Source organism: Phyllobates terribilis, unplaced genomic scaffold (assembly GCF_046119375.1).
Source record: "Phyllobates terribilis strain yellow unplaced genomic scaffold, ASM4611937v1 Scaffold_3__8_contigs__length_932513732, whole genome shotgun sequence".
Classification (NCBI taxonomy): Eukaryota; Metazoa; Chordata; class Amphibia; order Anura; family Dendrobatidae; genus Phyllobates; species Phyllobates terribilis.
The window spans coordinates 1,638,232-1,708,241 of NW_027362763.1; the positions used below are offsets into that span (position 1 = coordinate 1,638,232).

Sequence of the window (70,010 nt, forward strand, 5' to 3'; positions counted from 1 at the left end):
TGACCGCTCTTACAGTACAGAGCTCTATAGTGTGACCGCTCTTACAGTAAAGAGCTCTATAGTGTGACCGCTCTTACAGTACAGAGCTCTATAGTGTGACCGCTCTTACAGTACAGAGCTCTATAGTGTGACAGCTCTTACAGTACAGAGCTCTATAGTGTGACCGCTCTTACAGTACAGAGCTCTATAGTGTGACCGCTCTTACAGTACACGGCTCTATAGTGTGACCGCTCTTACAGTACAGAGCTCTATAGTGTGACCGCTCTTACAGTACAGAGCTCTATTGTGTGACCGCTCTTACAGTACACGGCTCTATAGTGTGACCGCTCTTACAGTACAGAGCTCTATAGTGTGACCGCTCTTACAGTACAGAGCTCTATAGTGTGACAGCTCTTACAGTACAGAGCTCTATAGTGTGACTGCTCTTACAGTACACGGCTCTATAGTGTGACCGCTCTTACAGTACAGAGCTCTATAGTGTGATCGCTCTTACAGTACAGAGCTCTATAGTGTGACCGCTCTTACTGTACAGAGCTCCATAGTATGACCGCTCTTACAGTACAGAGCTCCATAGTGTGACCGCTCTTACAGTACAGAGCTCGATAGTGTGACCGCTCTTACTGTACAGAGCTCTATAGTGTGGCCGCTCTTACAGTACAGAGCTCTATAGTGTGACCGCTCTTATTGTACACAGCTCTATAGTGTGACCGCTCTTACAGAACAGAGCTCTATAGTGTGACCGCTCTTACAGTAAAGAGCTCTATAGTGTGACCGCTCTTACAGTACAGAGCTCTATAGTGTGACCGCTCTTACAGTACACAGCTCTATAGTGTGACCGCTCTTACAGTACAGAGCTCTATAGTGTGACCGCTCTTACAGTACAGAGCTCTATAGTGTGACAGCTCTTACAGTGCAGAGCTCTATAGTGTGACTGCTCTTACAGTCCAGAGCTCTATAGTGTGACCGCTCTTACAGTACAGAGCTCTATAGTGTGACAGCTCTTACAGTACAGAGCTCTATAGTGTGACCGCTCTTACAGTACAGAGCTCTATAGTGTGACCGCTCTTACAGTACAGAGCTCTATAGTGTGACCGCTCTTACAGTACACGGCTCTATAGTGTGACCGCTCTTACAGTACAGAGCTCTATAGTGTGACCGCTCTTACAGTACAGAGCTCTATAGTGTGACCGCTCTTACAGTACACGGCTCTATAGTGTGACCGCTCTTACAGTACAGAGCTCTATAGTGTGACCGCTCTTACAGTACAGAGCTCTATAGTGTGACAGCTCTTACAGTACAGAGCTCTATAGTGTGACTGCTCTTACAGTACACGGCTCTATAGTGTGACCGCTCTTACAGTACAGAGCTCTATAGTGTGATCGCTCTTACAGTACAGAGCTCTATAGTGTGACCGCTCTTACTGTACAGAGCTCCATAGTATGACCGCTCTTACAGTACAGAGCTCCATAGTGTGACCGCTCTTACAGTACAGAGCTCTATAGTGTGACCGCTCTTACAGTTCAGAGCTCCATAGTATGACCGCTCTTACAGTACAGAGCTCTATAGTGTGATCGCTCTTACAGTTCAGAGCTCCATAGTATGACCGCTCTTACAGTACAGAGCTCTATAGTGTGATCGCTCTTACAGTACAGAGCTCTACAGTGTGACCGCTCTTACAGTGCAGAGCTCTACGGTGTGATCGCTCTTACAGTACAGAGCTCTATAGTGTGACCGCTCTTACAGTACAGAGCTCTATAGTGTGACCGCTCTTACAGTACAGAGCTCTATAGTGTGACCGCTCTTACAGTACAGAGCTCTATAGTGTGACCGCTCTTACAGAACAGAGCTCTATAGTGTGACCGCTCTTACAGTACACAGCTCTATAGTGTGACCGCTCTTACAGTACACAGCTCTATAGTGTGCCGCTCTCAGCACAGAGCTCTATAGTGTGCCTCTCTTACAGTACAGAGCTCTATAGTGTGACCGCTCTTACAGTATAGAGCTCTACAGTGTGACCGCTCTTACAGTACAGAGCTCTATAGTGAGACCGCTCTTACTATACAGAGCTCTACAGTGTGACCGCTCTTACAGTACAGAGCTCTATAGTGTGACCGCTCTTACAGTACAGAGCTCTACAGTGTGACCGCTCTTACAGTACAGAGCTCTATAGTGTAACCGCTCTTACAGTACAGAGCTCTACAGTGTGACCGCTCTTACAGTACAGAACTCTATAGTGTGACCGCTCTTACAGTACACAGCTCTATAGTGTGACCGCTCTTACAGTACAGAGCTCCACAGTGTGACCGCTCTTACAGTATAGAGCTCTTTAGTGTGAACGCTCTTACAGTACAAAGCTCTATAGTGTGACCACTCTTACAGTACAGAGCTCTATAGTGTGACCGCTCTCACAGTACAGAGCTCTATAGTGTGACCGCTCTTACAGTACACAGCTCTATAGTGTGACCGCTCTTACAGTACAGAGCTCTATAGTGTGACCGCTCTTACAGTACAGAGCTCTACAGTGTGACCGCTCTTTCAGTACAGAGCTCTATAGTGTGACCGCTCTTACTGTACAGAGCTCTATAGTGTGACCGCTCTTACAGTACAGAGCTCTATAGTGTGACCGCTCTTACAGTACACAGCTCTATAGTGTGACTGCTCTTACAGTACAGAGCTCTATAGTGTGACCGCTCTTTCAGTACAGAGCTCTATAGTGTGACCGCTCTTACAGTACAGAGCTCTATAGTGTGACCGCTCTTACAGTACAGAGCTCTATAGTGTGGCCACTCTTACAGTACAGAGCTCCATAGTGTGACCGCTCTTACAGTACAGATTTCTATAGTGTGACCGCTTTTACAGTACAGAGCTCTATAGTGTGACCGCTCTTACAGTATAGAGCTCTATAGTGTGACCGCTCTTACAGTACAGAGCTCTATAGTGTGACCGCTCTTACAGTACAGAGCTCTATAGTGTGACCGCTCTTACAGTACAGAGCTCTATAGTGTGACCGCTCTTACAGTACAGAGCTCCATAATGTGACTGCTCTTACAGTACACAGCTCTATAGTGTGACCGCTCTGACAGTACAGAGCTCTATAGTGTGACCGCTCTTACAGTACAGAGCTCTATATTGTGGCCGCTCTTACAGTACAGAGCTCTATAGTGTGACCGCTCTTACAGTACAGATTTCTATAGTGTGACCGCTCTTACAGTACAGAGCTCTATAGTGTGACCGCTCTTACAGTATAGAGCTCTATAGTGTGACCGCTCTTACAGTACAGAGCTCTATAGTGTGACAGCTCTTACAGTATAGAGCTCTATAGTGTGACCGCTCTTACAGTACAGAGCTCTATAGTGTGACCGCTCTTACAGTACAGAGCTCCACAGTGTGACCGCTCTTATAGTACAGAGCTCTATAGTGTGACCGCTCTTACAGTACAGAGCTCCATTGTTTGACTGCTCTTATAGTACAGGGCTCCATAGTGTGACCGCTCTTACAGTACAGAGCTCTATAGTGTGACCGCTCTTACAGTACAGAGCTCTATAGTCTGACCGCTCTTACAGTACAGGGCTCCATAGTGTGACCGCTCTTACAGTACAGAGCTCTATAGTGTGACCACTCTTACAGTACAGAGCTCTATAGTGTGACCGCTCTTACAGTACACAGCTCTATAGTGTGACCGCTCTTACAGTACAGAGCTCTATAGTGTGACCGCTCTTACAGTACAGAGCTCTATAGTGTGACCGCTCTTACAGTACAGAGCTCTATAGTGTGACAGCTCTTACAGTACAGAGCTCTATAGTGTGACGGCTCTTACAGTACAGAGCTCTATAGTGTGACGGCTCTTACAGTACACAGCTCTATAGTGTGACCGCTCTTACAGTACTGAGCTCCATAGTGTGACTGCTCTTATAGTACAGGGCTCCATAGTGTGACCGCTCTTATAGTACAGGGCTCCATAGTGTGACCGCTCTTACAGTACAGAGCTCTATAGTGTGACCGCTCTTATAGTACAGGGCTCCATAGTGTGACCGCTCTTACAGTACAGAGCTCTATAGTGTGACCGCTCTTACAGTACAGAGCTCTATAGTGTGACCGCTCTTACAGTACAGAGCTCTATAGTGTGACCGCTCTTACAGTACAGAGCTCTATAGTGTGACCGCTCTTACAGTATAGAGCTCTTTAGTGTGACCGCTCTTACAGTACAGAGATCTACAGTGTGACCGCTCTTACAGTACAGAGCTCTATAGTGTGACCGCTCTTACAGTTTTGAGTTATCTGCCCTTCTTTTCTCTACATGTAGCGCTTATTTCTGTGTAACGGTTACACTCTAGAGTTCATATGACCTCTCTCCAGATTTATCGAGTGATCATTACTATAGCTGTGATTGAAAAGAAGACATTTTAAGGTAAATCAAAGTCAGTGAACCCAAATTCTCATCATTATTGCACAGTCCATTACTTCCTCTCCCAAGCCTTGGCCTAGGCCTTGGTCTCTATAACTGTTATCTCCTCACTTTGACATTAGCTGGGATGTGAGATCACCATTGTTTGCACAAAGCAATAGTTAAAATCACTCAACAGAATAAGATGTAGACTTTTCTTATCACAGGTAGAGAAATGGAGAGTAAATAGCATCAACGCCAGATGTTCCCCTACATCTACTTCCTACGAGGACTCCATGTTGTGACCATGATGATGTACAGAGACAGGTGGCAATGACCAGACTCCTCCTTTTTCTTCTGTCCTTACCCATCACCATGGAGCAGGCCTTTGGCTGCAGACTGCAAGGATGGGAGATGGATCCCTTTACTCAGCCGGGAGATGTTCTCATTGGGGGGCTCTTCCTGGTCTACTCTGGATATGACTTCTCACAGCCGAGCTTCCACGATTGGCCACAACCTGTGTCTTGTAAAGGGTAAGAGATTTTATAGACTCATTCTTATAACTTCAATGACCTTAGATCCTGGTCTTTTTCCTGGGCTAACTGATTATATGAATTAGGTTGGGGCAATCACCTTGAATGTACTCAGTTCAAGAATTAGGAGGTTATGCCAGATTCAGTCATAGCAAACATTATATTTAGTGTTCGATAGTCCTTGTGGATTCTGAACAAGGGAGGGTTAAACAAAGATCTAAAACGAACGAGATAAGATGTTGAAATTTTAAGGTGGCCATGCACATTGGATAGAAGGAGGTTGGTGGTTGGACAACTGTTGAAGAAGCGATTGGATGGTGACCTATCCTTACCTCAATTTGTTTTATTCCTTACCGGCTATTACAATGGTTCAAACTGGGCGAGTAGGGTGAAACATCTTTCTGGGAATGCGGTAAAGATGCCCACACACTTGGGAAACTACTACAGTCCCCACAGTACTCTCCTGACTCCCTCATACACAAGGACATTTGGCTCATGAATTATCTAATAGAGAGGAAAGAAACCTGCTTCCACACACCTGTCCTCTCCAGACTTTTCTGACCACTGAAGAGCCTCCTCATTTCCGATATTATCTGTCAAGAAGGGGAAAGGAATTCTCTGCGTACACCAAATGGTCGGCCAATCCCAACGACATCAGTGGGCTAGGAAAATGTGCTTGGATCCTTAGAATATTCAGGGAACTTTCTTTTCACAGATCATTTATGGACTAGTGACCATCAGCTAAAAATTTTATAACTCATATGACTACTTTCCAGATGATGATAGTCGGTTCTTTGAAAAAACAAAGCAGCACTCTGTAACGCTGAGTATGTGAATATTGTTATGATCTGCTACAAGCACTAAAGAAAGACAGGAGATCTGTCCCTACAATAGAACTAAGCTAGATCCCTACGATGTAACGGGGAACCTGATCCTGCGATCAGACCAGCTAAAGTCCTCAGCTAGTCTGAACGAAGACCTATAGATGTGAGGAAGGGATCCCTACAAGAACTAGGGACTGGGAGAAAGATGGACACCTCCTAGCAGAAATTGTCACAGTAAAAAGACAAACAAACAACATAGAACATAGAGGTCAAAAGACCTAGCTAAACTGACTGATAAAGGTAACAAAGCACCTGGCTAGCTTAAGAGTAGAAATTACAATGAAGTCCAGAACGGCCAGAAGGGCGGAGCAGGATTAAATAGGCAAAAACGGTCATGTGACCAGCAAAATAGAAAAAACCTAACAGGAGAGTTCTAACAGTACCCCCTCTTCTATGAGGATCCTCCGTATCCCCCTAGGCCCAGGCTTATCAGGAAACCTCTTGTGAAACGCTCTGACAAGTCTGGAAGCAGAAACATCATCTGCCCTCACCCATGAGTTATCCTCGGGACCGAAACCCTTCCAAGCGACGAGATACTGCAAACTCCCTCTATACCGTCTAGAATTAAGGATGCCGGAAATTTCATATTCCCCATCCTCCACCACCGGAGGAACAGTGGCAGTGGCGTCTCTATCTGATACATAAGCTTTTTTCAATAGAGAAACATGAAACACCGGATTAATCTTCAAGGTGGTAGGAACCTCCAGCCTAACAGCAGATTGGTTAACTACCTGAAGCACCTTAAAGGGCCCTACAAACTTGGGACCCAATTTTTTAAAAGGAATCCTCAACCGCAGATTCTTAGAGGACAACCAAACCATGTCACTAACCGTAAACAAAACCTCTTGACGTTTCCTGTCAAAGTACCTCTTAGATTTTTTGTTAGCCTCCTGAAGATTACCACGTACATCCGTCCAAACTCTTTCCAAATCACCGGAAAAACTCTCCTCCTCAGGCACAGCCGATACCAATTTGGAGAATGACCCAAAAGACGGATGTCTCCCAGAACAACAAAAAAAAGGCGAACACGCAGCAGAAGAGGATGTATGGCTGTTAAGAGCAAATTCAGCAAGCGGCAGAAACTGAGACCACCCCTCTTGATTGTCAGCCACAAAACAACGCAAGAACTGCTCAACATCCTGGTTCTTCCTTTCTGTCTGGCCATTAGACTCAGGATGATATCCAGATGAAAATGACAAATGAACACCCAACCTGTCACAAAAGGCACACCAAAAACGAGCCACGAACTGAGGTCCCCTATCAGAAACAATGTCAGTAGGAACACCATGGAGTCTGACAATCTCCTTGACAAAGGCCTTAGCGAGTGTCTTAGCACAGGGCAGTTTGATGAAGGGAACCAAGCGACACATCTTGCTAAAACGGTCCACGACCACCCAGATGACCGTGAAACCCTCAGAGGGGGGAAGGTCAGTAATAAAGTCTATAGCCAGATGTGTCCAAGGTGCACTAGGAACCTCCAGAGGGCAAAGCAACCCCGCAGCAGGAGCATGTGAAGACTTAGATCTAGCACACACAGTACATTGACGCACCCACTTAATGACCTCTTTCTGCCATCCAGGCCACCAAAAATTGCGACCCACAAGTCTCGGTCTCAGAAATTCCAGGATGACCTGCCAACCGAGACTCATGACACTCAACAAACAAATCTCTGCTAAAGGTCCTAGGCACAAACAACCTCCCATGGGGAGTGTTAGATGGGGCATCCTCCTGGGCTTTAAGAATCTCATCTTCCAAAACAGAGTCCAATGCAGCAATCACAACACCTTCTTGTAAAATGCTCTCCTCCTCCTCAGCACCGACCATGGGAGAAAAGCTGCGAGACAAAGCATCAGCTTTAACATTCTTGGTACCCGGGATGTAAGTAACGGAAAAATTAAACCGTGAAAAAAAAAGTGCCCACCTAGCGCTTGGCAGCATCAAGATAGATCAGATTTTTATGATCAGTGAAAACCTGAATGGGAAAATCAGCACCTTCCAAGAGATGACGCCAGTGTTCAAATGCGAGTTTAATAGCCAGCAATTCCCGATTACCAATATCATAATTAAGTTCAGTCTCAGAAAATTTTTTTGAAAAAAAAAGCAAAGGGATGTAATCCATCCTTGTTTTCCTGAGACAACACCGCACCGACCCCCACAGAGGAAGCATCAACCTCAACCAAAAAAGGCTTGGTCTCATCAGGCTGCATAAGGATGGGGGCAGAGCTGAACCTCTCCTTTAGAAACACAAAAGCTTCAATGGCCTCAGTAGTCCACTGAACCGCATTAGCACCTTTCCTGGTGAGATCAGTCAGAGGTTTAACAATAATAGAAAATTTTTTAATGAATTTTCTGTAATAATTGGCGAAACCCAAAAACCTCTGTATCGATTTCAAACCAATAGGCCTAGGCCATTCCTGCAGAGCTTGAACTTTCACCGGGTTCATCTCAAAGCGCTCGCTGGAGATAATGTAACCCAAAAAACTAATTCTCTGCACAGCGAACTCACATTTCTCCAGCTTAGCAAAAAGTGAATTGTCAATCAATAACTGCAATACCTCACGTACGCTCCGCCAATGAGACTCCAGGTCAGGCGAATAAATCAAAATGTCATCCAAATACACAACCACATTTTTGCCGATCAAAGGTCTCAGGATGTCATTAATAAGATTCTGAAAAAATGCTGGTGCATTGGTAAGACCAAAAGGCATAACCAGATTCTCAAAATGACCCACCGGAGTGTTAAAAGCAGTTTTCCATTCATCACCCTCCTTCATGCGCAACAAATTGTATGCCCCCCGGAGATCAATTTTAGAGAACCACTTGGCCCCCACCAACTGGTTAAACAAATCAGGAATCAATGGCAGTGGGTAGGGATTGCGTACAGTAATTTTATTAATCTCGCGAAAGTCCAAACAAGGACGTAAACCGCCGTCCTTTTTTTTAACAAAAAAAATCCAACAGCCACAGGTGACTTAGAGGGTCTGATATGACCGGCGGCCAAGCTTGTCTGTATGTATTCCTCCAAAGCCTTTCTCTCAGGAATAGTAAGATTAAATAAACGACTTTTAGGAAGAGTCGCTCCAGGGACAAATTCAATGGTACAATCATAGTCTCTATGGGGAGGCAAAATTTGCGACTCCTCCTCAGAAAAAACTCTCCAAAAATCCTGAATAGGTACAGGTAATTCCCCTTTATCCACAGCAGCAATGCGCCCGTTACAACACTTGTCATAACACTTAGGGCTCCAGGACTTAATTTCATTGGTAGACCAATCCAGTACAGGATTGTGCAATTTTAACCAGGGTAACCCCAATATTACTGGAGAAGGCAAATTATTTAATACCACCAAATCCAAATTTTCTTGGTGAATACCATTAATAGTGAGGGTAAATTCATAAACCTTGTGAGTAACACATTTCAAGGGAGAGCCATCGACAGAAACCACGGCAATAGGGGATGACAAAGGTTTGGGTTTTAAATTAAGTTTTTCCAAGAATCCCCCATCAATCACATTCAGAGTAGAACCACAATCCACAAATACCCGAAATTCAATTAATTCTTCCTGAGCTGCGGTAGTAGCAGAAAGAAATACCCCCTTAGTGTTTAAACAGGCTATACGGGCGTAACTGACCTTTTTTTTTTCTTTGTTCATATGAAGCACACAGTTCTTAATGAAATGGTCAGATTTGCCGCAATAAAAGCACAAACCTTCAGAAAACATGCGGTCTTTTTCCTGAGAGCGGGATGACATCGCCCCAATCTCCATCGGCTCTCCAGTGTCAGTACAGACCCTCTCAAGAATCGGAGCTGACATGGCAGAGGATTTACTCTCATTAACCCTTGCACGCAGTCTCCTGTCCACCCGTATAGCTAATTGCATTGCCTCCTGCAAGTTTCCAGGTGTAGGATAAGCAATCAGCAGATCCTTAACCCTTTCACCTAGCCCAGCAAGAAACAAACTTTTCAGAGCTGAATCGTTCCACCCCACCTGAGCAGACCACCGATGGAAGTGAGTACAATAATTTTCCACATTACCTGATCCCTGCCTCAAATGTCTCAATTCCGTCTCAGCTGATGAGACACGATCAGGATCATCATACAACAACCCCAAAGCAGAAAAAAAACTATCCACTGATCTAAAGCATGGATCACTAGGTTGGAGAGAAAAGGCCCATCCCTGAGGTTCTTTGCGCAAAAGTGACATTATGAACCCTATGCGTTGTGATTCATCACCAGAGGATCTGGATCTCAAACGAAAATACAATAAAAAAGCATTTTTAAAGGAAAAAAACTCTTGTTGTTCACCAAAAAATAAATCAGGCAATCATACCTTTGGCTCCACAAAATGCGCTCCAGAACAGCTACTTACGTGTTGTTGGAGCTCGGCCACCTCCAGAGAGAGTCCCTGCAGGCGTTGAACCAAATCCTGAACCGACACCATGAAGGAAACTGGAGGTCTTTCCTTAGAGAATTTTATTACGGCTGGACTTACTGTTATGATCTGCTACAAGCACTATGGAAAGAGAGGAGATCTGTCCCTACAATAGAACTAAGCTAGATCCCTACGATGTAACGGGGAACCTGATCCTGCGATCAGACCCGCTAAAGTCCTCAGCTAGTCTGAACGAAGACCTACAGATGTGAGGAAGGGATCCCTACAAGAAGTAGGGACTGGGAGAAAGATGGACACCTCCTAGCAGAAATTGTAGCAGTAAAAAGACAAACAAACAACATAGAACATAGAGGTCAAAAGACCTAGCTAAACTGACTGAGAAAGGTAACAAAGCACATGGCTCGCTTAAGAGTAGAAATTACAATGAAGTCCAGCAAGGCCAGAAGGGCGGAGCAGGATTAAATAGGCAAAAACGGTCATGTGACCAGCAAGATAGAAAAAAACTAACAGGAGAGTTCTAACAAATATGAAGCATGAAATAAGAATAGCATTACTGCTGTAGAATCTAGAAATAAATGAGAAATCTTAGCGCATAAATTGGCCAATTCATGTGTACCTGACAGCAGCGATAAGGCGTTTCTCGATGTCAGGACCTACCAATGTGAATACCTCTCTAAGGGACATCCGTCTGCTTATGTGTGGGAAAGTAAGATCCTGATGCAATTAAAACCACCTGCGGCATGGGGGTGGAGTGCCATTTATTTCTATTTTCTACAGCAGTAATGCTATTCATATTTCATACTTCATATTCACATACTCAGCGTTAGAGTGCTACTTTGTTTTTTCATTGAATATGGAGGTAGCTCCTCTTAGTAAGAACCTGTTCACACCTATTTCTTATAGTGGAAGTGCTGTCATTTTCTTTGTTACTAGATAGTCGGTTCCTTGTCATTTAAAACAATTGTTCGTTACGTTTCACCTTCAATTGTTTGATTGAACTTTTTGCTTTTGATGAACTTTAGACGAGTTTACGGCCACCTTCAGATACGTTTCACCGTCTTCTGTTCATCTCATTGTTTATGGAATAGCAAGTTCTGTGCTCATCAAGTTCTTTTTTTAATATACTTTGTGTATTAATCCAACATTTTAGTGACAACACTTTGTCGTCAGCGACTCCAGATTGCTTATGGATGACTTCAGCTTAGCTCTGTAAGCATTTTCTGCACCTGTGTTTCCTAACCAGTGATCCTCAAAACAGCAGCACGAGACCAGTCCCGTTAACAGTAGAAATGGCAATGGCGATTTTTGCCTGCACAAAGATGCTTGGCAGATCCTTAACTGTTCACGGAGAGATGAAATCTTAAAATTCAGGATGAATATAAATAAAAAAAAAAGTTTAAAAATGCTCAGATACAGTTGAAACCAAAAGTTTCCATACACTATATAAAAAGACACATCTGCAGGTTTTTCTCAATATCCGACATGAAATCAGAATAAGCCTTTCCCGTTTTAGGACAATTAGGATTACCATAATTTTTAATATTTGCCAAATGCCAGAATAATGAGAGAGAGAGAATGTTATTAACAGACCGGGAGGTTTTAACTTATTGCTATCAAATTCATCATAAGACCTTCCTGAACATTGTATCTATAGAGAGTCTATAGGTAATGACATCAATGACCTGATACCTCTCGTTTCTGGGGCATCTGAAGAATTCTGTTGGATTCTACAAAGTTTAATTCAGTGTCTTGGTGCCACCTCCAGGTTCCACATCCGTTATTACAGGGATGTTCTTGGATTCATGTTTGCAATCAATGAAATTAACAATTCTCCGGACTTTCTGCCTAACATCTCGATTGGCTTCAGCCTTCTTCAATCTTGCATGTCTGAGCTCCGGGCAATCGGAGGAGCAATGTCCCTCATATCTGGTGCTAGAAATCCCATCCCCCGTTATGACTGTCGCATGACCTCCATAATGGTTGGCATAATTGGAGACATGGCCTCAGCTCTGTCTCTTCCTATTGCTCGGATATTGGGAGTTCACAATTACCCACAGGTACAACAATTATTCATGTAAAGTCTATTTGTTGTAAATTTTTCATCAGTTCCTTTTCTTCTATCTTGATATTCTGTATAACTTGAGTTGAAACGACATATCCACAAAGATTGAAAAACAAAATAAAAAAAATTTACGTGAGGGATAGTTATTTTTTTTCACATGACTTTCAGAAAACAATTTTCCGTAACCGCATGCTTATTTCTGAGTAGTAAGGTTTTAGGTAGAGTATGGCCACCAGTCTTTCCTACTGTCATTTAGCCTTCAGCTTCTGCATAACTTCCAAAAGCCAACACCAATCCGAGAACAAAGCTTTACCCACCACCTAGCGTATCAATTTGCTTATTTCTGAGTAGTAAGGTTTTAGGTAGAGTATGGCCACCAGTCTTTCCTGCTGTCATTTAGCCTTCAGCTTCTGCATAACTTCCAAAAGCCAACACCAATCCGAGAACAAAGCTTTACCCACCACCTAGCATATCGATTTGTGGAGACACTTGGGAGTCGAAAGTTCAAGTATTAAATGCACAAAAATATGCCTCAGTCCCAAAGCATAACATAAGGGAAAGAAGTGCATAACAAAAAGTTATACTCACCTTTCCTAAAACCATAGCTCTCCGTTGACTCACTCAGATCTTCCAGCTCTGACGAGGCCCCACATGAGGTGCAGCACACACAACTGATTTTGCATATACAGTGAGGCTTAGACAACGATGGAAGATCTGAGTTGCGATGGCAGGACAAGTCTAATTTTATTATTTTTTTAACCCCATCCCAGGCCGCAAAAGAAACCAAAAAAATTGAACGGAGAGACGTTATTTTGCTGGACTTCTGTAAATCAAATGAAAAAGTCAGATACTGGCAAATATGAACTTTTATGGCAAATTATAACAAATTTCATTCATTATAAATCTATTTGTTCATCTAAAAACACAGACCTTTGTGCTCTCCCATTGACCCATTATCCAAAAGATCTTGTACGATTGCATCAAATAGCGCTGGGAAAAAGTATTGGTAACCCCCATGACCAACTAGAGTGGTTTTAGAAGGTTAGGCAAGTCCTGAATCACCCAAACCTACCACTCAAATTGTAATGTTTCTTCCAGATAAGTCATGGAGCCTCCTCTTCAGCACTGAGTGATAAGGTGAACTTCCCGTCCTTCCTCCGCACAGTGCCCAGTAACATGTTTCAGAACATCGCTCTCTCCCAGCTGCTTAGTCGGTTTGGTTGGACATGGGTCGGAATGATAATTGTAGACAATGATGTCGGAGAGCAGGGTGGGAGAGTGATAAGAGCAGAAATAGAGAAAAGTGGAAGCTGTGTGGCTTTTGCTGAAAAGATCCACCTTAGCTACTCAAAAAAACAAGTCCTACGGGTGGTGGATGTCATACGTGAAAGTTCCGTGAACATGATTATCCTTCACAGTACCGAGCCCCACGTGAAGTCTCTCCTTGACGCAATGTATGACGAGGGAGTTACAGGGAAGATTTTCATTTCTTCTGCATCATTTACAATAACACCTGGACTTTTCTCCAAAAAAGCATGGAAAGTCCTGAATGGGACCATTGGGTTAATGCCTAATACTGGGGCAATGCCAGGATTTGAGACATTTTTACAAAACTTGAATCCTTCCTTATATTACACACATCCATTTATTAAGCCATTTTGGGAAACTGCTTTTAACTGCACATGGAGAAATGGAGAATTCATGAAAAACATAACCAATTTTGGGTCTCAGGAACTAGTCTGTACCCACAATGAAGATCTTAAAGTGATGGTACCTTCTTTATTTGAGACGTTTGACCTTAGCTACACTTACCATGCCTACTTGGCTGTATATGCCTATGCTCATGCACTGCGTACATTACTCCAATGCCCATCAGGAAGAATTTATCAACCATGTGGCAATGTCAGCGATATCAGACCCTGGAAGGTAACATCTTAAATCCTGATGTAGAATCTTTAACAAGAGTCATGTCATTTACAGAACCAGAGTATAAATCACAGATAAAAGGTAATGTACAGGATAAGAAAAATACACGGCCGCTCTCTTCTTAAAACAGTGACATGTGTCCATGGTTTGGGTGTTTTATCTCATTGCTCAGTTCCCTTAAAGTCAATGAGGCTGAACTGCAGTACCAACCGTAGACAGTAGTGGCATAGTTTTTGGAACAAATCAGCCACTTTCTTTTTTTACTTCCTGGACTACTTTAAGTCTAGTTGATTTAAAGGGAATGTATCACGTGAACTTAAATGAATGGGAGAAAATGTGATAAAATATTAAGTGTCTCAAGAAATGATGGGGGCGGCCTTGTCTAAGTTTGCATCAGTACGAGCTCTCATTAAATCGCACGATGAGTACTTTACAATGACTATTGAACTTAATCAACGATAGGGCCCTACTGACGCACGCTTAAAAAGAGGAGATGACTGCTGATGTCACCCCCCTCTAATGAGATTACTCACTCGCTAATGATGACTCTGCTAAGTCAATCTTGTAATATTAAGGGGACTTAAAATGATAAAATGAGTTTGCCAACTGCGTCCTAGTGAGGAGATCATAAGAGCATTGGGTCAGAAAAGTGATGACTGCTGACCTTGCCCTCTGTTAAGACACCTCTGATCTCGAAATGACTCTGCTGAACCCATCCTCTAGCGAGATATTCTCGTATACAACGAACAGCTAACAATCAAATTGCAGTCAACAGGAGATTCTTTTATTGACCATGCTCGTGATAAAAATATATATATATAATTTTTTTTTTTTTTTTTTAAAAAAGGTAATTTTGGTTGTTTTCTCTTGAGACGAGACCCACACAGTCAGACTATCTATAAACTCCTAGAACACTTTGCCACCTAAAATGCTAGTAGCTATCTTTAGGCCATGTGAATACATTGAGTATTTGAAGTCAATTTTTCTGCAGCCAAAAAAAACAGAACATTGGCAGGAAAAACATTGGGTAAAATCGGCACTTTTTTTTGCATGCGCTTTTTCAAATGCATTTGAATAGGTGAAAAACACTGAAAGATTTAATATGCTGCAGATGTAAAAAAAAAAAACACTTTGATGAGTCAAATCTGCAAGGTAAAGAATAAGCAGCGTGTGGGTAAAATTTTGGAAATCTCCTTAAGTTTCCTGGTACAGTAAAATGCTGCGTTTTTCTGTGGCAAAAAATGCAGCGTGTGTGTGAACAAATCCTTACTGTCACGGTGTACATGGTTGACAAATAGCCTCTTAAGGAAAGAAGAGGACTTGAATTCTAGCGCCACCTATTGGCTGTACAAATCCTAAAAGTCAATATCGACCCTTTAATGTGCCTTTTCACATGACTAGGAAGCTAACCCAAAAACTCCATTTGCAGACACATGTTTGGGAGTGTTTACACCTCATCAGAGCAAAGCAGGAAAGCTAATTTTTTATTATAATTATTATTTATAAAGCGGCATTAATTCCATGGTGCTGTACATAAGGAGGGGTTACATACCAAATACAGATATCACTTACAGTAAACAAAACTAACAATGATAGACTGGTACAGGAGAAGCAAGGACCCTGCCCACGAGGACTCACAGTCTACATGGGTTGGGTGAGGATACAGTAGGTGAGGGTAGAGCTGGTCGTGCAGCAGTATGGTGGAGCGGTGGTTACTGCAGGTTGTCGGAAGAGGTGGGTCTTCAGGTTCCTTTTGAAGGCTTCCACGGTAGGCGAGAGTCTGATATGTTGGGGTAGAGAGTTCCAGAGTAGGGGGGAAGCACGGGAGAAATCTTGTACGCGATTGTGGGAAGAGGAGATAAGAGGGGAGTAGAGAAGGAGATCTTGTGAGGATCGGAGGTTGCGTGCGGGTATGTAACAGGAGACTAGGTCACAGATGAATGGAGGAGGCAGGTTGTGGATGGCTTTATATGTCATGGTTAGGGTTTTGAACTTGAGTATCCGGGCAATGGAGAGCCAGTGAAGGGATTGACAGAGGAGAGGCCGGGGAATAGCGGGGAGACAGGTGGATTAGTCGGGCAGAGTTCAGGATAGATTGAAGGGGTGTGAGAGTGTTAGAAGGGAGCCACAGAGCAGGAGGTTGCAGTAGTCGAGGCGGGAAATGATGACGGCATGGACTAGAGTTTTTGCTGAGGAATGTGTGGATCCGGGAGATATTTTTGAGTTGGAGTTGGCAGGAAGTGGAAAGGGCGTGGATATGTGGTTTGAAGGAGAGTTCAGAGTCCAGGGTAACCCCGAGGCAGCGAGCTTGTGGGACTGGGGAGAGTGGGCTGCCATTAACTGTGATGGATAAGTCGTCGGATGGGGGGGATTGAGTGAGGTGGGGGAAAGATGATGAATTCACTTTTATCCATGTTAAGTTTTAGAAATCTATCAGAGAAGAAGGATGAAATAGCGGACAGACATTGTGAGATTCTGGTTAGTAAGGAGGTGATATCAGGTCCAGAGCGATAGATCTGTGTGTCATCAGCATAGAGGTAATACTGAAAGCCATGAGACTGAGTTTTCCCAGGCAGAAGGTGTAGATGGAGAAGAGCAGGGGCCCTACAACTGAGCTTTGGGGGACACCGACAGATAGGGGGCGAGATGAGAAGGTGGTGTGTGAGTGGGAGACGCTGAATGTCTGGTCTGTTAGCTAAGAGGAGATCCAAGATAGGGGCAGGTCTGTGATGCCAAGAGATGAGAGTCTGTAGTAAGAGGGAATGGTCCACTGTGTCGAAGGCAGATGACAGGTCCAGGAGGAGGAGGACAGAGTAGTGTCACTTGGATTTGGCGGTGAGTAGGTCATTGGTGACTTAAGTCAGGGCAGTTTCAGTGGAGTGATGTGGTCGGAAGCCAGATTGTAAGAGGTCGAAGAGGGAGCATGAGGAGAGGTGGGAGGACAGTTCAAGGTGGACATGTTGTTACAGTAGTTTTCAGGCACAGGGGAGAAGTGATATGGGGCGATAGCTAGTCAGAGAGGATGGGTCAAGGGAGTGCTTTTTGAGGATGCGTGTGATCGAGGCATGTTTGAAACATGAGGGGAAGATGCCGGTTGTTAGTGACAGGTTGAAGAGGTGGGTTAGGGTTAGAATGAAGACTGTGGTAAGTTAAGGGATGATGTGGGACGGGATTGGCTCAAGTTCACAGGTGGTGAGGTGTGATTTGGAGAGTAGAGTGGAAACTTGATCTTCTGTAATGGTGAAGTTGGTTTTTGTGGAAGGTTGAGTAGATGTGAGGAGGGGCTGTGGGGACTTTAGGCAAAAGCCTTGTCTGATGGTGTCAATCTTCTCTTTGAAGAATGAGGCAAACTCTTCAGCTGAGATGACAGAAAATGGAGGAGGCGCTGGGGGACCGAGAGAATTGAAAGTGTTGAATTGCTGTTTGGGGTTGTAAGAGAGAGAGGATATGAGATGAGAAGTATGTTTGTCTTGCTGCTGTGAGTGTGGACTTGAAAATAGTGAGGGATTGTCTGAATGCGATGAAGTGCTCGTTAGAGTAGGATCTTTTCCATCTCCGCTCAGCAACCCTGGAGGCCATTCACAGTTCTTTGGTCAGGTTAATGTGCCAGGGTTGCCTGTTGAGTGTGCGAGCTTTGGTATGTGTTAGAGGGGCAACCGAATTGAGATCTACAGCTGTTGTTATATAAAGCAGCAACAACATCTGCGTCATGTAAGGAATTTATGCCTGTAAAAGGGAGAAGGGATTCAGAGAGTGAGTGTAGGTCAAGGTGTTTGAGATTTCTGCGAGGGTGTGCAAGTTTGTGAAGTGGGCATTGTGGACCTGGAGAGGAGAGGGCAGAGAATGTAAGTAGGTTGTGGTCAGACAGGGGGAGAGGGGAGTTAGAGAGGTTAGAAAGGGAACAGAGGTGGGTGAAGATGAGGTCCAGTGTGTGGCCATCTTTGTGAGTGGCTGGAGCAGACCATTGAGCAAAGCCGAAGCAGGAAGTGATAGATAGGAGCTAATATGGCTAGGTGGACGCACTAACATTTTTCTGTGGCTCTTACATTCAGAAGTTGAGTAACTGTATTGGAAAATTTGCCAAGCTCAGTAACTATGAGGATGTTTGAATGCAAGTGGGAATGTCCTACCTGAAAATGGTCACTGCATTTTTGGTAAGTTTTCTTTGCATGGATTTACAGGTTCTACGATCCCTAAAGAAGATGCCGTTTCAGGCGCCGTCTGGAGACCTTGTCACTTTTGATAACAATGGCGACATTTCTGCTTCATACGACATTGTGACCATTCAGATCCTCGGTGGACAGTTCCAGCTTCTGACGGTTGGGTCATTTACTCCCTCAGGTGCATCAGGTCATAGGATAGTCATAAACAGCAGCTTGATTCTTTGGAATGATAAGTTCTCCCAGGTAAGACATATGGATGAGATTACAAGAATTCCAATTTTTTAGTGGTTCAGGATCTAGGAAATTTTTATATTTATACAGTATATATCCATTTATTACACCATATTCAGTTTCGGAATCTTGTTAATGCAATGACCTCAAGCACTAATGCCAAGATGTACAATTCAGTGTGACTCACTGATAATGCCGCTATTGCTAAGATCTTGTGATAATCAAGAGAAAGTTTATTTTGAGAAACATGGAGGCCAAGTTATTGTTCTATACTTGTGTTCCTCACCTGTTTTGTACATATTGGCCTCCCTTGACCATGGGCCTTGAATGTACACGTAGCTGTCCTCTTACCATCACAATTCAGGAGGTTCTAGAAGTATGGTAGGATTAATAAGGCATAACACAGAGATGATCTAACCCTCACAGAGGATACTTGTCACACATACTAAAGGTTGTACCAACATCTGACAGCTCCTTCTCTACGTAGGTCCCAGAGTCTGCGTGCAGTGGAAGCTGTGCCCCTGGATCCAGGCGGGTCACGAGACTGGGACAACCACTCTGCTGTTTTGACTGTGTGTCATGTTCTGCCGGAGAAATTTCTAACAGCACAAGTAAGCCTTGGAGACTGGGCACATGGCATGAATAAATCTGACACAAGGCAGGTTACATGATTCTCATTGTGCTACTTTATGGTTACTGTGCCAGTACACATAAAAAGAGCTGTTCTCTAGTAAGCCCTGCACGTTTTATGACGCCTCGGAGCCACGCACACTTTTGTCGTCAATTTCATATTGCCTGCAAATTTCACTGTGAAAAAAAGTTCATTCGACTCCCATTTCAAAAACCAATTGCTCCCTTATCATCACATCTTTAGCAGAAATAACTAAAACCATATGCTGTCATAGTTACACAGGCATCAGTTTGATCGTTTTTACATTTCGATACAAGGGGCCAGGTCCAATGGACATACAATATCTAAACGCAAGTCAAAAATTCCTTTACAAGTTGAATAAGAAATTAATGTCTGGGATCTAGATCCTAATTAGCTCTGATGTCCTTCAAGCGCAAAAGTATTGTATTATAACACGAACTTCCTTGTTTAGATGCAGTTGAATGCTTCAGATGTCCCCAAGACCAATGGTCGAATGAAGAACGAAACAGATGTGTTCCAAAAATCATAGAATTTCTGTCCCATCAAGAGCCTCTTGGACGTATTTTGATGTCAATGGTCACATTGTTTTCATTTCTGGGCCTTTCCATTTTACTGACTTTCATTAGATTCAAAAACACTCCAATGATCAAAGCCACGAACCGGGAGCTCAGCTACATCTTGTTGGTGTCTCTCATCCTCTGTTTCCTCTGCTGCTTGGTCTTCATAGGTCAACCATCGAAGGTCACCTGCCTACTGAGACAAACTTTCTTTAGCGTGGTCTTCTCCATCAGCATCTCCACAGTCCTGGCAAAGACCATCATGGTGATCTTGGCATTTAAAGCCACCAGACTTAATAGTCCTCTGAGGAAATGGTTAGGACCAGTAATCCCACGTCACGTTGTAGGACTTTGTTCCGGGTTGCAGATTATAATTTGCTCTGTTTGGCTTTACAAGTCTCCTCCTTTCCCTTCACTGAACACTGAGATAGAAAACCACAAGATAATATTTGAGTGTAATGAAGGACATAAGTTGTTCTTCTACATGACTTTGGGGTTTATGGGCTTCTTGGCGATGATAAGCTTTTTTGCAGCTTTTCTAGCAAGGAACCTTCCAGGAACCTACAATGAGGCCAAACTAATCACTTTCAGCATGTTGGTCTTCTGCTGTGTCTGGATCTCATTCATCCCGGCTTATCTGAGCACCAGTGGTAAATATACTGTAGCCGTGCAGGTGTTTGCCATCTTGGCTTCCAGCGCTGGACTTATGAGCTGCATCTTCCTCCCCAAATGTTACGTTATACTTCTGAGGCCGGATCTGAACAGACGAGAGATACTTGGACACAAGTAACACATGTTTTGGACTTGCATAATAATGTAAACATGCATAATGGCCTCACCCTTTGGGCTTGAGATTTCAATTTCAAAAAGTGAACCTCAGACTTAATGATGGCATATTTTGATAAAGTCAATCACGTGTCCAAAACTACAATTCAAGGAACCTGAACCTACTGAATAATCTGAGTCTTCTTTCAGTTCTGATATTCCCCCACAGTCGTTATCTAGCACAGATATATAAAAGACTACTCCACTGTCCGTATCATCGATTCCAAAATGGTGGACAACGCAGCGTGTCGTCTCTGGAAATCTCAGCATTGTGGTCTAGAGATTTACAAAGTCCTTGTGTTCTACTCATAGACCAGGGATCTGAAGATGAAGAGACCCTACCAAATAGGAAGAGACCCTACCAAATAGGATGGTGCAGCTATAACACGAGCTGTGGGAGGAAACAAATTGTGGATAAGCGAAATGTTTGATCTAAATAAATCATGTGATATTCTGCGGTAATAATCTCATAACTGATCTATGGAGCTCGGGGAGAAAGGGGGTGTGGGGAGGGAGGCTCTGAAAAATAAGCGTACCCCTAACAAAATAGTAGTCAGATTTCCTCGCAGGGCTGTGGAGTCAGTAAGCCAAACCTCTGACTCCTCAATTTCCATGACACAAACTCCGACTCCACGACTCCTCAATTTCCATGACACAAACTCCGACTCCACGACTCCTCAATTTCCATGACACAAACTCCGACTCCACGACTCTGACTCCCTCATACACGGCTCATGTGTAAGTGATAAATTTACTGTAGCACAGATTCATCTCAGCTAAAAGTCCAGACCCTGAGATCAGGAATAGGACAGACATTTATAGGACATCTCATAACTTTCCCAAATTCTTATGAAAAAAATATTCCCCACAAACTGCATTGAACGACTGCACCCAATTTATTATATATTTTAGGAGTTGGAGTCGGTACATTTTATACCGACTCCACAGCCCTGTTTCCTCGGCAGATGGCCTCATGGGTTTCACCATACAAACGCCGCCTTATGCAGAACATGGATGTTCTAATAGACAGGACAAGGATGTGTGTTACTCTAAGGTGCGCACAGGAACATAATAAGACTAACGATCTCCAGCTAAAAGGTACAAGGTAAGAATGTAACCAGTGACTGTTTAATGGTGTACAATAATGTAACACACACACACGTTAGCGACCCCCCACCACTCGTCTTGTCTTCTCTACATCAATATCTGCGCTCAAGTGCAAAACTTCTGATACCTGGAGGAAAGAATACAATCAGTCGCCACAAAGGGATCACATACTTTATCAAGACTGAAATTTGCATGGGGGTGTGCTGTGGATTACATTTACCCTATAATGGTACAAAGGTAATGGGATAGGCAAAGATTGCTCTCCCCATGGAGTACAGCAGCCGTGGGTCGTTACAGGATGAGCAGATATCACTTATCCTACATCCCGGGAGCATCGAACATGCTTTGCCAATGTGTGAGACCTAACACCGTCCGGTCTCCGTCCACCAGTCTGTCACTTACTTGTTTCTTCTATGTCAGAGAGAACAGGAGCACAGGTGACGGCACAGACGGGAAGCTACTGGTTGTGCAGTGTGGGATCCCTACATCAGCAGAAGAGAGCTCGAAACCTGTGTGGCACTGTAGAAAGTGGTGGGTATGGTGGCCATGATCTCACCCATTTAGCATAAATCACAATGGGGAGTGCTGCATATGACCTCTTCTTTTATTGAGCAAGTACGAGAAGAAAGACCTTCAGTCTCCTGCTAGAGTCGTAAGAGCCCATCATATATACACAGTTTCACTATGATGCAAGAGTTTCAGATGTTAAAATCACTTTAAGCTCAATTCGGGGCCCTTGAGACTGGTTGAACCCCTGCTCTATAAGGATTGCACTGAGCTAAATATGTTAGAGAGGGGATTGAGATATTGGGAAATTGACAGATTTGGAGAAGTTTGCAAGCCACGAACACCTGTAATATTACTGATGGTCCCCATATTATAGAGGAACACTGGGAGAACCATAAACATTCTCATCGTCCTCTAGGCAGGTCGGGATATGGTGGCATGGAATCAAGTTATCGGGGAGATAAATGAGGCTGTTTAAAGCTCTTTATGAGGAAGATGACGATAATGATGGCTCGTTAGTCTCTGGAAGGGTGGGGAACATTGATGGTTCTTTCATTCTAAGTATGAAAGGGCCTCTCCACCCGCCCCACATACGTCTTCCCTGCAGAAGGCGATGCTAATTACCCGCAATTCATAAGCGGCAGTAAACCGCATAAAGTACCCCAACACCACCCCATGTATTCAGAAGATCTGCTGAGATCCAGGCAGCACCATTCCTCACCACACACCCCTGGCCCAGAAAGTAATATGACCCTTGTAAAGCAGCAGGACACATTCTCGTGACTAGGGCTGGGCGGTGGTGATGAGGACACTCTAAACATACAAGAGCAGTGACTGTGGTGATTGACAGCTCATGTACAAGGGGTCATGGTGGTGGGCTAGTCCACGTCGGATCCGCTGCTCCAGCCCCTCTCTCCACCCCCTGCAGGATGTCCTCCACCACGTGGACACGGCTGTGCATCCGGAGCTGAGACTTGTATATGAACGTTCGGTGGCAGCGTGTGCACTGGTGGGGGCGGTCTCCCGACATGTGGGTGCGCTGGTGGCGATTGAGGTCAGAGTTCTGACTGAAGCTTTTGGGGCACATGTTGCACTTGTGTGGTTTCTCACCGGTGTGGGTCCTCCGGTGATGGATGAGGTTAGAGCTGTGGGTGAAAGTCTTGCCGCACTCTGTGCACTGGAACGGTCTCTCTCCGGTGTGGGTACGCTGATGGTCCTTCAGCTGGGTGCTGCGGCTAAAACTCTTGGGGCATTTTAGACACTGGTATGGCCGCTCTCCTGTGTGTGTCCGCTCATGTTCCCTCAACTGAGTGCTGCGCAGGAAGCTTTTTTCACAGTAAGGACATTTATACTGTTTGGCCACAGTAGTCTGATCCCCTCGGAGACCCCAGTCAATGGTGAAGATTTGGGATCCCTCCACGGGAGTCAGCAGCGGCTGTGGCTGTACAGGGAGGCCTGAAAAAGCCCCGCTGAGACGGGCATGCTTTTCCCTCTCCTCATCAAAATACCGCAACAGGTTTCCCACCAGCGTCTCAGGTAGAGGCTGCCCAGTTTCTATGGACTTTACGGGACCTGGAGGATGTTGCTCGATGGCGACAACATCTGTGAGAAGGAAGAATGAGAAACATTATACAAAACTACTACATCACCCGTAATGTAACAGACAGCAAATAAGGCCATATAATACGGTCCAGACCGGAGTAGAAGACAGGTAACAATATATGTCAGGGAACATCGTGTAACCTTGGAACTGTACAGAACAACATTTTTATTTTGCTCACCTTAATCCGTAAGCCACCAAACTTCTCCTCCGCCCATAATAAGACCAGACCATTCAGCACGGCCTAGTCACATACACAGGGGGCCGACTGATCACCCTCACCCCTGACTGACATATAGTCCCCGGTGCCAGTGCAGCACGCATTGTAAATATATACTGCACCCCCCTAAAACACTGGGATAATAAACCTTATCTAACAAAATAAAAACATTCTGAAAATAAATACACTTAGAAGTGTCCGGCAGTCTTATGTTGGCGAGGCGAGATGCCTGCTATCTGTCATCCGTGGCACCCATACTGGACAGCCAGTCATCCATCCCACCCAGTGCTGCCACGGAGAAGGGGAGAGAGCTACGGTGGATGTTGTGGGCCTTTTTGAAGCTGTCCAACCACCCGTTTGAGGCCTTGAAGTCCTGGATACCCATGTCTTGGGCTATCTGCAGAGCCTTCTCTCTGATGATGCGGCCAGATAATGTAACATCCGTGTCCCGTATGGAAAGCAGCCAGTCCCACACAGCAGAGTTCAGCTTGTCATTGGTGGTCCTCCGCCGTCGTCGGATACGATCTCCGCTAACGTTGTTCTGCAGAGCGTCCAGAAGTTCCACTCTCCGTTTGATGATCTGCACGATCTGCGCTCTGCTGACTCCAAACTGAGAAGCCAATGAGCCGACCGACTGGTTATTCTCGTAGGCGCAGAGGACCAGAATCTTGTCTCGTAACTTCAGCCCGTTTCGCTTGTGCGATATTGTCTTGTCACAGTGGGGGCGATGCGGTTTTCTTGAGGAAGGCGGCAGCGATTGCGTCCCTTCGGAGCTGAGGGGTAGAGTCGATGCTGGAAGGGACAGGAATGAACGAGGTTACACGTCTGTATCCATCCCTTCCATAGCTGAGTGCAAGAACTTAACACTTATGTCTGAATGTGAATCAATAGCGGCACATAGGCATTATATGCTACACTACAAAATGCCAGCCATGGATGGGAGCTGGGGGGGAGGGATGTAGATGGGCGGCACACTCAGATTAAGTCCCATCGGGCCAAGCATCATCCATGTCACCTATACAATACACACATTCTGGATCAAGTACATGATCGGCACAAGGTTTGCACATATACTGAAGATCCTGTAAAAGTGGAGTTGAGTTGTTATACATATCATTGCTTACAGCCAAGAAGCACTGAGTTACAATGCTAATAAGTGAAAGTAGTAATCCAACGAGAGTGGATGTGGATCCTGGACTCACCATAGAGAGGAAGATTGTGTACTTTAGAGAATGAACCCAGACCAATCCGCCCAACTCCAACCCATCAACTAGCAACTTTCGTGCTCCTCTTCTACCTCCACACAAGCCCTATTCTTTCCTGCTTTGTAGTCTCATTTCAGCTGTTTTTTTTCCTCTTCTTCTTTCATCACCAAACTCTTTCCTCCTCTTCTTAGCCAACTTCTCTTAGACTCTGATCTTTCCTTATCTTAATCTATTCCTGAGCTAGCTACAAACACTCCTTCTCTCACACTCAATTCTACCCCCTAACCTTTCTCCTCTCGGGATCAACTCTCTGCTCCTCCTCTTAGACTCAGACCAAATCCTTTTGGACTCTGCTCTTCCACCTCCTTAGCCCTCTTCCCATTTTCTTCTTCTTGGGTTGAGCTTACTTCTTCTCTTAAAGTGAACGATTTTATGTTTTTTTTATAAAAGTCTCCCTGGGTCAAGATCTTTCAATTCATACTCATTGCCCGACTCTCTTCTCCATGTCCTTCAATTGGGACAAGAGGACATCATCATCCTCCAACTCAGGATGTGATCGTGTCCTCTGCCCAGTCTCTTGCACTCTAGTACTCTTCTTCCACTAACGTCTCTTGCACTCTAGTACTCTTCTTCCACTAAGACTATGCGCTCAATTGCTTTTGGCCTTAGAGCAATCTATTCTTCTTCATCCTTTGGCAAAGTTCTCGATCCCTCCTTCTAAAATGTTGAGTTCTCTACTCATTTCTTCATCTTGTACGGGGTTCACTTTCTTTTATAGCAATGCTCACTCCTCCTTTTCTTGCTCCGCATAGGTACTGATCCTTTGCTAGATTTCTCTTCCCTCTTTTCAGGCCGTCTTCTCTCCTCTTGGGATGAGGTCTCTCTCCCTCTTCCATCCTTAATGGAGGAGCTCTCTATTCCAATTATTTCTTATGTGGAATGTAGGAAGAAGAGCGATGATCTGGAGAGACTTCTGGGTATTTGTTAACACTTTATGCCACTGTCTTTTCATCTCCGACACATACTGTCTATATAAAATATATTGCTATTTTTTGCATTGTTTTGATATGTTTCGACTTGTACCCATATTCCACGAGTTGCTTTGTTGGCCTAGTGTATATATTATATATACATGCAGTTGGATATATATTCAGTGGCATCTAAAAGTTCGGGCACCCCTTGTCAAAAATTATTGTTATTGTGAACAGTTAAGAAAGTTGGAAGATGAAATGATCTCTAAAATTTTATATAAAATATATATTTTATTTATTTTAAAAATTACAAAAAGGAAAATGAGCCGATGAAAAAGTTTGTGCCCCCTGCATGGTTAGTACCTAGGAGCGCCCCCTTTTTCAAGTATTACAGCTTGTAAATGCTTTTTGTAGCCAGACAAGAGTCTTTCAGTTCTTGTTTGAGGGATTTTCCTCCGTTCTTCCTTGGAGAATTCCTCCGGTTCTGTGAGATTCCTGGGGCGTCTTCCATGCTCTGCTATTTTGAGGTCTCGCCTCGGATTGTCAATGATGTCAAGATCAGAGGACTGTGAGGGCCATTGTAAAACCTTCAGCTGGCGCCTTTTGAGGTTGTCTATTGTGGATTGTGACGTGTGTTTAAGATCATTATCCATTTGTAGAATCCTCCTCTTTTAACCTTCAGCTTTTTTACACATGGTTTTATGTTTGCATCAAGAATTTGATGAAATTTCATTGAATTCATTCTTCCCTCTACCCGGGAAATGTTCCCCGTGCCATTCGCTGCAACACAACCCCAAAGCATGATTGAGCCTCCCCCATGCTTAATGATTAGTGAGATGTTCTTTTCCTGAAATTCTCTGCCCTTTGTTCTCCACGCATACCTGTGATCATTGTGGCCAAAGAGGTAAATTTTACCCTATCAGTCAACAGGACTTGTTTCCAGGATGCATCAGGCTTGTTGAGATGTTCTTTTGCACTTCTGAAGCTGCATTTTTTGGTGAGGATGCAGGAGACGTTTTCTTCTAATGACTCTTCCATGAAGGCCATATTTGTGCAGGTGTCTCTGAACAGTAGAACAATGGACCACAAACTTCAGAGTCTGCTAAATCTTTCTGAAGGTCTTTTGCAGTCTGGTGGGGGTTCAGATTTGCATCTCTAGAAATCAATTGAACAGCTCTCATTGAAATTTTGCTTGGTCTTCCAGACCTTATCTTGACCTCTACCGCTCCTTGTAACTGCCATTTCTTAATTACATTTCAAACAGGGGAAAGGTCAACTTGAAAACGCTTTGCTATCTTCTTATAGCCTTCTCCTGCTTTGTGGTCCTCCAACATTCTCATTTTCAGAGAGCTAGGCAGCTGCTTAGAGGAACCCATGGCTGCTGGTTTTTGGCACAAGATTAGAGGAAGCCGGATTAATATAAAGCTGAGAAATTGGCATCACCTGTCCTTTCCTAACAATGATAGTGAATAAGCCATAACCCTAACAGGCTAATTAAGGTCTGAAACCTTAAAGTTATCTGAGCACAAAAAATTCCCGAGGGTGCACAAACTTTTGCATTGGCCCATTTTCCCTTTTGTAATTTTTAAAATATAAAAAAATGAAAAGATAATTTTTTTTTTTACCTAAAATACAAAGGAAATGTGTAATCTTTAACTTTAGGACTTTTACAGATCATTTCATCTTTAACTTGCTTAACTGCTCGCAATAACAGTAATTTTGACCAGGGGTGCCCAAAATTTTACACGTGTGTGTGTGGTCAGCTGATCCCACTGTGATTGGTGGCGACTGCTTTTTAAGGTTTGTTATCCCAGATGCATTATGCCGGTTTTTAATGAAGCCATTTTTCTTCAAAGGACAATGGAATCTTTAATTTGTCGCCGCGTTTCAGGACGGTACAGATCTCCCCCCCATCAGTACATGCGATCATCTTGCATTCCTTGCCTTGGTGTACGGATGAGCAGGGTCTTGAGTGTCCGAGAAGCACGGGCCAAGATTAAGAGTCCAAGATCAAACTGGAAAGGCACACAAAGACGTTGTATTCTCGGTAACACGCGACACATGGCAGATCCAACCCACTTGTTAGCGGGAATCATTATTTGGGTCGACACCATTCAGCACAGGGGTTGAGCCTCCAGTAGGACTTTTGTTCTAGCTTCTCATGTGCTCTCTAGCCCTCCCAATTGTTTTGCAGTGAGCTCTCCCCCCTCCTCGCACTTTCTTCAACTTCTTTTGATTCTTGGGATGATCTCCGTCTTTGAAGCACTGTCCTCTCCATCCAGTCAGGCCATTAATCGAGAACCTGACGAGCCCAGCACCTGCCTTCCTTCACGTAGATGCAGATTAGAAGCTCTGAGCCACTCAGATTGTGATTATTTACATAGACTGTGCCCCCTACTGGGCAACTGTAGTAGTAACGGGCTTCCGATCATCTGCTCTAGTGAAGGATTGGTCATTATAATATTGAGAAGATGATGGTACAGAAGCTTTATTCGTGTAACCTGCCTGCTTACCCTCCACGGCAGGGAGTGTGCTGTCCTCCTTCAGGGTAGAGCTGGGCTCCCCGGTCATTACTCCTTCCTCTTGTTTGATCCACAAAGCCAGGTTGGGGTTAAACACTGCGCTACCTGGAAAGGAGAAAGAAAGTTCATGTAAAAAACAAACTAAACTGAGGCGAAAAAGACTTCTGTACCAGCGGGTGCCCAAAGTAGCAGAGGGGCACCGGGTGGCCCAAAGTAGCAGAAGGGCACCGGGTGGCCCAAAGTAGCAGAGGGGCACCGGGTGGCCCAAAGTAGCAGAGGGGCACCGGGTGGCCCAAAGTAGCAGAGGGGCACCGGGTGGCCCAAAGTAGCAGAGGGGCACCGGGTGGCCCAAAGTAGCAGAGGGGCTCAGGGTGGCCCAAAGTAGCAGAGGGGCACAGGGTGGCCCAAAGTAGCAGAGGGGCACAGGGTGGCCCAAAGTAGCAGAGGGGCACAGGGTGGCCCAAAGTAGCAGAGGGGCACAGGACTGGCCCTGGATTACACAGGCTGAGATAGTCACACGTTGTGGTGGCCACTGAATAGACGGGGCAAGGACCACATGCAATGTAATTTACTGGCAGGTTCGTCAGTTACATTTCTGAGGACATTTTTTAGCTCTCACTGCTTCCCCAGCAAGTTAGGCATCCGTATAAAAAGAGGTGAGCGTTTGTAGAGTGGGATACACAAAAAAAAGTCCCATCATGCAATACAGCAAGTGCAGCGCCTTATAGGGTGTCCTAACGTTCACTCACTAGGGTCTTCCTCTTCTCCTGCCTCCATCTTTGGGGCGGATGTCTGGCAGCTCTGCTCATTGCCCACGTTCTCCAGCTTCACTCGTAGTAAGAGGTCAGGTTTGACAGGCGAGAGGTCAGACGCGGGCTCCGCACAGTCCGCCATGTTTTCTTCTAACTTGAGTGAAAGTGGCTTCCAAGCTGTGGACAAAGAACAAAAGCTAAGAGAGTCCCTGCCACGGAGCGAAAATGCTAACTGGAGAGGAGCTATCACTTACTGTTAGGAGAGACCTCCGAGGCATCATGGGACCCATAGGAAGGTTCATCCGACTGCTGGATCCGGACCAAGATACTGGGATTTGCAATCTCATAACCTACAGAGAAAAGACAAGAATTCGAGCTGTGACCACAAATGCCAAATCTTCCCCTCATGTTGACTCCACATCCTCTATCAAACCAACCAACCAAAAACCTGCGTAGACTCCTCCCCAATCACACGACCCATTGTGCTGACTCCTTCCCCTCACACACAGATTCGTCCTTCTTCAGACTCCCTACAGTACCCTCCACTTTCCCAGGGTGGCTGACCTAGTGCAGTGAGGGCCCCATGGATCTCTTTCATGACGTTGCGATACAGTTTCCTCTGCCAGTCCGCCAGCAGCTCCCACTCCTGCAAGGAGAAGTAGACCGCCACATCGTTAAACGTCACCGTGCCCTGTGGATGAAGAGACATTGTTAGTTAAGTTGTCAATCTATGAAGGGGCTGCGTCCGCCCAGGTAGCGCGGACCAAAAGTCAGTCTGCTGGGAGATCAAAAACACATGTGCTTTGTGTTTCCCCAGGAATCATAGACACATTCTGCTGCCAGGACAGGTCACCATTCCTCAAGACAAAAACACTACTGTGCCGGCAGCTTCAGGAATCCACCGTAAGGCTGAGTTCACACGATGCGTTTTTCATGCGTTTCCGCGGCGTTTTTGCAGTTGCGGAAACGCATGAAAAACGCATGGTAGAAGGGCAGCAATGTTCCCCAATGAAAATCCGCATGTGCTGTGCCCATGATGCGGATTTTTCCGCAGCGTAAACGCTGCGGTCAAAAATCCGCAGCATGTCAATTAATTTTGCGGAAACGCTGCTCTTTTGCCGCCATTGACTTGCATTAGACCGCATGGAATCCGCATCACTGTATATGTTGATGCGCTTTTCATGCGGTCTAATGTGCGGATGGTACCCGGGTGTGGATGAGAGGACTCTCATCCAGACCCAGGTACCATTAAAAAAAAAAGAATAAAATAAAAAATATATATATTCTCACCTTCTGACGGCCCGCGCTGCGTCCTGCCGGCTTCCCGGGCACTTCGCGGTTGAATGAAGAAGGACCTTCGCTGACGTCAGAGTCATGTGACGGGTCACGTGACGCTGACGTCGGAAGGTCCTAAAGTCTTCACTGCCGGCAGCCGGGACCGATGAAGCAGGACACCGGGGGCCATCAGAGGGTAAAGTATATATTTATTTTTTATTTTTTGACATTCACACACTATATAAATCCATGCCGGTTGCCGGTTGCATGGATTTATATAGTGTGAAGTTGACAAGCACTTTCCAAGTGATGCTAAAATCGCTTGGGAAGTGCTTGTCAACCCGCATGCGGAAATGAAAGTGAAGACCGCTTCATTTCCGCATGTCCCTGGCAGGAAACCGCATGTACAATCCGCATGCGTTTTTTCCTGCCAGAGAGATGCAGAAACGCTCAGGAAAAAATCCTGAGCATTTCTGCATCGTGTGCACATACCCTAAGACTATAAAGTATAGCGGGGCCAGACACCAACTCAGGATAACACACCATACAGTGTCCAGAGCGGGGGCACCACCACAGGATAACACACCATACAGTGTCCAGAGCGGGGACACCAACACACCATACAGTGTCCAGAGCGGGGACACCACCACAGGATAACACACCATACTGTGTCCAGAGCGGGGGCACCACCTCAGGAGGATAACACACCATACAGTGTCCAGAGCAGGGACACCAACACAGGAGGATAACACATCATACAGTGTCCAGAGCGGGGGGGGCACCACCTCAGGAGGATAACACACCATACAGTGTCCAGAGCGGGGGCACCACCTCAGGAGGATAACACACCATACAGTGTCCAGAGCAGGGACACCAACACAGGAGGATAACACATCATACAGTGTCCAGAGCGGGGGGGCACCACATCAGGAGGATAACACATCATACAGTGTCCAGAGCGGGGACACCACCACAGGATAACACACCATACAGTGTCCAGAGTGGGGACACCACCTCAGGATAACACACCATACAGTGTCCAGAGCGGGGGCACCACCTCAGGATAACACACCATACAGTGTCCAGAGCAGGGACACCACCTCAGGATAACACACCATACAGTGTCCAGAGCAGGGACACCACCTCAGGAGGATAACACTCCATACAGTGTCCAGAGCGGGGGCACCACCTCAGGATAACACACCATACAGTGTCCAGAGCGGGGACACCACCACAGGATAACACACCATACAGTGTCCAGAGCAGGGGGGGCACCACCTCAGGAGGATAACACACCATACAGTGTCCAGAGCGGGGACACCACCTCAGGATAACAAACCATACAGTATCCAGAGCGGGGGCACCACCTCAGGAGGATAACACACCATACAGTGACCAGAGCGGGGGCACACCTCAGGATAACACACCATACAGTGTCCAGAGCGGGGGCACCACCTCAGGAGGATAACACACCATACAGTGTCCAGAGCAGGGGGGGCACCACCTCAGGAGGATAACACACCATACAGTGTCCAGAGCGGGAGGGCACCACATCAGGAGGATAACACCATACAGTGTCCAGAGCGGGGGTAGCACCTCAGGATAACACACCAAACAGTGTCCAGAGCGGGGACACCACCTCAGGATAACACACCATACAGTATCCAGAGCGGGGGCACCACCTCAGGATAACACACCATACAGTATCCAGAGCGGGGGCACCACCTCAGGATAACACACCATACAGTGTCCAGAGCGGGGCACCACCTCAGGAGGATAACACACCATACAGTGTCCAGAGCGGGGGCACCACCTCAGGAGGATAACACACCATACAGTGTCCAGAGCGGGGGCACCACCTCAGGAGGATAACACACCATACAGTGTCCAGAGCGGGGGCACCACCTCAGGATAACACACCAAACAGTGTCCAGAGCGGGGACACCACCTCAGGATAACACACCATACAGTGTCCAGAGCGGGGCACCACCTCAGGAGGATAACACACCATACAGTGTCCAGAGCGGGGGAACCACCTCAGGAGGATAACACACCATACAGTGTCCAGAGTGGGGGCACCACCTCAGGAGGATAACACACCATACAGTGTCCAGAGCGGGGGCACCACCTCAGGAGGATAACACACCATACAGTGTCCAGAGCGGGGACACCACCACAGGATAACACACCATACAGTGTCCAGAGCGGGGGTACCACCTCAGGATAACACATCATACAGTGTCCACAGCGGGGGCACCACCTCAGGAGGATAACACACCATACAGTGTCCAGAGCGGGGGCACCACATCAGGAGAATAACACCATACAGTATCCAGAGCGGGGGCACCACCACAGGAGGATAACACCATATAGTGTCCCGAGCGGGGGCACCACCTCAGGAGGATAACACACCATACAGTGTCCAGAGCGGGGCACCATCTCAGGAGGATAACACCATACAGTGTCCAGAGCGGGGGCACCACCTCAGGAGAATAACACCATACAGTGTCCAGAGTAGGGGCACCACCTCAGGAGAATAACACCATACAGTGTCCAGAGCGGGGGCACCATCTTAGGAGGATAACACACCATACAGTGTCCAGAGCGGGGGCACCATCTTAGGAGGATAACACACCATACAGTGTCCAGAGCGGGGGCACCACCTCAGGATAACACATCATACAGTGTCCAGAGCGGGGGCAGCACCTCAGGATAACACACCATACAGTGTCCAGAGCAGGGGCACCACCTCAGGAGAATAACACCATACAGTATCCAGAGCGGGGGCACCACCTAAGGATAACACACCATACAGTGTCCAGAGCGGGGGCACCACCTCAGGATAACACACCATACAGTGCCCAGAGCAGGGGCACCACCTCAGGAGAACAACACCATACAGTGTCCAGAGCGGGGGCACCACCTCAGGAATCATAGAATCATAGAATGGTAGAGTTGGAAGGGACCTCCTGGGTCATCTGGTGCAACCCCCTGCTCAAAGCAGGATTCACTAGATCATCTCAGACAGATGTCTGTCCAGCCTCTGTTTGAAGACGTCCATTGAGAATAACAGGAGAATAACACCATACAGTGTCCAGAGCGGGGGCACCATCTTAGGAGGATAACACATCATACAGTGTCCAGAGTGGCGGCACCACCTCAAGACAACACATCATACAGTGTCCAGAGCGGGGGTACCACCTCAGGAGGATAACACCATATAGTGAGTGTCCAGTGCGAGGGCACCACCACAGGAGGATAACACCATATAGTGTCGAGAGCGGGGGCACCACCACAGGAGGATAACACACCATATAGTGTCGAGAGCGGGGGCACCACCACAGGAGAATAACACCATACAGTGTTCAGAGCAGGGGCACCACCTCAGGAGGATAACACCATACAGTGTCTAGAGCGAGGGCACCACCTCAGGATAACACACCATACAGTATCCAGAGCGGAGGCACCACCTCAGGATAACACACCATACAGTATCCAGAGCGGGGGCACCACCTCAGGATAACACACCATACAGTGTCCAGAGCGGGGACACCACCACAGGAGGATAACACCATTACAGTGTCCAGAGCGGGGGCACCACCTCAGGAGGATAACACCATACAGTGTCTAGAGCGGGGGCACCACCTCAGGATAACACACCATACAGTATCCAGAGCGGGGGCACCACCTCAGGACAACACATCATACAGTGTCCAGAGCGGGGGTACCACCTCAGGAGGATAACACCATATAGTGAGTGTCCAGTGCGAGGGCACCACCACAGGAGGATAACACCATATAGTGTCGAGAGCAGGGGCACCACCACAGGAGGATAACACCATATAGTGTCCCGAGCGGGGGCACCACCTCAGGAGGATAACACACCATACAGTGTCCAGAGCGGGGCACCATCTCAGGAGGACAACACCATACAGTGTCCAGAGCGGGGGCACCACCTCAGGATAACACACCATACAGTATCCAGAGCGGGGACACCACCTCAGGAGAATAACACCATACAGTGTCCAGAGCGGGGGCACCACCTCAGGAGAATAACACCATACAGTGTCCAGAGTGGGGGGGCACCACCTCAGGAGAATAACACCATACAGTGTCCAGAGCGGGGGCACCACCTCAGGATAACACACCATACAGTGTCCAGAGTGGGGGCACCAACTCAGGATAACACACCATACAGTGTCCAGAGCAGGGGCACCACCTCAGGAGAATAACACCATACAGTGTCCAGAGCGGGGGGGCACCACCTCAGGAGAATAACACCATATAGTGTCCAGAGCGGGGGGGCACCACCTCAGGAGAATAACACCATACAGTGGCCAGAGCGGGGGCACCATCTTAGGAGGATAACACATCATACAGTGTCCAGAGTGGCGGCACCACCTCAGGATAACAAACCATACAGTGTCCAGAGCGGGGACACCACCACAGGACGATAACACCATTACAGTGTCCAGAGCGGGGGCACCACCTCAGGAGGATAACACCATACAGTGTCTAGAGCGGGGGCACCACCTCAGGATAACACACCATACAGTATCCAGAGCGGGGGCACCACCTCAGGACAACACATCATACAGTGTCCAGAGCGGGGGTACCACCTCAGGAGGATAACACCATATAGTGAGTGTCCAGTGCGAGGGCACCACCACAGGAGGATAACACCATATAGTGTCGAGAGCAGGGGCACCACCACAGGAGGATAACACCATATAGTGTCCCGAGCGGGGGCACCACCTCAGGAGGATAACACACCATACAGTGTCCAGAGCGGGGACACCACCACAGGAGGATAACACCATTACAGTGTCCAGAGCGGGGCACCATCTCAGGAGGATAACACCATACAGTGTCCAGAGTGGGGGCACCACCTCAGGATAACACACCATACAGTATCCAGAGCGGGGACACCACCTCAGGAGAATAACACCATACAGTGTCCAGAGCGGGGGGGGCACCACCTCAGGAGAATAACACCATACAGTGTCCAGAGCGGGGGGGGCACCACCTCAGGAGAATAACACCATACAGTGTCCAGAGCGGGGGGGGCACCACCTCAGGAGAATAACACCATACAGTGTCCAGAGCGGGGGCACCACCTCAGGATAACACACCATACAGTGTCCAGAGTGGGGGCACCACCTCAGGATAACACACCATACAGTGTCCAGAGCAGGGGCACCACCTCAGGAGAATAACACCATACAGTGTCCAGAGCAGGGGCACCACCTCAGGATAACACACCATACAGTGTCCAGAGCGGGGACACCACCTCAGGAGGATAACACCATACAGTGTCCAGAGCGGGGGCACCACCTCAGGAGGATAACACCATTACAGTGTCCAGAGCGGGGGCACCACCTCAGGAGGATAACACCATATAGTGTCGAGAGCGGGGGCACCACCTCAGGAGGATAACACACCATATAGTGTCGAGAGCGGGGACACCACCTCAGGAGGATAACACACCATATAGTGTCCAGGGCAGGGACACCACCTCAGGAGGATATAATGCTGTACATATGGAGGATAAGATTTAGTATAGTAGACATTAGGGGGCGTCAAAGGAAAATAACACACCATATAGTGTCGAGAGCGGGGGCACCACCTCAGGAGGATAACACACCATATAGTGTCGAGAGCGGGGTCACCACCTCAGGAGGATAACACACCATACAGTGTCCAGGGCAGGGACACCACCTCAGGAGGATATAATGCTGTACATATGGAGGATAAGATTTAGTATAGTAGACATTAGGGGGCGTCAAAGGAAAATAACACGCCATATAGTGCAGAGCGTGGGGCGCCATCTAATAGTTAAATAGCTATAGTTAATAAGGTTGAAAAGAGAAATGTCCATCAAGCTTAACCGAGGATTTTGAAATGATAAAAGATGGGGTATAGGTAAAACTACCATGAATGATCCGGCCGGCCCCACCAGTGCTAGGCTTTCCAACCTACACTAAATGGTTGATCCACCGCACTGAATATTCAGACCAGAACCTTACTATTTTACATAATCATTTATGGGATTTTCTTCAAGCAGCTAAGTAGATCTTTCTACAAGCAGCTAAGCCTTTTATTTTTAAATTTTGTCTGTTACGTCCGTGACCGGCCCCTTGAGGTTGACTATTCCACAGATTAATAGTTCTTAGGGTAAAGAAGGCATGTCTCCTCTGGAGATTGAACCGTTCTTTCTCCAGGCAGAGCGCCCTCTTATCATTTAAAGGGGGTTTTCCATGAAAAAGCTTTTGACTATACTTTTTGGAGGGGCCATCTACAGTTAGGTCCAGAAATATTTGGACAGAGACACAAGTTTGGGCATTTTAGCCATTTAGATCCAGTTCTATAATCAATCTGGGCTTTATCTACAAACTCTCAGCTTTAATCTGATCGGATTCACACCCTAATTGGAGGAAGGGTTTAAGGATTACAGCTCTTTAATATGTCGCTGCCTCTTTTTCCAAGGAGAAAATTGTAACCGAACAATTATCTCAAAAGCTCTTTAATGGGCTGCATGAGATTTTCCCTCGTTAATCCATCATCAATTAATCAGGTAAAAGGTCTGGAACGGATTCCAGGTGCGGCATTTGCATATTTGGAGCTGTTGCTGTGAACCCACAACATGTGGTCAAAGGAGCTCTCATTGGAGGAGAAAAATACCATCATCAGGCTGTAAAAAAAAAAACAAGAAATCCATCAGAGAGATAGCAGAAATGTTAGGAATGGCCAAATCAACAGTCTGGTACATTCTGCAAATAAAAGCATACTGGTGAGATTAGGGACTCAAAAAGGCCTGTAAGTTCCCGGAAAACACCAGTGGTGGATGACTGCAGAATCCTTCCCATGGTGAATAAAAACCCCTTCACAACATCCACCCAAGTGAAAACAACTCTCCAGGAAGACTTTGTCTCAGTATCTAAGTGTACCATAAAGAGAATACATCATGAGCGCAAATACAGAGGATTCACCACATTGTGCAAACCATTAATTAGCCGGAAAATAGAAAGGCCAGATAAGACTTTGCAAAAAAAAAAAAAAACATCTAAACAGCAAAACTAAGATCAGCTTGTACCATGACGATAGGAAGAAGAAAGTCTGGAGAAGGCTTGGAGCGGCTCCTGATCCTCGGCACATACTCTGTGACACATGGTGGAGGTGGTGTGATGGTTACGGGCATGCAAGGCTCCCAATGGCACCGGGTCACTAGTGGTTATTGATGATGTGACTGAAGACAGAAGCAGCCGGATGAATTCTGTTTGTACAGGGTGATACTTTCTGCCCAGATTCAACCAAACGCAGCAAGGTTGATTGGAGGGCGCTTCACAGGACAGACGGAAACTGACAAAAAACATCCCGCGAAAGAAAGAAAAGGAATATTCTGCAAGGCCGAATATTTACGGACCTAGCTGTAGTATAAGTTAATCATGTCCCCTATAATCTCCTATTCCTGAATTCTTTTAGGTCCTCCAGGTCTCTTATCAGTGTTGTGGCTCCTCTTTGTGCCTTTTCCTTCTCCAGGGCGTAGCGGACTCTTTTCTGTGAACTGATGTCCATAGCCGAACTGCATATTCCAGATGAGGTTATACTAATACTTTGTACAGTGATCGTAATACGTCTGTCACACAAGTTTACGTCTCTTACAATACATGACAATGTCCGGCCGGCTTTGGAAGCCACTGATTCACACTGTGACGTGATCTACAACTACACAGAGATCCTTCTCTACAAGTGACTCTCCTAGTTTTAAATAAATCAAGCAAGCCTAGTCTGGCACAGACGGGTATGGCTTTTTAAGGGTTGCTTTTTAAGCGGCTGAAAATGAAATATGCCAGAAATATAACCCCTCATCACCATTCTTCATCTGATAATCTGTTCTGCTTCACCCACAGGTACGTCATCTGACCCTACCTGCAAACCCCACGCTGCAGATCTGACTGTCTTTCCAGACTGTATCTATCTGTCTCCCGGTATGTTCCCTGTATCCATTATCTGCTGTGTATCCACTGATCCCTGCTAATTTCATTCTATCTGTCCTTGGTATGTTCGGTCCAATCTGCATGTTCATCACCTCAATCCTTTGATCCCAATACACACTGGTCCCTATCTGTCTGTTTCCTGAATTCATTTAGCCTCTGTGTCCTAATTACTCCCCCCCCTCCACCCATGCTTTTGTGAGCAGTGTCCGTGCAACTCCTCAGCTCCTGCACACCTGACCCACCTAATGTGCTGGCCAGACCTCCATAAACCAAGGGAGACGGGTCTGGCTTTTAAAGGGCTGCTTTTTAAGGGGCTGAAAATGAAATATGCCAGAAATGGGCCAGAAGTGACCAGAAGGTACGGATAACTATCTACTATTTGTACTTAAATTCACTTTCTCATTCACACTTAACATTCATAATGCTTACATATGCCCTTACTGTTTTTGCCCCACTAATCCTCACTCTCCTTCGCTATCCCCAAACCCCAGCACCCTCTAACCAAATCATCATCTCTCCTTCCCTCCTACCTCCCCACCTAACCTCATCTACAGACCTGCTCCTCAACCTCAGATCGATCCTACCAAAACATAAAACAAGCCGGACACTCTCCTTCTCCCACCTGCTCTCCCTCTCTCTGCTTCTCCTCACTGCTGGAGACATATCTACCAATCCTGGACCCCCACAGCTTGCACCCTCCACCAATTCCCCCACCTATCGCATCAAACCAACTGAAAAATACCACGACCTCTCTTACGCAAAACCGGTCCCCCTGACGCCCACCTCCCTGCTCCCTCTCTCTGGAGCACTCTGGAATGCCCGCTCTGTCTGCAACAAGCTCCATTTTGTCCACGACCTCTTTACCTCTCGTCATCTCTCCTTCCTGGGCATCACAGAGACATGGCTGACACACTAAGACACTGCCTCCCCTGCCGCGCTGTGTTACGGCGTCCTCCACTTTACCCACACTCCTCGCCCTGGAAACAGACATGGTGGAGGAGTGGGTCTTCTCCTCTCTAACAACTGCACCTTTATCCCTATCCCACCTCTACCTTCCCTTATTCTCCCTTCTTTTGAAGTCCACTCCGTCCGCATTTACTCTCCCTCCAACCTCCAAGTGGCTGTCATATACCGACCCCCGGAACCGATCACTGCCTTTATTGACCAATTCTCCACCTGGCTTCTTTACTTTCTCTCTGCTGACATTCCCACAATCATCATGGGCGATTCAAAATCCCCACTGACACTCGCCAGCTAGCAGCATCCAAACTCTTGTCGCTTACTTCATCCTTTGGACTTACTCAGTGGTCCTCCTCAGCCACCCACACAGACGGTCACACACTAGACCTGATCTTCACCAGACTCTGCTCCCTATCTAACCTCACAATCTCCCCCCTACCCCTATCTGACCACCATCTACTCACTTTCTCATCCCTGTCCTCCTCACCTATCACCCATGTCCGGCAACTAGCACACCCCCGCAGAAACCTTGCACATCTAGACACTCACACACTCTCTGACTCTATTCTACCACTGACATCCATATCTTCACTCCACGACACAGACAGTGCCAGAGCTTTCTACAATGCCACTCTCGCATCAGCTATTGACTCGGTCGCCCTTCTTGTGCATGGCAGAGCGCGACGGGTCAACAGGCAACCCTGGCACAACAACCTCACTAAACAGCTTCGACAAGCGTCCAGGGTTGCGGAGCGGTGTTGGAAGAAAACATACTCAAGATGACTTCACTGCATTCAAACAAGCAACACTTGCATTCAAATCAGCACTCACCTCTGCTAAACAGGCCTACTTCACAACCCTCATATCCTCCCTATCCTACAACCCCAAACAGCTATTCAACACTTTAAACTCTCTACTCCGCCCTCCACTGCCCCCTCCGACCTCCGTCATCTCTGCTGAGGAGTTTGCCATACACTTCAAAAACAAGATTGACCAAACACAGCAAGTCTTTACTGTCCGACTACCACAACCCCTTTGTTTTCCACAGCATTTCCCTACCCCCATAACCTCCCTTCCCAACATCACGGAAAGAGACCTTACTTGTCTCCTCTCCAAATCACACCTCACCACATGTGCACTCGACCCCATCCCATCCCACCTCCTCCCCAACCTATCACTATCTTCTGGTACTTTCCCTGCTGCCTTCAAACATGCCACAATCACGCCCATCCTCAAAAAGCCATCCCTCGACCCAACTGCCTTGTTCAGCTATCATCCAATATCGCTGCTCCCATTTGCCTCCAAACTCCTTGAGCAACACGTTCCCGCTGAACTTTCCTCCCACTTTTCATCTAACTCTCTCTTCGACAACCGACAATCCGGCTTCCGCCCCCACCATTCCACCGAAACTGCCCTTACCAAAATCACCAATGACTTACAGACAAAGCTAACAGACAATTCTCTGTACTCCTTCTTCTTGACCTGTCCTCTGCTTTCAATACAGTTGATCATTGCCTCCTACTACAGATCCTCTCTTCCTTTGGCGTCAAAGACCTTGCCCTATCCAGGATCTCCTCATACCTTTCTAACCGCACATTTAGCGTCTCCCACTCCCACACTACCTCCTCACCCCGCCCCCTCTTTGTTGGAGTCCCTCAAGGCTCTGTCCTAGGACCCCTACTCTTCTCAAGCTATACCGTTGGCCTGTGACTGCTCATAAAATCCTATGGCTTCCAGTACCATCTGTACGCTGATAACACCCAGATCTACCTCTCTGGCCCAGATGTCACCTCTCTGCTGTCCAAAATCCCAGCATGTCTAGCAGCCATATCCGCCTTCTTCTCCTCCCGATACCTCAAGCTCAATGTGGACAAAACTGAACTCATTATCTTTCCCCCATCTCGCATATCTTTCCCACCTGATCCTTCTATCACAAGAAATGGCATCACACTTTCCCCTGTACCGACAATCCGCTGCCTCGGGGTAACCCTTGACTCTGCCCTGTCCTTCAAACCCCACATCCAAGCTCTTTCCACCTCCTGTCGCCTCCAGCTCCAAAATATTTCCAGAATCCGTCCTTTTCTCAACCCTCAAACTACTAAACTGCATGTGCATGCCCTCATCATCTCCCGCCTCGACTACTGCAACATCCTCCTCTGTGGCCTACCGGCTAACACTCTCGCACCCCTCCAGTCCATGCTTAACTCTGCTACCAGACTAGTTCATCTCTCTCCTCGCTACTCCTCTGCTACCCCCCTTTGCAAATTCCTTCATTGGCTCCCATTCCCCCAGCGTATCCAGTTCAAACTACTGACACTGACCTACAAAGCCATCTATAACCTCTCTCCTTTGTACATCTCTGAACTAATCTCCCGATATATTCCCTCACGTAACCTCCGGTCCTCCCAAGACCACCTCCTCTCCTCCACACTTATTCGTTCCTCACGCAATCGCCTCCAAGATTTCTCCCGGATATCCCCCGTCCTATGGAATTCTGGGCCTCAACACGTCCGATTATCCACCACACCTGGATCTTTCAGACGGAACCTGAAAATCCATTTCTTCAAGAAAGCTTACAGCCTGCCATGACCCCGCTGCCTCCTCAACACCGGAGCTACTGCAACCCCTCAACCTACTGTCTCCGCCCCATTCATGTAGATTGTAAGCCCACAAGGGCAGGGTCTTCTTCCCTCTGTACCGTACTATCATTGTTAGTCGTCTACTGTAAGTGATATCTGTATTTGGTATGTAACCCCTCCTTATGTACAGCACCATGGAATCAATGGAGCTATATAAATTATTAATAATAATAAAATAGTTGTACCCCTCCTAGAACATCTGATGTCCACATATTATTAGTGCCCAGGGGCACGTTGAACCTCATCTACCACATGGATGCCAAAACACTCAGTCCAAGTTATCCTGTAACTTACTAGCATCCTCCATGGACTGCACTACATAACTTGTATAGTCAGCAATAGAAAAAAACACTGAGGCTTCTACATCATTAATAATGCAAAAAAATAGTGGCCCCAGCACTGAACCTCGGGGTCACCGCTTATAACCAGGAGTCTTTCACAGCAGCCATCATTCTACACAACTCTCTGGTAGACCTAGATTATATTTTATATCCAACTCAGGAGGATAACACACAGTACAGCACACAGTGGGAGGCACCATCTCAGAAGGATAACACACAGTATAGCACACAGTGGGAGGCACCATCTCAGGAGGATAACACACAGTGTAGCACACAGTGGGAGGCGCCACCTCAGAAGGATAACACACAGTATAGCACACAATGGGAGGCACCATCTCAGGAGGATAACACACAGTGTAGCACACAGTGGGAGGCGCCACCTCAGAAGGATAACACACAGTATAGTACACAGCGTGAGGCGCCACCTCAGAAGGAAAACACACAGTGTAACACACAGTGGAAGGCACCACCTCAGAAGGATAACACAGTACAGCACACAGTGGGAGTCACCATCTCAGAAGGATAACACACAGTACAGCACACAGTGGGAGGCACCACCTCAGAAGGCTAACACAGTACAGAACACAGTGGGAGTCACCATCTCAGAAGGATAACACACAGTACAGCAGACAGTGGGAGGCACCACCTCAGAAGGATAACACAGTACAGCACACAGTAGGAGTCACCATCTCAGAAGGATAACACACAGTACAGCACACAGTGGGAGGCACCACCTCAGAAGGCTAACACAGTACAGCACACAGTGGGAGTCACCATCTCAGAAGGATAACACACAGTACAGTACACAGTGGGAGGCACCACCTCAGAAGGATAACACACAGTATAGCACACAGTGGGAGGCACCATCTCAGAAGGATAACACACAGTACAGTAAACAGTGGGAGGCACCACCTCAGAAGGATAACACACAGTACAGTACACAGTGGGAGGCACCACCTCAGAAGGATAACACACAGTGTAACATACAGTGGGAGGCATTACCTGAGGAGTATAGCACAAAGCGGGAGGCACCACCTCAGGCGGAGCAGGCTCTGGTGCGCGGAGCAGGCTCTGGAGCGCGGAGCAGGCTCTGGTGGGCGGCGCAGGCGGAGCAGGCTCTGGTGGGCGGCGCAGGCGGAGCAGGCTCTGGTGGGCGGCGCAGGCGGACCAGGCTCTGGTGGGTGGCGCAGGCGGACCAGGCTCTGGTGGGCGGCGCAGGCGGACCAGGCTCTGGTGGGCGGCGCAGGCGGACCAGGCTCTGGTGGGCGGCGCAGGCGGACCAGGCTCTGGTGGGCGGGGCAGGTGACGTGTGCGGCGCAGGCGGAGCAGGTGACGTGTGTGGCGCAAGTGGAGCAGGCTCTGGTGGAACAGGTGACGTGTGCGGCGCAGGTGGAGCAGGCTCTGGTGGGCGGCGCAGGTGGAGCAGGCTCTGGTGGGCGGCGCAGGTGGAGCAGGCTCTGGTGGGCGGGGCAGGTGGAGCAGGCTCTGGTGGGCGGCGCAGGTGGAGCAGGCTCTGGTGGAGCAGGCTCTGGTGGGCGGCGCAGGTGGAGCAGGCTCTGGTGGAGCAGGCTCTGGTGGGCGGCGCAGTTGGAGCAGGCTCTGGTGGGCGGCGCAGTTGGAGCAGGCTCTGGTGGGCGGCGCAGGTGGAGCAGGCTCTGGTGGGCGGCGCAGGTGGAGCAGGCTCTGGTGGGCGGCGCAGGTGGAGCAGGCTCTGGTGGGCGGCGCAGGTGGAGCAGGCTCTGGTGGGCGGCGCAGGTGGAGCAGGCTCTGGTGGGCGGCGCAGGTGGAGCAGGCTCTGGTGGGCGGCGCAGGTGGAGCAGGCTCTGGTGGGCGGCGCAGGTGGAGCAGGCTCTGGTGGGCGGCGCAGGTGGAGCAGGCTCTGGTGGGCGGCGCAGGTGGAACAGGTGACGTGTGCGGCGCAGGTGGAGCAGGCTCTGGTGGAGCAGGCTCTGGTGGGCGGGGCAGGTGGAGCAGGCTCTGGTGGAGCAGGCTCTGGTGCGCGGGGCAGGTGGAGCAGGCTCTGGCGGGCGGCGCAGGTGAAGCAGGCTCTGGCGCGCGGGGCAGGTGGAGCAGGCTCTGGCGCGCGGGGCAGGTGGAGCAGGCTCTGGCGCGCGGGGCAGGTGGAGCAGGCTCTGGCGCGCGGGGCAGGTGGAGCAGGCTCTGGCGCGCGGGGCAGGTGGAGCAGGCTCTGGCGCGCGGGGCAGGTGGAGCAGGCTCTGGAGCGCGGGGCAGGTGGAGCAGGCTCTGGCGCGCGGGGCAGGTGGAGCAGGCTCTGACGGGCGGGGCAGGTGGAGCAGGCTCTGGTGCGCGGGGCAGGTGGAGCAGGCTCTGGTGCGCGGGGCAGGTGGAGCAGGCTCTGGTGGGCGGGGCAGGTGGAGCAGGCTCTGGTGGGCGGGGCAGGTGGAGCAGGCTCTGGTGGGCGGGGCAGGTGGAGCAGGCTCTGGTGCGCGGGGCAGGTGGAGCAGGCTCTGGTGGGCGGGGCAGGTGGAGCAGGCTCTGGTGCGCGGGGCAGGTGGAGCAGGCTCTGGTGCGCGGGGCAGGTGGAGCAGGCTCTGGTGGGCGGGGCAGGTGGAGCAGGCTCTGGTGGGCGGGGCAGGTGGAGCAGGCTCTGGTGGGCGGGGCAGGTGGAGCAGGCTCTGGTGGGCGGGGCAGGTGGAGCAGGCTCTGGTGGGCGGGGCAGGTGGAGCAGGCTCTGGTGCGCGGGGCAGGTGGAGCAGGCTCTGGTGCGCGGGGCAGGTGGAGCAGGCTCTGGTGGGCGGGGCAGGTGGAGCAGGCTCTGGTGGGCGGGGCAGGTGGAGCAGGCTCTGGTGGGCGGGGCAGGTGGAGCAGGCTCTGGTGGGCGGGGCAGGTGGAGCAGGCTCTGGTGGGCGGGGCAGGTGGAGCAGGCTCTGGTGGGCGGGGCAGGTGGAGCAGGCTCTGGTGGGCTGGGCAGGTGGAGCAGGCTCTGGTGGGCGGGGCAGGTGGAGCAGGCTCTGGTGGGCGGGGCAGGTGGAGCAGGCTCTGGTGCGCGGGGCAGGTGGAGCAGGCTCTGGTGGGCGGGGCAGGTGGAGCAGGCTCTGGTGGGCGGGGCAGGTGGAGCAGGCTCTGGTGGACGGGGCAGGTGGAGCAGGCTCTGGTGGGCGGGGCAGGTGGAGCAGGCTCTGGTGGGCGGGGCAGGTGGAGCAGGCTCTGGTGGGCGGGGCAGGTGGAGCAGGCTCTGGTGGGCGGGGCAGGTGGAGCAGGCTCTGGTGGGCGGGGCAGGTGGAGCAGGCTCTGGTGCGCGGGGCAGGTGGAGCAGGCTCTGGTGGGCGGGGCAGGTGGAGCAGGCTCTGGTGGGCGGGGCAGGTGGAGCAGGCTCTGGTGGGCGGGGCAGGTGGAGCAGGCTCTGGTGGGCGGGGCAGGTGGAGCAGGCTCTGGTGCGCGGGGCAGGTGGAGCAGGCTCTGGTGGGCGGGGCAGGTGGAGCAGGCTCTGACGCGCGGGGTAGGTGGAGCAGGCTCTGGCGCGCGGGGCAGGTGGAGCAGGCTCTGGCGCGCGGGGCAGGTGGAGCAGGCTCTGGCGCGCGGGGCAGGTGGAGCAGGCTCTGGCGGGCGGGGCAGGTGGAGCAGGCTCTGGCGGGCGGGGTAGGTGGAGCAGGCTCTGGCGCGCGGGGCAGGTGGAGCAGGCTCTGGCGGGCGGGGCAGGTGGAGCAGGCTCTGGCGGGCGGGGCAGGTGGAGCAGGCTCTGGTGGGCGGGGCAGGTGGAGCAGGCTCTGGTGGGCGGGGCAGGTGGAGCAGGCTCTGGTGGGCGGGGCAGGTGGAGCAGGCTCTGGTGGGCGGGGCAGGTGGAGCAGGCTCTGGTGGGCGGGTCAGGCTCTGGTGGGCGGGGCAGGCTCTGGTGGGCGGGGCAGGTGGAGCAGGCTCTGGTGGGCGGGGCAGGTGGAGCAGACCTGTGCCATTTTATACTTCACTGTGACCTCATCTCTCCACTCTGACGTCACCTCTAGGGATGATGTAATAACAGGAGATGCCTGCAGGGGCGTGGCCTCTCCCTTAGCTCCTCCTCCTGCCGGGGGACTAGAAGCCCCGGCGCAGTCTGAGCTCTGCAGGCCGGGCCACAGGACGTCGCGGGGCTCACACACGGGGCACTCACCGGGTCTCTGATCTCCTCCTCGGCCATGGCTCCGCTCCGTCTTCAGATCCTTCTCAGCGATTCCACGGCCGGATTCCGGTTCGGACAAGTGAACTTCCGGTCTGGAAACCGGCCCTCTGCGCATGCGCTGAATCCCTGGCGTTCTGCTATGTATGGAGATGCGCATGCGCAACGAAAGAGCCGCGTTTTGCGCTCTGAGCCGTGTGGCTGAATGCAGCCAGATACCAGCACGTCCTCCCCCCGCAGTGATGTGCAATATCCCCGGGGCAGAATATTCACCGCAGCGGCCTCTATGGAGTGAGTGCAGGATCGGGCCAGACAGGGACACTGACTGTTGTCCGAGCAACCAATCAGCAGCCAGCTATCAACCACCATGCAACCAATCAGAGCTTAGCTTTCATTTAATAAAGCAACCAATCAGAGCTTAGCTTTCTCTTACCCTAGCAACCAGAGCGCCACTTTCATCATCCATAGCAACCAACCAGAGTTCAGCTTTCCCTTTACCTCAGCGGTATAAGAGCTGCCTGTGGCCGAGGGGTCAGCCGGGACTTCTCTGCGGACGGCGTCAGTGACGTGTGTGAGGGTCGGTCCTGTGATGGTGGAGGTGATGTTCACACGGGCTCGGTCAGACGCGGCCATTCTGGTCGGTGTCCTCTTCCCCCAGTATTAAGCCAGATTCGTGGCTGACGATAATATAATGTCTTCCTCTGGCCCGGACCCCGTCACTACCACAGACGTCCGGACATGTCTCCTCCGGGCTCCTCGGTCAGCGGTGGTCACCGGCCATGAGCAGGGGCCGTCGTGTGGAGGTCACTGTACATCAGGTCGGATGAAGAACGGCTCCATATAACCGGGGGCTCACAGAACAATAGCTGACATGGAACCACGGCAGGGGTCTCACTCATCTCTGGTCTCTTCATACGGCGGATAGAAAGTCTACACACCCCTGAAAAATGCCAGCTTTACACCATGTAAAGTCCTACCAAGAAGAATCAGTTCAGAACTTTTTCCACCTTTAAAGGGGTTTCCTGGACTTAGGGTGTATTTCCTATTGGGCTAAGACCTTAAAGGCGTCTGCCCGCATCCCGCCTGTCCTGCCCGCATCCCTCCTGTCCTGCCCGCATCCCGCCTGCCCACATCCCACCTCTCCTGCCCATATCCCACCTGTCCTGCCCGCATCCCGCCTGTCCTGCCCACATCCCGCCTGTCCTGCCCGCATCCCGCCTGTCCTGCCCGCATCCCTCCTGTCCTGCCCGCATCCCGCCTGCCCACATCCCACCTCTCCTGCCCATATCCCGCCTGTCCTGCCCGCATCCCGCCTGTCCTGCCCGCATCCCGCCTGTCCTGCCCGCATCCCGCTTGTCCTGCCCGCATCCCTCCTGTCCTGCCCGCATCCCGCCTGCCCACATCCCGCCTCTCCTGCCTACATCCTGCCTATCTTGCCCACATCCCACCTCTCCTGGCCACATCCTGCCTACATCCCACCTCTCCTGGCCACATCCTGCCTACATCCCACCTCTCCTGCCCACATCCCACCTCTCCTGGCCACATCCTGCCTACATCTGGTCTGTCTTGCCCACATCCCATCTGTCCTGCCCGTATCCCGCCTCTCCTGCCCACATCCCACCTGTCCTTCCCGCATCCCGCCTCCTGCCCACATACCGCCTGTCCTGCCCACATCCCGTCTCTCCTGCCCACATCCAGCCTACATCCCACCTCTCCTGGCCACATCCTGCCTACATCCCGCCTGTCTTGACCACATCCCATCTGTCCTGCCCACATCCTGCCTACATCCCGCCTATCCTGCCCACATCGTGCCTACATCATGCCTCTCTTGCCCACATCCCACCTCTCCTGGCCTCATCCCGCCTGTCCTACCCGCATCCCACCTCTCCTGCCCGCATCCCACCTGTCCTGCACGCATTCTGCCTGTCCGCATCCCGCCTGTCCTGCCCACATCCAACCTCTCCTGCCCGCATCCCACCTGTCCTGCCCACATCCCACCTGTCCTGCCCACATCCCGCCTGTCCTGCCCGCATCCCACCTCTTGCCTTCTTCCCGCCTGTCCTGCCCACATCCCGCCTGTCCTGCCCGCATAACGCCTGTCCTGCCCGCATCCCACCTCTCCTGCCCGCATCCCGCCTCTCCTGCCCGCATCCCCCCTGTCTTGCCCGCATCCCGCCTGTCTTGCCCGCATCCCGCCTGTCTTGCTCACATCCCGCCAGTCCTGCTCACATCTCGCCTGTCCTGCTCACATCTCACCTGTCCTGCCCACATCCCGCTTCTCCTGCCAGCATCCTGCATGTTCTTCCCATATCCCGCCTGTTCTGCCTACATTCCGCCTGTCTTGCCCACATCCCATCTGTACTGCCCGCATCCCGCCTCTCCTGCCCCCATCCCGCCTGTCCTGCCCCTCTTGTCCACATCCCGCCTCTCCTGCCCACATCCTGCTTACATCCCGCCTGTCCTGCCCACATCCCGCCTCTCCTGGCCACATTCTACCTCCTGCTCACATCCCGCTGGTCCTGCCCTCATCCCACCTGTCCTGCCCGCATTCCACCTGTGCTACCCGCCTCCCGCCTGTCCTGTCCACATCCTGCTTCTCCTGCCCGCATCCTGCATGTCCTGCCGACATCCTGCATGTCCAGCCCGCATTCCGCCTGTCTTGCCCACATCCCATCTGTCCTGCCCGCATCCCGCCTCTTTTGCCTACATCCCGCCCATCCTGCCTCTCCTGCCCACATCCCGCCTCTTGCCCACATCCCGCCTCTTGCCAACATCCCACCTCTCCTGCCCACATTCTGCCCACCCTGCCCACATCCCGCCTCTCCTGCCCACATTCTGCCTGCCCTGCCCACATCCCACCTCCTGCTCACATCCCACCTGTTCTGCCCACATTCGGCTTCTCCTTCCCACTTCCTGCCTGTTCTGTCAACATGCCTGTTCTCATAGAATCACAGAATGTTCTCGTTGGAGGGGACCTCCAGGGTCATCGTGTCCAACTCCCTGCTCAATGCAGGATTCACTAAATCATCTCAGACAGATGTCTGTCCACACTATGTTTGAAGACTTCCATCGAAGGAGAACTCACCACCTCTCGTGGCAGCCTGTTCCAGTCTGTTACGCACACGCCCGGACTGACTGGCGTGAGCATGATTAGTGATCCCACTGGACCATGAACCGAGGAGTGCCTGGAGGGGCGTGACTAAGTATCAACTCGGTCCGACCAAGGTCACACGGAGGCTCAGTCGACTCCGTGAACCAGGGAGGAATCGAGCAGAGGGACCAGGTGCTGTAGCATCGGCGTCTCTGCCCCCTGCTAGGCAGAGACGCCGTCCCACTCACCTCCTCGCTCCCCGCTCTGCGTTCACCAGCACTCCTCTTCCTGCGCGCTGCTCCCCGGGCACTGTGCTTAAGGCGCGCGCTCCCTCCCTCTTAAAGGGGCCGCGCGCACCGTCCTAAGGAGTCCCCGGCCAATAGCCGAGGGTCCTCCCATATATAAGGCAACTCCTCCAAAATGGAAGTGCCCGAGCAATGTTGCACAGTGTTTCTGACCTCTGCTTCAGTCCCGCTGCTAGCCTGACTTCCAGTCTTGCCCGCCAGCCTGTTACCTGCCGTGCCTGCCAGCTCGCTCACCTAGGAGCACTTGCCTGTTACCTGCCGTGCCTGCCAGTCCGCTCACCTGGGAGCACTTGCCTGTTGCCTGCCTGTTACCCGCCAGCCCGCTCACCTGGGAGCACTTGCGCACTTGCCTGTGACCTGCCTGTTACCTGCCGTCACTTGCCGTGACCACCTGCCAGTCCACCTAGAGACTCCTGCCGTCACTTGCCGTGACCACCTAGAGACTCCTGCCGTCACTTACCGTGTCTACCTGATAGCCTACCTGGAGGCTTCCGCTCGCCAGCCTGCCTATTGTGCCGACCTGCTATTCCGGTCAGTCCCTGCCATCTGTACCGTGGCAGTCACCTGCTCCCTTACAAGGTCGTCCCCAGAGTAGCACCTGGTCCCTCGGCTCGGTCCCTCCCTGGTCACGGAGTCGCTAGCCACCGTACGACCAGGGTCGGTCCGGGTTGATACTTAGTTACGCCCCTCTGGGTCTCTCCTTGCACCGTAGCACAGAGGTTCCACCCCCCGGACCCGTAACAGGTGCTACTCCAGGTCAGACCCCGGTCACAGCTGTTGACCCACACCGGGGAATGCAGGAACAGGCAAGTTAGGCTGGCATACTAACAGGTGGATACTGGCAGGCACGGCTGGTATGCAGACAGGTGGGTACGGGCAGGCACGGCTGGTATGCAGACAGGTGGGTACTGACAGGCACGGCTGGTATGCAGACAGGTGGGTACTGGCAGGTAGGAACGCAGGCAGAATAGGGACCAGTACAGACTGGGATACAGGAACAGTGCCGCAGGTGCGGCAGACAAGCAGAGCAGAGCAAAACCCGCAGGTGCGGTAAACGAACAGAGCGGAGCAAAACCCGCAGGTGCGGTAGACAAGCAGAGCAAAACCCCCAGGTGTGGTAGACGAGCAGAGCAGAGCAAAACCCGCAGGTGCGGTAGAAAAGCAGAGCAAAACCCACAGGTGTGGTAGGCAAGCAGAGCAGAGCAAAACCCGCAGGTGCGGTAGACGAGCAGAGCAAAACCCGAAGGTGCGGTAAACAAGCAGAGTAGAGCAAAACCCGGAGGTGCGGTAGACAAGCAGAGCAGAGCAAAACCCGCAGGTGTGGTAGACAAGCAGAGCAGAGCAAAACCCGCAGGTGCGGTAGACAAGCAGAGCAAAACCCCCAGGTGTGGTAGACGAGCAGAGCAGAGCAAAACCCGCAGGTGCGGTAGAAAAGCAGAGCAAAACCCACAGGTGCGGTAGACAAGCAGAGCAGAGCAAAACCCGCAGGTGCGGTAGACAAGCAGAGCAGAGCAAAACCCGCAGGTGCGGTAGACAAGCAGAGCAGAGCAAAACCCGCAGGTGCGGTAAACAAGCAGAGCAGAGCAAAACCCGCAGGTGCGGTATACAAGCAGAGCAGAGCAAAACCCGCAGGTGCGGTAGACAAGCAGAGCAGAGCAAAACCCGCAGGTGCGGTAGACAAGCAGAGCAGAGCAAAACCTGCAGGTGCGGTAGACAAGCAAAGCAGAGCAAAACCCGCTGGTGCGGTAGACAAGCAAAGCAGAGCAAAATCCGCAGGTGCGGTAGACAAGCAGAGCAGATACACACTAGGTACTTACAATGAAGTAGCGAGTAAACACTAAACTCACAAACAGAAGTACAGCGACAATGAATTGGAGTTAGATGCAGGTTCAGACACTGCAGGAAAAGGGAAGATATGAACATAGAGACAAACAAGTAATGGGCTAGGACACTGTTCAGACAGGAACTGAACCAGGAACAAGATACAGGAATGAGCCTGGGAACTCCGCCCCCAGGGTGGCGGAAACAGACAAGATACTGGACAGGACCTGGCAACTCAGTTGCACAGAATACACTGAAAGAAAGTGTTGCTCAGGCACCTCCTACTGGGTGGAGGGGGTTTAAGTATCCAGTGACTCACAACAATAGGCTGAGGACGCATTAGGAGTGTGCTCACAGTAACTATAAGAATCAGACAGTAATCGCGCCGCCACCCTAAGCAATCAGACAAGAGACATGCACACAGCAGATACTGGAGCAAAGTGTGCAGCCAGGACTGATAGGTAAGAAGGCGGTCTTGCATGGTGGGAGGTGGTAAGCCATGCTAGCACGCTGCCAGGGATGTTACACAGTCATTGATCACCTCACTGTCAAAAAGTTTTTTCTAATATCTAATCTGTATCTTCTCCCATTCAGTTTCATCCAATTGCATCTAGTATTTTCATGTGCAAATGAGAATAAAGCTGATCCCTCTACACTGTGACAGCCCTTCAGATATTTGTAGACAGCTATTAAGTCTCCTCTCAGTCTTCTCTTTTGCGGCTAAACATTCCCAGATCCTTTAACCATTCATCATGCAGACCGGTCACCATCCTGGTCGCTCTTCTCTGAACTTGTGTCACGGGTGTGTTGCCACGAAGATCGTCACGAGTACACAGCCTGACTTCTCGCAGCTGACTTGTTGGTGCTTTGTGTTTTCTCGGCAGTGTAGGAGTTAATTCTCTCTCTCTCTGGGCTAGCTGAGGTCCAGCCTCGCCCAGCTGCAATCAATGCTTCTTTAGTGAGACTCCTTTATATTCCTGCAGGTCTGTTTGGGAGGTGTCGGTGAAAGCTTTTCATTCAGACTTACAGAGCGGATCGTGGTGTTTGGAGTTGCTGAGATAAGTGTATTTGGAAGTGTTTTTTCCCTTTCCTCGCTTTATCATTTATCTCCTTTCCCGTTGGTGTTCCCTCTGTTGTAGTTGTGTAGAAGTTGTATGCAAGGTGGTTTTGGTTTTTCCCTTGTACTGTCTCGTTCGTCTAAATACTGTGTGTGGGCATATTATTTCTGGTTCCCAATTGTTGTGATCGGGGTCCTTCTCAGGACTAGATTACTTAGGTGCAGGGATCCTCAGGAGGTAGGGGTTACGCTGGCGGCCTGGACCTCTGTACCTTTAACAGTACCTCCAGGGTGAGGGATTAGTCAGGGCCCCAGCTTAGGGTCAGCTTAGGCCCCCTACCTCCAGTATTCTGTGACAGTGTGACATTTTCACCGACCAACTTAGTTTTTCTCCAGCTACCATGGATCCAGTAGCCGGTCTAGCTCGGCAGTTGCAGAGTTTGTCCATGGGGCTGGCGGACGTTAGGTCCAAGGTTTTGCATCCTCTGGAGCAAGCCGGACCAGAACCTAAAGTAGCTCTCCCTGACAGGTTCACTGGGGGGCGGGACAAGTTTTTTGTTTTCCGGGAGGCATGCAAATTGTACTTTCGGCTGCGGCCTCGGTCATCGGGCAGTGAAGAACAAAGGGTGGGAATTGTCATCTCGCTCCTACAAGGGGACCCACAATCTTGGGCGTTCTCTCTTCCCCCAAGCTCCCCGGTTCTCCAGTCAGTGGATAGGTTTTTCGCTGCTCTGGGACTCGTATATGATGACCCAGATCGGATCTCCCTTGCTGAGTCTAAGTTACGTAGGATTCAGCAGGGAGATCGTCCGGCGGAGGAATTCTGTTCGGAGTTCCGTAGGTGGGCCACGGACACCCAGTGGAATGACCCGGCTCTTAGGAGCCAGTTTTGTCATGGTTTATCCGACAAATTACAGGATGTGTTGGCACAGTATGACTCTCCCGCGTCACTGGAAGCCGCTATGGCCCTTGCTATTCGCGTTGACAGACGGCTTCGGGAGAGGTGCGGGATAACTCTACCCCCTGTAATGTCTCCACCTCCTACAAGGTCCCCTCATATGGTGGTTCCCCTGGTCAGTCCGGAGGAGCCTATGCAATTAGGAGGGACATCATTTCGGGGAAGGGGACCGGTGGTGCGCCATAAGACAGGAAGGTGTTTCCTCTGCGGGAAAAAGGGACATTTTATTGGGGGGTGTCCATCCCGTCCCTTGCAGAGTAAGGAGTCGTCGAAAAAACTGTTGATCCCAGGTTGTGTGGTGGACGGCAATCTGGGAGTAGGTATTTCGTCCCTAGGTTCGTCTCAGTTTCTCGTACCGGCGGAGGTGGTGGTGGGTACGAGAACTGAGAGGATATCTGTTCTTCTGGATAGTGGGGCCGGGGCTAATCTGGTTGATGCTCGGTTTGCCCGGGTTCAAGGTATGCGATTGAGTGAGTTGGCTAAACCCATCCCCATATTCTCGATCGATGCCAGGCCTCTCGGTCAGGGAAGTTTTTTGCAAGCTGTGCATGGCGTAAAACTTCAAGTGGGGGCAATACATAAAGAACTGTTGTCTTGCTACGTGTTGGAGGGTCTTCCCACTCCTATAGTGTTGGGCCTTCCTTGGTTAGCTAAGCATAACCCGGTTATTAATTGGCAAACCAGAGAGATAAGCCAATGGAGTAAATTCTGTAATAAAAACTGCATGAACACGGTCATCGGTGCGGTTACTCCTTGGGTCTTACCTCCATTTCTGGCGGACTTTGAGGATGTATTCTCGGAGAATGGGTGTCAGGAACTACCTCCTCATCGCGAGTATGACTGTTCTGTAAAACTGCTCCCTGAGGCCAAGTTACCTAAAGCTAGGTTGTATAACCTTTCTGGTCCTGAGAGGCAGGCCATGAAGGATTATATTTCTGAAAGTCTGGCTAAGGGGCATATTAGACCTTCATCTTCACCGGTGGCCGCGGGGTTCTTCTTTGTTAAGAAGAAAGATGGAGGCCTACGCCCTTGCCTGGATTTCCGTGAACTTAATCGGATTACGGTCCGAGATCCGTATCCGCTCCCACTTATTCCCGATCTCTTTAATCAGATCGTGGGCGCCAAATGGTTCTCTAAGTTGGATCTCAGGGGGGCGTACAATCTGATTAGGATGAAGGAGGGGGATGAGTGGAAGACGGCTTTTAACACTCCGGAGGGGCATTATGAGAACCTTGTCATGCCATTCGGTCTGACTAATGCCCCGGCGGTGTTTCAACACTTTGTTAATGATATTTTTCGCCACCTGGTGGGACAGTTTGTTGTCATATATCTGGATGATATCTTAATTTACTCGCCGGATCTGGTGTCTCATCAGGAGCACGTTAGACAGGTGTTACAGATCTTGCGGGATAATAAACTGTATGCCAAATGGGAAAAGTGTGTGTTCGCCGTACAGGAACTCCAGTTTTTAGGCTTCCTGGTTTCAGCGTCCGGTTTTCGTATGGACCCTGGGAAAGTGCGGGCAGTTCTTGAGTGGGATCGGCCGGAGAATCTTAAGGCACTACAACGTTTCCTGGGGTTTGCTAACTATTACCGGAAGTTCATTCGTAATTTCTCGTCCATGGTTAAGCCTCTCACAGACATGACTAAAAAGGGGACGGATTTTTCTAGGTGGTCTGACAAGGCTTGTCAAGCATTCTCCTCCTTGAAAAAATGTTTTGCCTCGGCACCTATACTCATTCAACCTGATGCGTCTCAGCCATTCTTTGTAGAGGTAGACGCTTCTGAGGTAGGGGTGGGAGCAGTATTGTCACAGGGTTCGTCCCCTGGTAAGTGGCATCCGTGCGCCTTTTTCTCTAAAAAATTGTCGTCCGCTGAGAGGAATTACGATGTCGGCAATAGGGAACTCTTGGCCATTAAGTTAGCTTTTGAGGAGTGGCGCCATTTTTTGGAGGGGGCAGTTCATCCGGTCACCGTCATCACCGATCACAAGAACCTGCTATATCTGGAGTCCGCTAAACGTCTGAATCCCAGACAAGCTAGGTGGTCATTGTTTTTTACCAGGTTTAATTTCGTCGTTACATATCGTCCTGGGTCTAAAAATGTAAAGGCGGATGCCTTATCTCGTAGTTTCCCTGGGGCCGGGAATACGGACGACCCGATTCCTATTCTTCAGGAGGGGGTGGTGGTTTCGGCAGTATGCTCTGAGCTGGAGGAGGAGATATTGGAGGCTCAGGGGGACGCCCCTGTTGGACCTCCGGGGAGACTGTTCGTTCCAGATCAGTTGCGACAAAAGGTGATCGAGGCACACCATAACTCAGTTTTTGCAGGACACCCGGGGAGTAAAGCAACTGTGGATCTCCTCTCGCGTCGGTTTTGGTGGCCTAACTTACATAAAGAGGTGGTAACTTTTGTCGCGTCCTGTGGGGTTTGTGCGCGCTCTAAGACCTCACATACCCGTCCGTCTGGGGCCCTTTTACCTTTGAAGATCCCGGAGCGTCCTTGGACTCATCTGTCTATGGACTTTATTACGGACCTCCCTCCGTCTTCGGGTAAAACGGTCATACTCGTTGTAGTGGACAGGTTCAGCAAGATGGCACATTTTATCGCTCTTCCGGCTCTCCCTAATGCTAAAACTCTTGCGCAGGTGTTCATTGGGGAGATTGTGAGGCTTCACGGGGTACCCTCCGAGGTGGTGTCTGATCGGGGGTCTCAGTTTGTGTCCAAGTTCTGGAGGGCGTTTTGTGCACGGCGGGGGATGCATTTGTCATTCTCGTCGGCTTTTCATCCTCAGACCAATGGTCAGACGGAACGTATGAACCAGAGCTTGGAGACATATCTTCGGTGTTTTGTGTCAGAGAACCAGGAGGACTGGGCTTCTTTCCTACCTCTGGCAGAGTTTGCTCTCAATAATAGGCGGAGCGAGTCCACTGGTAAGTCCCCGTTTTTTGGGGCATATGGTTTTCACCCCCAGTTTTGTACTTTCACTAGGGGGGGCTCTTCGGGGGTTCCGGAGGAGGAACGATTTTCCTCATCTCTCGCTTCAGTATGGAGCGGGGTGCTGAAGAATCTGAATACTATGGGGAACCGATACAAACGTATGGCTGATAGGAGGAGAGTGTCTGGTCCGGACCTAAGTGTGAACGATCAGGTATGGTTGTCTACCAGGAATATTAAACTTAAGGTTCCCTCCTGGAAATTGGGTCCCAGGTTCATCGGGCCGTACAGAATCAGTTCTGTTATTAATCCGGTGGCATTCCGTCTTGACCTCCCCCCTACGTTTAAAATTCACAACGTGTTTCACAGATCATTGCTTAAGAGGTATGTGGCGCCGGTGGTACCGTCACCTTTACCTCCCCCTCCTGTGGTTGTCAATGGTAACTTGGAGTTCCAGGTATCGAGGGTCATTGATTCACGCTTTAATCGCCGGTCCCTTCAGTACTTGGTTCATTGGAAGGGGTATGGTCCTGAGGAGAGGATGTGGGTTCCTGCGTCGGATATTAACGCAGACCGATTAGTTCGGGCCTTCCACACGACTCACCCGGATAAACCTGGCCCTGAGGGTCCGGAGGCCCCTCGTAGAAGGGGGGGTACTGTCACGGGTGTGTTGCCACGAAGATCGTCACGAGTACACAGCCTGACTTCTCGCAGCTGACTTGTTGGTGCTTTGTGTTTTCTCGGCAGTGTAGGAGTTAATTCTCTCTCTCTCTGGGCTAGCTGAGGTCCAGCCTCGCCCAGCTGCAATCAATGCTTCTTTAGTGAGACTCCTTTATATTCCTGCAGGTCTGTTTGGGAGGTGTCGGTGAAAGCTTTTCATTCAGACTTACAGAGCGGATCGTGGTGTTTGGAGTTGCTGAGATAAGTGTATTTGGAAGTGTTTTTTCCCTTTCCTCGCTTTATCATTTATCTCCTTTCCCGTTGGTGTTCCCTCTGTTGTAGTTGTGTAGAAGTTGTATGCAAGGTGGTTTTGGTTTTTCCCTTGTACTGTCTCGTTCGTCTAAATACTGTGTGTGGGCATATTATTTCTGGTTCCCAATTGTTGTGATCGGGGTCCTTCTCAGGACTAGATTACTTAGGTGCAGGGATCCTCAGGAGGTAGGGGTTACGCTGGCGGCCTGGACCTCTGTACCTTTAACAGTACCTCCAGGGTGAGGGATTAGTCAGGGCCCCAGCTTAGGGTCAGCTTAGGCCCCCTACCTCCAGTATTCTGTGACAGTGTGACATTTTGCTCCAGTTTTTCAATGTCTTTTTTAAGATGTGGTGCCCAGAACTGGACACAGTATTCCAGATGAGGTCTGACCAAGGAGGAGTAGAGGGGGATAATGACTTCATGTGATCTAGACTGTATGCTTCTGTTAATGCAACCCAGAATTGTGTTTGCCTTTTTTGCTGCTGCATCACACTGTTGACTCATGTTCAGTCTATGATCTATTAGTATACCCAAGTCTTTTTCCTATGTGCTGTTGCTTAGCCCTATTCCTCCTATTCTGTATATGATGCCCAGATGTAGTACTTTGCATTTCTCCCTGTTATAAACCATTCTGTTAATAGCTGCCCACTGCTCCAGTTTGTTTAGATCTTTTTGAATGCTCTCTCTCTCTTCTCTAGTGTTAGCTATCCCTTCTAGCTTTGTGTCATCAGCAAATTTAATCAGTTTACCCTCAATTCCTTCATCTAAATCATTGATAAAGATGTTGAACAACACAGGGCCCTGGACAGAGCCTTATGGTACCCCACTTGAGACATTGTTCCAACTGGATGTGCAACCATTTATGACCACTCTTTGGGTCCGATCAATAAGCCAGTTATGAATCCACCTAACAGTTGCCTTGTCCATTCCATACTTGGTCATTTTTTCAAAAAGGATGGTATGAGATACTTTGTCAAATGCTTTGCTGAAGTCAAGATACACTACATCTACTGCGTTTCCCTGATCCACCCAGTCAGTGATTCTGTCATAGAAGGAAATTAAGTTAGTCTTGTCAAGCTAAAATATATATATATATATTATAGAAAAACAATTAGTTTCTTTTAATAGATTACCTAATCAGTGTGAATCAATATAGAGATGATGGAATAATGTATGTATGTATGCAAATGTGTATATGCACATGGATTATGTTAATAGTCAATGAATATATAACTAACAGCTTCTGTTCTAATTTGTAGACACGAACAACTAAATGATTTCCTGGGAATGACGTATGCATGTGCATGGCTGATAACAGAGAGATTCATGTCGAGTTGGCAAAGATGGCGCTGAGTAATGAACTCATCCCTCCCATCGGAATTCTTAAGGCGTTAAGGCCCCGTCACACATAACGAGATCGCTAGCGAGATCGTTATTGCATCACGGTTTTGGGATCGCTGGGGAGATGTCAAACATGCAGAACTTTCCAACAATCTCGGCCGCCCCAGCGATCTAACCAACGATCTTGGCGGTCGTTGGGACGCTTTCACACAGCAGCTATTTCAACGATCCACACCTTGATAGGAACTGTACCGTGTCAGAAAGGCGTGCATAAAATTACTTTTCCGCGCCCCCCTCATCTCCAATTGGTGGACGCTACTGCGTTCTGATTGAGTGGCCTTGGTTTAACACTGCGTCTCCGGCATATGGGATCTCTACTGCGTCTCCATTAAAAATGGAAACTCATTTGAGACTCCAAACAATACCTACCTCGCTAAAGATGCCTGATTTCTTCAAAGTGGAGTCACAGCCAGAGAACGCTGGTGGGATCTGAAAAAACAAGGACGCAGTAGCGACCACCAATCAGGGACGAGGAGCGCAGAAAAAGTCCAATTTATGCATGCTTACATGTCTCAATTCTGAATCGCTAACGAGGTCGTTGATAGGGTGTCAAATACAGCGATGCACACTGCCCAGCGGGAGCGCAACGACCCAGGAATGGTCCAGGAAGCTTTGTAACGATCAGCGATCTCACAGCAGGGGCCTGATCATTGTTACCTGTCGGACATAACAAGATCGCTAGCGAGATCGCTATTGCGTCACAAAACCCGTGACTCATTAGCGATCTCGCTAGCGATCTCGTTATGTGTGACGGGGCCTTTACTGAGTGCAAGAGATACATACAGTGGTGGCCAAAAGTATTGGCACCTCTGCAATTCTGTCAGATAATACTCAGTTTCTTCCTGAAAATGATTGTAATCACAAATTCTTTGGTATTATTATCTTCATTTAATTTGCTTGCAAGGAAAAAACACAAAAGAGAATGAAGCAAAAATCAAATCATTGATCATTTCACACAAAACTCCAAAAATGGGCCAGACAAAAGTATTGGCACCCTCAGCCTAATACTTGGTTGCACAACCTTTAGCCAAAATAACTGCAAACAACCGCTTCCAGTAACCATCAATGAGTTTCTTACAATGCTCTGCTGGAATTGTAGACCATTCTTCTTTGGCAAACTGCTCCAGGTCCCTGATATTTGAAGGGTGCCTTCTCCAAACTGCCATTTTGAGATCTCTCCACAGGTGTTCTATGGGATTCAGGTCTGGACTCATTGCTGGCCACCTTAGAAGTCTCCAGTGCTTTCTCTCAAACCATTTTATAGTGCTTTTGGAAGTGTGTTTTGGGTCATTGTCCTGCTGGAAGACCCATGACCTCTGAGGGAGACCCAGCTTTCTCACACTGGGCCCTACATTATGCTGCAAAATTTGTTGTTAGTCTTCAGACTTCATAATGCCATGCACACGGTCAAGCAGTCCAGTGCCAGAGGCAGCAAAGCAACCCCAAAACATCAGGGAACCTCCGCCATGTTTGACTGTAGGGACAGTGTTCTTTTCTTTGAATGCCTCTTTTTTTTTCCTGTACACTCTATGTTGATGCTTTTTCCCAAAAAGCTCTACTTTTGTCTCATCTGACCAGAGAACATTCTTCCAAAACGTTTTAGGCTTTCTCAGGTAAGTTTTGGCAAACTCCAGCCTGGCTTTTTTATGTCTCGGGCTAAGAAGTGGGGTCTTCCTGGGTATCCTACTATACAGTCCCTTTTCATTCAGACGCCGACGGATAGTACGGGTTGACACTGTTGAACCCTCGGACTGCAGGGCAGCTTGAACTTGTTTGGATGTTAGTCGAGGTTCTTTATCCACCATCTGCACAATCTTACGTTGAAATCTCTCGTCAATTTTTCTTTTCCATCCACATCTAGGGAGGTTAGCCACAGTGCCATGGGCTTTAAACTTCTTGATGACAGTGCGCACGGAAGACACAGGAACATTCAGGTCTTTGGAGATGGACTTGTAGCCTTGAGATTGCTCATGCTTCCTCACAATTTGGTTTCTCAAGTCCTCAGACAGTTCTTTGGTCTTCTTTCTTTTCTCCATGCTCAATGTGGTACACACAAGGACACAGGACAGAGGTTGAGTCAACTTTAATCCATGTTAACTGGCTGCCAGTGTGATTTAGTTATTGCCAACACCTGTTAGGTGCCACAGGTAAGTTACAGGTGCTGTTAATTACACGAATTACAGAAGCATCACAGGATTTTTCAAAGGGTGCCAATACTTTTGTCCACCCCCTTTTTTAGGTTTGGTGTGGAATTATATCCAATTTGGCTTTAGGACAATTCTTTTTGTGTTTTTTCATTGAAGACAAATTAAATGAAGATAATAATACCAAAGAATTTGTGATTGCAATCATTTTCAGGAAGAAACTGAGTATTATCTGACAGAATTGCAGGGGTGCCAATACTTTTGGTCACCACTGTAGATGAACAAATTACAGCGTGCCGAGCTATCAGAAAAGAGCAATAAATTGTACTAATTCCACCTAGAAGTAGAATGCTATTTAACCCCATGTCTACGTAATTAAGTATGCCATTTGCGTGGTTCAGTCTCTGAGTGAAGTTTATCAACCAGATTAGCAGATTTGGTTAATTAGCTTCTATGCATGCACTCGGACATCTTTAATTTGGAGGAGAGCAGTTACCTAGTGTATCTTAAATTGGTGATACCTTCACAGTCTGATATGACTTATTAGTTACAAATTCCATGCTGGCTCTGGTTAATTACTGCATTCTTATCCAGGTACTTTCATAAATGTTGTTTAATAATTTATTCAAATTTCTTTCCTGGTATAGAAGTAAGGCTCACAGGCCTATAGTTTGCTGGGTCCACCTTCTTCCCCTTTTTGAAGATAGGGACAACATTCGCTCTTCTCCAGTCTTCTGATACTTCTGTTCTCCAAGAATTTTCAAAGATTATGGAGAGTCGATCAATAATTTCCTCTGCTATCTCCTTCAGTACCTTAGGATGTAATTCATCCAGGCCTGGAGACTTGAATTCATTTGTTACCTAAGTGTTCCCTCAGTATCTCTCTGTTTATTGATAATGTAGATTCTTCTATTCCTTCAATTGTACAGTGAAGATCAGTTGATGTTAAATTTACTTTCTGAGAGAAAACAGATGCAAAATAGGTATTTAAAAGTTCTGTCATCTCAGCATTATTTTTTTTACCACTTTACCGTTTTCATCCTGTAAAAATCCTATAGCATCTTTGACTTTTCTTTTACTTTTGACATACCCCCAAAATCTTTCTTATTGGTATTGACATGTCTTGCAAGCCTTAATTCATTCTCAGCTTTATCTAATCTTATGCGTGCCCTACAGGTTCTGCAGACAGCATTATAATCTTCTTTAGATATGCCTCCCTCTCTCCATTTGATAAACATTTCTTTCTTACTTTTTAGCATGTGTTAAAGTTCTGTGTTCATCCATCCAGGTTTCCTTAAATGCTTCCTGTTCTTTCCTCTTTTAGGGATTGTTAACGATTGTGCTTTGAGAATCTCACTTTTCAAAATTTCCCATCCTTCTTGGACATTTCTGTCGTTAAGGACATCCAGCCATTGTTGGATCCCTCCTATTCTCCTTCTGAGTCCCTTGATAACTTGGCCATTTGATACATAAAGAGTTCATCCATATCTTCAGCTTGCCCAGGTGGCCTGTAGTAAATGCCTACAATGGTGTCCTTTCCGTTGTTCTCTCCTTGTATTCTTACCCAAACAGTTTCCACAGAACTCCCAGTCTCTGACGCTTCAATCTCTGTGCAGATATTCGCTTTTCTAACATACAATGCGACACCTCATCCCCATTTATTAAGTCAGTTTCTTGCAAATAAGTCGTATCCTTCTAGCCTTATATTCCAGTCATGTGTATCGTCCCACCAAGTTTCAGTGATTCCAATGAGATGATATTTACTTTCCTGCGTTAATAGCTTCAATTCTCCTTGTTTGTTGCCCATGCTCATTTGTATAGAAATATCTTAGTTTGTGATCGGTTTCTCTTCCTCCCATATTTTTATTATCCTGACTTTTTTCTCTTTGTTCTTCCTTTCCACTTCCAGTAGCAGAGATCTCAATAGTATTTGTCAGCTGTATGGCTTTTTCTGGCCTTTTGCTTCCCTTCCCACATTGTTCTAGTTTAAAGCTCTTCTGATGAGTGTAGCAAGGCGACTTCCAAATACATGTTTTCCAGTCTTCGTAAGGTGCACCCCATCTCTAGCAAGTAGTCCATCATATAGGTAATTCATTCCGTGATCCAGAAATCCAAATCCTTGTTGACGGCACCATCGACGTAGCCAGTTGTTCACCTGTGGAATCTTATTCCACCTCATTGTTCCATGGCCATCCACTGGGAGGATGGATGAGAAGACCACCTGCGCTCCCAATTCTTTCACTTTCCTGCCTAAGTCTTCAAAGTCACTGCAGATGGTTTCCAGGTCCTTTCCTGCGGTGTCATTTGTCCCCACATGTATTAGCAGGAATGGGTAGTGATCTGTAGGTCTGAAGAGTCTTGATATCCTGTCAGACGCATCTTTGATTTTTGCACCTGAAGGACAGCACATCTCTCTTGAGGTTATGTCTGGTCTGCAGATAGTGGCCTCTGTTCCTCTCTATAACCACCATTCACCATTTCTCCTTCACAACATTTCTTTTTCTCCATGCAAGAGGACTCTGAGTGCTTACAAGGTTGATCTTTGTGGGTAAAGTCTTATCTTGATGTATTTCTTCATGGTTCTCCTGCGAGAGAGCCTGGTACTGGTTCCTGAGCAGTATGGGTGCTGACTGCCTCCCGATCCTCCGGCTTCTCTGGGTCACATGCTTCCAGTCCTCTGTTTCGTCAGGTGCACTACAAATTTCTTCTCTTTCTGTATTCTGAAGAGATAATTCTGCTCTGTCTAAGAACTCTTCACCTTCCTTAATCATTTTCAATGTAGCTATACTCTCTTCTAGACTTTGCAACAGGGACACAAGCTTGCATTTCTGGCAAGTGAAGTTTGGCTTTTCCACTGGTAAGTCTGTGAACACGTAGCAGGATATGCAGCTCACCAAATGGCTCCTGGCTTCTTCCACGTTCTTAATGTTTATATGATGTCTAAGCGGTGAAGACTGTGACAAAATTCACACGATTTTCCGATGTCCTCTTTTCTGCTGCAACAGCCAAAATCCAGTGTTCCTTGAGTTTGCGGAGACTCTTTGCTTATCCCAGAATGCACTGGAAATATGCAAGTGATCTTCGCAGGACTTCTCCCCTGTTGAACAAAACAAATTGCTGCGTAATAAACATAATGATCAGGCACGTATAAAGAAACATCCCGCCTCTCCTGCTTTGAATCTATCCGAAATTGAACCCCTTGTGTTTCCTCCCTTTACTAACCAACCTAAACTAAAAATTGCCATTTCTATGTGTTTCTTTACCATAAGTCTCCAGAAGCACACCTGCTGGTTAGGGTTATATTTGTCACGCTGTCTCTGTATACTGGAGGTAGGGGGCCTAAGCTGACCCTAAGCTGGGGCCCTGACTAATCCCTCAACCTGGAGGTACTGTTAAAGGTACAGAGGTCCAGGCCGCCAGCGTAACCCCTACCTCCTGAGGATCCTTGCACCTAAGTAATCTAGTCCTGAGAAGGACCCCGATCACAACAAAAGGGGACAAGTAAAAATATGCCCACACACAGTACTTAGACGAACGAGACAGTACAAGGGAAAAACCAAAACCACCTTGCATACAAAAACTACACAACTACAACAGAGGGAACACCAACGGGAAAGGAGATAAATGATAAAGCGAGGAAGGGAAAAAACTCTCCGAATACACTTATCTCTGAAACTCCAAATACCACGATCCGCTCTGTTAGTCTGCATGAAATGCTTTCACCGACACTTCCCTAACAGACCAGCAGGCATTTGAAGGAGTCTCACTACAGCAGCATTGATTGCAGCTGGGCGAGGCTGGACCTCGTCTAGCACAGAGAGAGAGAGAATTAACTCCCTCACTGCTGAAAAACACAAAGCACCAAAAAGTCAGCTGCGAGAAGTCAGGCTGTGTAATCGTGACGATCTTCGTGGCGACACACCCGTGACAGTACCCCCCCTTCTACGAGGGGCCTCCGGACCCTCAGGGCCAGGTTTATCCGGGTGAGTCGTGTGGAAGGCCCGAACTAATCGGTCTGCGTTAATATCCGACGCAGGAACCCACATCCTCTCCTCAGGACCATACCCTTTCCAATGAACCAGGTACTGAAGGGACCGGCGATTAAAGCGTGAATCGATGACCCTCGATACCTGGAACTCCAAGTTACCATTGACCACCACTGGAGGGGGAGGTAAAGGTGACGGTACCACCGGCGCCACATACCTCTTAAGCAACGATCTGTGGAACACGTTGTGAATTTTAAACGTAGGGGGGAGGTCAAGACGGAATGCCACCGGATTAATTATAGAACTGATTCTGTACGGCCCGATGAACCTGGGACCCAGTTTCCAGGAGGGAACCTTAAGTTTTATATTCCTGGTAGACAACCATACCCGATCGTTCACACTTAGGTCCGGACCAGACACTCTCCTCCTATCAGCCATACGTTTGTATCGGTTCCCCATAGTATGCAGATTCTTCAGCACCCCTCTCCATACTGAAGCGAGTGATGAGGAAAATCGTTCCTCCTCAGGAACCCCCGAAGAGCCCCCCCTACTGAAAGTACAAAACTGGGGGTGAAAACCATATGCCCCAAAAAACGGGGACTTACCAGTCCCCGCCTATTATTAAGAGCAAACTCTGCCAGAGGTAAGAAAGAAGCCCAGTCCTCCTGGTTCTCTGACACAAAACACCGGAGATATGTCTCCAAGCTCTGGTTCATTCGTTCCGTCTGACCATTGGTCTGAGGATGAAAAGCCGATAAGAACGACAAATGCATCCCCCGCCGTGCACAAAACGCCTTCCAGAACTTGGACACAAACTGAGACCCCCGATCAGACACCACCTCGGAGGGTACCCCGTGAAGCCTCACAATCTCCCCAATGAACACCTGCGCAAGAGTTTTAGCATTAGGGAGAGCAGGAAGAGCGATAAAATGTGCCATCTTGCTGAACCTGTCCACTACAACGAGTATGACCGTTTTACCCGAAGACGGAGGGAGGTCCATAATAAAGTCCATAGACAGATGAGTCCAAGGACGCTCCGGGATCTTCAAAGGTAAGAGGGCCCCAGACGGACGGGTATGTGAGGTCTTAGAGCACGCACAAACCCCACAGGACGCGACAAAAGTTACCACCTCCTTATGTAAGTTAGGCCACCAAAACCGACGCGAGAGGAGATCCACAGTTGCTTTACTCCCCGGGTGTCCTGCAAAAACTGAGTTATGGTGTGCCTCGATCACCTTTTGTCGCAACTGATCTGGAACAAACAGTCTCCCCGGAGGTCCAACAGGGGCGTCCCCCTGAGCCTCCAATACCTCCTCCTCCAGCTCAGAGCATACTGCCGAAACCACCACCCCCTCCTGAAGGATAGGAATCGGGTCGTCCGTATTCCCGGCCCCAGGGAAACTACGAGATAAGGCATCCGCCTTTACATTTTTTGACCCAGGGCGATATGTAACGACAAAATTAAACCTGGTAAAAAACAATGACCACCTAGCTTGTCTGGGATTCAGACGTTTCGCGGACTCCAGATATAGCAGGTTCTTGTGATCGGTGATAACGGTGACCGGATGGACTGCCCCCTCCAAAAAATGGCGCCACTCCTCAAAAGCTAACTTAATGGCCAAGAGTTCCCTATTGCCGACATCGTAATTCCTCTCAGCGGACGACAATTTTTTAGAGAAAAAGGCGCACGGATGCCACTTACCAGGGGACGAACCTTGTGACAATATTGCTCCCACCCCTACCTCGGAAGCGTCTACCTCTACAATGAATGGCTGTGACGCATCAGGTTGAATGAGTATGGGTGCCGAGGCAAAACATTTTTTCAAGGAGGAGAATGCTTGACAAGCCTTGTCAGACCACCTAGAAAAATCCGTCCCCTTTTTAGTCATGTCTGTGAGAGGCTTAACCATGGACGAGAAATTACGAATGAACTTCCGGTAATAATTAGCAAACCCCAGGAAACGTTGTAGTGCCTTAAGATTCTCTGGCTGATCCCACTCAAGAACTGCCCGCACTTTCCCAGGGTCCATACGAAAACCGGACGCTGAAACCAGGAAGCCTAAAAACTGGAGTTCCTGTACGGCGAACACACACTTTTCCCATTTGGCATACAGTTTATTATCCCGCAAGATCTGTAACACCTGCCTAACGTGCTCCTGATGAGACACCAGATCCGGCGAGTAAATTAAGATATCATCCAGATATATGACAACAAACTGTCCCACCAGGCGGCGAAAAATGTCATTAACAAAGTGTTGGAACACCGCCGGGGCATTAGTCAGACCGAATGGCATGACAAGGTTCTCATAATGCCCCTCCGGAGTGTTAAACGCCGTCTTCCACTCATCCCCCTCCTTCATCCTAATCAGATTGTACGCCCCCCTGAGATCCAACTTAGAGAACCATTTGGCGCCCACGATCTGATTAAAGAGATCGGGAATAAGTGGGAGCGGATACGGATCTCGGACCGTAATCCGATTAAGTTCACGGAAATCCAGGCAAGGGCGTAGGCCTCCATCTTTCTTCTTAGCAAAGAAGAACCCCGCAGCCACCGGTGAAGATGAAGGTCTAATATGCCCCTTAGCCAGACTTTCTGAAATATAATCCTTCATGGCCTGCCTCTCAGGACCAGAAAGGTTATACAACCTAGCTTTAGGTAACTTGGCCTCAGGGAGCAGTTTTACAGAACAGTCATACTCGCGATGAGGAGGTAGTTCCTGACACCCTTTCTCCGAGAATACATCCTCAAAGTCCGCCAGAAATGGAGGTAAGACCCAAGGAGTAACCGCACCGATGACCGTGTTCATGCAGTTTTTATTACAGAATTTACTCCATTGGCTTATCTCTCTGGTTTGCCAATTAATAACCGGGTTATGCTTAGTTAACCAAGGAAGGCCCAACACTATAGGAGTGGGAAGACCCTCCAACACGTAGCAAGACAACAGTTCTTTATGTATCGCCCCCACTTGAAGTTTTACGTCATGCACAGCTTGCAAAAAACTTCCCTGACCGAGAGGCCTGGCATCGATCGAGAATATGGGGATGGGTTTAGCCAACTCACTCAATCGCATACCTTGAACCCGGGCAAACCGAGCATCAACCAGATTAGCCCCGGCCCCACTATCCAGAAGAACAGATATCCTCTCTGTTCTCGTACCCACCACCACCTCCGCCGGTACGAGAAACTGAGACGAACCTAGGGACGAAATACCTACTCCCAGATTGCCGTCCACCACACAACCTGGGATCAACAGTTTTCCGACGACTCTTCACTCTGCAAGGGACGGGATGGACACCCCCCAATAAAATGTCCCTTTCTCCCGCAGAAGAAACACCTTCCTGTCTTATGGCGCACCACCGGTCCCCTCCCCCGAAATGATGTCCCTCCTAATTGCATAGGCTCCTCTGGACTGACCAGGGGAACCACCATATGAGGGGACCTTGTAGGAGGTGGAGTCATCACAGGGGGTAGAGTTATCCCGCACCTCTCCCGAAGCCGTCTGTCAACGCGAATAGCAAGGGCCATAGCGGCTTCCAGTGACGCGGGAGAGTCATACTGTGCCAACACATCCTGTAATTTGTCGGATAAACCTTGACAAAACTGGCTCCTAAGAGCCGGGTCATTCCACTGGGTGTCCGTGGCCCACCTACGGAACTCCGAACAGAATTCCTCCGCCGGACGATCTCCCTGCTGAATCCTACGTAACTTAGACTCAGCAAGGGAGATCCGATCTGGGTCATCATATACGAGTCCCAGAGCAGCGAAAAACCTATCCACTGACTGGAGAGCCGGGGAGCCCGGGGGAAGAGAGAACGCCCAAGATTGTGGGTCCCCTTGTAGGAGCGAGATGACAATTCCCACCCTTTGTTCTTCACTCCCCGATGACCGAGGCCGCAGCCGAAAGTACAACTTGCATGCCTCCCGGAAAACAAAAAACTTGTCCCGCCCCCCAGTGAACCTGTCAGGGAGAGCTACTTTAGGTTCTGGTCCGGCTTGCTCCTGAGGATACAAAACCTTGGACCTAACGTCCGCCAGCTCCATGGACAAACTCTGCAACTGCCGAGCTAGACCGGCTACTGGATCCATGGTAGCTGGAGAAAAACTAAGTGGTCGGTGAAAATGTCACGCTGTCTCTGTATACTGGAGGTAGGGGGCCTAAGCTGACCCTAAGCTGGGGCCCTGACTAATCCCTCAACCTGGAGGTACTGTTAAAGGTACAGAGGTCCAGGCCGCCAGCGTAACCCCTACCTCCTGAGGATCCCTGCACCTAAGTAATCTAGTCCTGAGAAGGACCCCGATCACAACAAAAGGGGACAAGTAAAAATATGCCCACACACAGTACTTAGACGAACGAGACAGTACAAGGGAAAAACCAAAACCACCTTGCATACAAAAACTACACAACTACAACAGAGGGAACACCAACGGGAAAGGAGATAAATGATAAAGCGAGGAAGGGAAAAAACTCTCCGAATACACTTATCTCTGAAACTCCAAATACCACGATCCGCTCTGT

General features: G+C 48.9%; 2 protein-coding genes across 3 annotated transcripts; one reads left to right on the forward strand and one right to left on the reverse strand.

Moving 5' to 3' along the window:
• Nucleotides 1-4,798: 4,798 nt before the first annotated feature.
• Nucleotides 4,799-20,575, forward strand: LOC141257862 (extracellular calcium-sensing receptor-like). The gene is made up of 6 exons (XM_073672871.1): nt 4,799-4,917; nt 11,960-12,251; nt 13,355-14,182; nt 18,364-18,588; nt 19,064-19,187; nt 19,680-20,575. The coding sequence occupies exons 1-6, from the start codon at nt 4,799-4,801 to the stop codon at nt 20,573-20,575; spliced, it is 2,484 nt and encodes an 827-aa protein (XP_073528972.1).
• On the reverse strand, nt 15,694-46,957 carry LOC141258654 (zinc finger protein 324B-like). 2 transcript variants are annotated; one of them, XR_012318328.1, is made up of 7 exons: nt 46,815-46,957; nt 30,059-30,185; nt 29,749-29,844; nt 29,492-29,671; nt 28,734-28,847; nt 24,006-24,836; nt 23,696-23,826 (listed from the first exon to the last, which is right to left on the reverse strand). XR_012318328.1 is itself a non-coding variant. In XM_073673609.1 (6 exons), exons 1-6 carry the CDS (start codon nt 46,839-46,841, stop codon nt 23,090-23,092), a joined length of 1,281 nt encoding a protein of 426 aa, XP_073529710.1. In that variant the 5' UTR covers nt 46,842-46,957; the 3' UTR covers nt 15,694-23,089. The 2 variants fall into 2 exon arrangements, 1 of the variants encoding a protein (XP_073529710.1); XM_073673609.1 differs by lacking the exon at nt 24,006-24,836 and having other exon boundaries at nt 15,694-23,826.
• Nucleotides 46,958-70,010: the final 23,053 nt, after the last annotated feature.

Bases quoted from the DNA above. Each gene is read 5' to 3' on its own strand.
- LOC141258654 (XM_073673609.1), bottom strand. From the start codon at position 46,841: ATGGCCGAGGAGGAGATCAGAGACCCG. The intron at 29,845-30,058 runs GTCAGCCACCCT...TTTTCTCTGTAG, and splicing joins TGGGGCCCTCACTGCACTAG to GTTATGAGATTGCAAATCCC. The intron at 23,827-28,733 runs GTAAGCAGGCAG...TCCTTCTCACAG, and splicing joins CACACTCCCTGCCGTGGAGG to ATGTTGTCGCCATCGAGCAA.
- LOC141257862 (XM_073672871.1), top strand. From the start codon at position 4,799: ATGGATCCCTTTACTCAGCCGGGAGATGTTCTCATTGGGGGGCTCTTC. The intron at 12,252-13,354 runs GTACAACAATTA...TGTTTCTTCCAG, and splicing joins GAGTTCACAATTACCCACAG to ATAAGTCATGGAGCCTCCTC. The intron at 14,183-18,363 runs GTAACATCTTAA...ATGGATTTACAG, and splicing joins GCGATATCAGACCCTGGAAG to GTTCTACGATCCCTAAAGAA.